Here is a 72,089-nt window from a genome sequence, read left to right on the forward strand (position 1 = left end):
CAGGCACCCAGAACTAGAAACAAAATTTCAAGAAATTTTACTGGGTGCCTGAAGCTCGCCAAGTCTGTGCAGCATTTGAGCCACGGACCACCATTTGATGACATTTAGCCTCTCAGAAGGGTCCATTTGGTTACATGTGAGCCAGGTCAGTAGTTAGGAAAGGCACCTATATAGAGACCCTATGTCAGATCAGGGCAATTCTGTACTGAAGGCACTCCCTAGGGACCTGGGGGTGGGCGTGGCATTTTAGCATTTCCTATGACGTATGATTTTGCTGATTGGAGTTTCCGTTATTTGAGGATCAGATTGCATGAGGACGGCAATTTCATCTGTGCCAGTTTGACAATCAATGATCATTAATTTAAACTATTTCGCAATTACAGTGGTACTGTATACATGCCAGTGAAACTAATTTTAAACCGACCTCTGTGACAGTTGGTTCTGCAAAGACTGTGTGTCTGTGTGCGAGTATTGATTTTGCATGCTTGGATTTAAACGAGCTGATCGTATTGATTTCACCTCTGGTGGTTGACTCTCTCTCTCTCTCTCTCTCTCTCTCTGACAAATATTGTCATGTATTCTGGCTCTCACCAACAACTCTGGAGTCACTGAACTAAAAGACTTACAGCTTAGATTATTTCCAGTTTGGTTATAAAAAGTCGGGGAGGAACTGATAATGCAACTGTCAGCCTGCTTAACCCCTTGGCGAACTATCTCTAACTCCCCATCTTACTAGGCCAGCTTTTTATTGATTTTACGTTTCCTTTCAGCAGTATGCAGATAGACACCGTTCTGCAGAGACTCAATGACATAACGGTAAATGGTGGTTTTGTCTATCTTGTCAGAGACTTCCTCTCTGACCGTCCTTAACAGGTCTGTGTTAATGATACTCTGTCCGACATCATTCTGCTTATTATTGGTGCTTTACAGGGGGCTATCTTATACCCCTTACTTTTCTCATTATATACAAATGTATTCACTTATACCAGGGTTTTTCAACTGATTTTGACTTACAGACCACCATTCTTCTGACTAAGAGCAGCCTGGGGACTACCACTATTCTGTCAGGTGGGCTGACCACCCGTCCTGCATCTCTTGGGACAGTCGTGAAATAGCACATTTCACTCAGTTCAAGTCATCCCCCAAATCAAAAGATATGGGAAACTAATTCTCGCATCCTCTGTGTGTGTGTGTGTGTGTGTGTGTGTGTGTGTGTGTGTGTGTGTGTGTGTGTGTGTGTGTGTGTGTGTGTGTGTGTGTGTGTCTGAAAAGGTGGATTTTCAGGGTACGGCGGAAGATTGGGAGTGATGCTGCAGTTCTGACTGCAATGGGAAGTGCATTCCACAGTTTTGGAGCCAGAAGGGAGAAGAGTTTGGGGTGTGTGGAGCGTTGTCCCGGCGTTTTTAGTGAGGGTACTTCCAGTTTCCCTGCGTTGGCTGATCTGAGTGCGCGGGAGGGTTTGTAGGGTTCAATCATACTTGTAAGATATGGGGGAGCCATACCTTTGGTTGCTTTGAATGCCAGCATCAGAGTTTTGTATTCTGTGCGGGCAGCGACCGGGAGACAGTGGAGGGATCGGAGCAGGGGGGAGACATGTGAGAATTTTGGCTGGTTGAAGACCAAGCGAGCTGCTGCATTTTGGAAGTGTCCTATTGATTGTGTGTGTGTGTGTGTGTGTGTGTGTGTGTGTGTGTGTGTGTGTGTGTGTGTGTGTGTGTGTGTGTGTGTGTGTGTGTGTGTGTGTGGGGGTCCTGTTGCCTGGGTGTGTGGGCCTGAGGTCAGCAGTTCGTATGTGTTATTTTGTCCTTTCTACCAATGATCCTTATCTACACGACTCAGTCGGCATGGTGATATTGATTCTATGGGTGTGTGGGACCAGGCATACCATATGGGGGACATATTGCACCCCCCCCTTCTTCTGAACAGGCTGTGTATCCAGTGGATATGGATTATGCATGTTAGGATACCAATCGGCACAATATGCAGAGCATTTCTTGGGAAATTAAGACAGACACAGTGTAAGTACTGGGTGATGCAATCCATCTCCCATAGGTCTACAATACTGAAAAGGGGTTAGATACCGTCAATAATGGCAGATACTGACAATCCCAAGTCACACCGGCTTACTTACCTGCTTGTGAGGCTAAGAAGCAGGTGTTTTTGCCTCCGATACTAGTGAGGGCCCCAGAATCTTGGTCCAAAAGGCGAGTGGTTACACTCACAAAGCACTAAAGAAATTATTTAGCTAGAGACCGATGGTAATCTTCCAGCTTCTGTTGCTGAAAGTTGGCACCAATTAGATAGATCAATTCAAGGTCTTTAGGGTGGTCCTTCATATTGGGACAATGATTGTTTTTCAAAGCACGGGGTATAGTTTTGTTTCTGGACTTTCACAGTAGTGGTGCAATACAAGCCCTTATATATTTAGCTAGTAATGCTTATTTATTGATATTTCCAGATAATTGAAAATAGATACATGAATTATTTACTGATAATTCATTTAATGAGATGTTGTGATGATTTGTTTTCTCAGTATGGTGCATCTGAAATGTCTTTAAGAGCATGACAAGGACAGGGCAAATACAAAATACCAATGATGTTACTGGCAAATGCAGGCCTGAGCTGTATTGATTAAAAACAAATATACCAGACACCAGCAGAAGGAGACATTCACCATCTTTTTCAGATGTAGATATGTCTGACCATCATGTAAATTATCTTTCAAATAATCTTAATTTGGTTTGCACATCCCATATTTACCAATGGGGTTATTTATTTAGTTTATTTAATGGGCCTTTCTCGATGATCATCATTCAAACTACCCGTGGGAGAAACCAACCATAATCTGTCTCCTCTTCTCAGTTCCCAAAGAACAACTTATCTGCGATGGATTTTATTCAAACCTGTATATCTTCATGGTGGGCTTATAGCCAAAACAGTAAACAAAATTAAACTAACTGTAAACTACTTTAAATGTACAAAATCATATCAGAAGAAATCAACAGACAGAGTAGTAACCTATTCAAAACACAGAAGACACATAAACCCAACTCCTACCAAGCCCTGCTGTAAAATCAATGAACACCCTTTCAATACTCGACAAAGAGAGTCCACTACTAATATTTCAGCAGATCTCCAACTTTACCCCTCTGTTTCTGCATCTTTCACTCGGTATTGCACCAGGTTGAGTACGATAGGTGCCTACCTTTTATAAATATCTCTGTCTACCTTCATTGGTTTGCTCGGAGGTATGCCTCTATCAACTATGTTCCTTTGAACTTTGTAAATCAGAGCTTTAAATCAGTAAAAGATTGATGAATGTTGAATGATTCCAGACATTTATACGTGAGGTACTAATAAATATGTTAGTAAACACATGAATATACTGGTTCTGTATCCATGATTTACTATCGATGTCAGTAATATGATAGAATCAAATACTGTTTACTGAGAATAAGTTCATGTGGTGAATATATTCTATACATTTATGGGTTGTCTGGACTCATGCAGTGAAACACATTATGATTCGGGGGTATATGGTGTACGATGTTTATGTGTACATGTGTATGTGTATGTGTGTGTGTGCTGTATCTGATGTTCGTGTATAGGTGTCTGGGTGTATGTGTGTGTACTGTATCTGATGTTCGTGTATGGATGTCTGGGTGTATGTGTGTGTACTGTATCTGATGTTCGTGTATGGATGTCTGGGTGTGTGTGTGTGTGTGTGTGTGTGTGTGTGTGTGTGTGTGTGTGTGTGTGTGTGTGTGTGTGTGTGTGTGTGCGTGCGTGCGTGCGTGCGTGCGTGTGTGTGTGTGTGTGTGTGTGTGTGTGTGTGTGTGTGTGTGTGTGTGTGTGTGTGTGTATGCAAGGATGTGTTTGTGTACGGTATGCGATGTGGTGTATTTTGTGACATATGCATGGTTCAGGGTGTCTTAATGTTTTGATTTAATGTATGACTTGGCGTATTTTTGGTATATGATTGTGTATTTTGTGACATTTGCACGGTTCATGATGTTTTAACGTTTTGTTTTAATGTAGGACTTGGGTTATTTTTTGGTATGTGGTCTCGTGTTTTGCGACATTTGCACGGTTCATGATGTTTTAACGTTTTGTTTTAATGTATGACTTGGGTTATTTTTGGTATGTGGTATGGTGTTTTGTGCAATTGCAGTGAAATGTTGGTGTACGCCGCAGATTATAATGGAAAGATATTGCACCTTTGGCACAGTGACCACCAACCATATGGAGACTTGGGAAGGCTAGCATGGCAACCTGTTATCGTTATATCAGTAGCACAGTAACAGGTCTGTGAGAAATGTAATTGTGTCTTGGTGTGGGTGGACTGTGCAAGCTCTTGTACATTTGTTACTGTGAAGACGGATTTCTGCTATTCATTTCAAGGACTTTATTAATCACTTAAGCGGCGGTTAAGCCCCATACGTGCTGATCTACAAACTCACAAGTTGTTGGTTCAATATGCTGATGTGAGCTGTGAGCTCATAGATCTGATATTTTTGGATACTGGTGTGCAGAAAAGTATAAATCAGGTTTTAGTTTATTGTAATAATAGTGGTAAGAGACGGAATCAGAATCAGACTTGTCTTTATATTATTTGACGGCTGAGGAGTGAATGTATTGATGACCATCCCGTTAACATCACCATGTCTGATGATGCATTGTGTAAATGTATCATTTGAAGAAAACACATATCAGATCCATTTTACCCAGGCATTGTATATTTATTAAGTTATGGAGTTCTCCAATCATACATCAGTCTCACGATGACAGGTCCACCAGTACTATCGAATTGCTAACAATCCGATCGCTGGTACATGATCGGCGACCTGTGGATTATACATTGTAAACAGGCGGCCTATACCTAGCACATTGCCGCCTCATGGTGGTAGTTGTATAACATTACATGGCGTATACCCCAGAAACAGAGAACTACGATCAATATATATATATAAATGAGATCATATTTTGTGTCAAACCTCATCAACAATTACAACATCAATCAGATATATATATATATATATATATATTGTAACGATCCCAGGAACCGGAGGCAGAGACGTAGTCACAATGATAAAGATCTCTCTTTATTACTCCCAAGATCACTCGTATAATAGCAGACAGTTTGTGTACATCCCAGTTAGACAAGCATGCGCTCTCAACCTAACTACACACACACAGAGCAACCCGTCACTCACATTCCCCAGTCCCACCCCCACGACAGTCCCATTGGCTGACCCCATAGCTGGCCGCTACAATATATATATATATATATATATATATATATATATATATATATATATATATATATGCGACCAATATGTGTCTCTACGTCAGGCAAATACAGCGGTGTGTATGTGAAGTGATTCGTGGGTTTTTAAATGATCTAAGCGGGCGAACTGACGCGTACAGTAACCACAACCATACGCCGTCTCTCCTGTATGAATACGATTATGCCTCTGAAGACTGGACAGCTGGGTGTGTCTACTGCCACATTCAATACAGATGTACGGCTTTTTGCTAGTATGAACTTGTTGGTGTTTTTTTAGGCTCGACATCTGTGAAAATTTTCGTCCACACTGTATGCATTGATATGGCTTCTCTCCAGTGTGAATGCGTATATGCCTGGTTAGGGTAGTGCTATCAGCAAATGATTTATCACAGGCGAGATGAGTACACGCATAAGGTTTCTCTCCGGTATGAATACGCATGTGCCGCTTAAGACCCGATCTGGTGCGAAGATACGTTCCACATTCAACACATGGATGTCCGGTCTGTACAGCCAGGGGTTGCGATTCAGGGTCCAGCGACAGTGGTAATGTGTCTGTATCAACATCCGGCACTGAAATAGAATCACCATGAGAGTTACGGATTAGACTGGATCTGTGTGTAAATTATTATGAAGTTATAATAATGTTAGAACTGTTGATGACGCATCATATTACATGATAAATGTAACTGTACTAAAAATAATATTAATTACTCTTTAGTGATGAGAATTAAGGGCTATACTTGAACCCACATCATCATCTGACACTCACTAATCAATCAGGAACGTTACACAGCCTAAACATGCAGACATCATTTTAGGGGTAAAAATGTACCTTTCTACATAATAATAAAGGTAATAATTAGTGCGTTGCCATGCCCATACAGAATAAACCGTTCATATTCTTACTTCTACAGGTTAAACACTTAACGATAAACATCCCCTTTTAGTAATATAATTTTGCCCAGTAGGTTACATACCTTGATTAGATTCCAGGTCTGCAGCAGTCATTAGCGAGGATAGATTAGTCTCACCAGGCATTATTTCCAAGTAATTTACCAAATATTTGATAGCTTCATCTGTCTCGATATTAGCGAGCCATGGTTCACGGATCATGTCCACATAATCGTCGCCATGATAAGAATTAATGTCGGTCTCGTCGAGCATCGTGAATGGAATATCGTCAAACATTAGTAAAGGACCCATATCTATCAACTCATCAGCCATTATAACGGCCTGTAAGTAAGCCTAGAGTATTCTCCGCTCTGGTCAGAACATCGATGATCAAACTAGTAATGTTATATATATATACTGTTAGTCAATCCCCCTATCCGACAATGCTAGTCTCTCATTCTGATACGCCTAGACCAAACTCCCACCCCAGTTTGGTGAAATATTTACTCAAACTAGTCGTAAAATTGATTTGTATTCATCTATGTAAAACGAGAGATAGTGGATGAATGAAATTTTTACGATGTTACACTACGTACGACCAGATGGTGTAAGATCATTCTAATTGATCAATACAAGAGCATATGGTAGGGCGAGAAATATGCATTGTTGAAGACGGGTTTTCCTGGCGACTGTCACACCACAAAGTATGGATGGGGTGGGGGGGTCACATGTAGCCTGGTTCATATATCGCTGCCCTCCTCCTTGCTCCCCAAACCGTCTTGTCGGACATGGTCCAGGCTTACCTCATAAACTACCCCAGACTGAACTGAAATTCGTTTACAAAGACCATCATTGCTGCGTTCGTGAACTCTTTAGGCCTATAGATCGCGTTGAATATTATCATAGTCTATTTTTTTATTTTATTTCTCACTTTTGATCACATGGCTAATCAAACTAGTGTAGATATTTCAAATAGTCAGGTGGCTACGGAATCACGGGAGCGTAATGCAATTTTCAGCGAATCTCCATCAGAAAATGATGGTGATGAGGATTTACACTACGAGACGACAAATTGTATGGAGTACGACGATAATTCTGTCATCAATGATTTAGAATATTTTCAATATATTTATTACATAGATCCTGAAAACAACGACGAACCGACTTCAGAATATGATGAACTCCCGGACGAGTCGCTATACAACTATCACGAATTGTTGGTTGAATATCAAATACGAAATCCTCCATCACCCGACCCCTATGATTACAATGAGGACGACTACCAGCGGTGGGAAATTGATTATTGGGACAGAATTTGTGCGAGCCAGGATGCAGGTAATGAATATCAATATTTCATATTCGTTAATGATCGTAGTTTTGATAATATAATCACTATGATAACTAAACTTCACAGAAGTGTTCAGTTTCAAACAAAAATGCTGCAAATCATAAACACATTGCGTGATTTCCATGAAATTGTGCACCTACATTCCCACTAGGCTAAGGACAAAATGCCAGATGAACATTTTCAGCTCAGCGTCAAGGTGGCGCTATAACTGACCGAAAAGTGTTTTTACCTCTAACTGCACGGATCTGTGGATAACCTGGTGGAGACCTGTGCCCGGAAGGGCACTTTTTCTACTTTTTATTTGGCTTACATTGACAAAATGTCAGCTATTGTTAATATAACGAAAACATTATCATCACTATTTTATATTTGTATTTGTAAATATTGTGTGGTGTGTGTGTGTGTGTGTGTGTGTGTGTGTGTGTGTGTGTGTGTGTGTGTGTGTGTGTGTGTGTGTGTGTGTGTGTGTGTGTTCTATTATTAATATCATTACAGGCGCTGAGGCTCTCTATGCAACGGCTTTTCCACCGACAGTTCTACGATTCGATACGACACGATTGACCGAAGATATCACGCAGATGAAACAATTGATGGAGACTAAACACCAGGAACTTATAGAGATTTCAGTTCGTCTAACGGAAAAACAAGAAGATCTCGAATTTATCAATCAGGTCGACAACATTGTGATGTAAATATTTAAAAACCCACGAATCACTTCACATACACACCGCTGTATTTGCCTGACGTAGAGACACATATTGGTCGCATATATATATATATATATATATATATATATATATATATATATATATATATATATATATATATATATATATTGTAGCGGCCAGCTATGGGGTCAGCCAATGGGACTGTCGTGGGGGTGGGACTGGGGAATGTGAGTGACGGGTTGCTCTGTGTGTGTGTAGTTAGGTTGAGAGCGCATGCTTGTCTAACTGGGATGTACACAAACTGTCTGCTATTATACGAGTGATCTTGGGAGTAATAAAGAGAGATCTTTATCATTGTGACTACGTCTCTGCCTCCGGTTCCTGGGATCGTTACAATATATATATATATATATATATATATATATATCTGATTGATGTTGTAATTGTTGATGAGGTTTGACACAAAATATGATCTCATTTATATATATATATTGATCGTAGTTCTCTGTTTCTGGGGTATACGCCATGTAATGTTATACAACTACCACCATGAGGCGGCAATGTGCTAGGTATAGGCCGCCTGTTTACAATGTATAATCCACAGGTCGCCGATCATGTACCAGCGATCGGATTGTTAGCAATTCGATAGTACTGGTGGACCTGTCATCGTGAGACTGATGTATGATTGGAGAACTCCATAACTTAATAAATATACAATGCCTGGGTAAAATGGATCTGATATGTGTTTTCTTCAAATGATACATTTACACAATGCATCATCAGACATGGTGATGTTAACGGGATGGTCATCAATACATTCACTCCTCAGCCGTCAAATAATATAAAGACAAGTCTGATTCTGATTCCGTCTCTTACCACTATTATTACAATAAACTAAAACCTGATTTATACTTTTCTGCACACCAGTATCCAAAAATATCAGATCTATGAGCTCACAGCTCACATCAGCATATTGAACCAACAACTTGTGAGTTTGTAGATCAGCACGTATGGGGCTTAACCGCCGCTTAAGTGATTAATAAAGTCCTTGAAATGAATAGCAGAAATCTGTCTTCACAGTAACAAATGTACAAGAGCTTGCACAGTCCACCCACACCAAGACACAATTACATTTCTCACAGACCTGTTACTGTGCTACTGATATAACGATAACAGGTTGCCATGCTAGCCTTCCCAAGTCTCCATATGGTTGGTGGTCACTGTGCCAAAGGTGCAATATCTTTCCATTATAATCTGCGGCGTACACCAACATTTCACTGCAATTGCACAAAACACCATACCACATACCAAAAATAACCCAAGTCATACATTAAAACAAAACGTTAAAACATCATGAACCGTGCAAATGTCGCAAAACACGAGACCACATACCAAAAAATAACCCAAGTCCTACATTAAAACAAAACGTTAAAACATCATGAACCGTGCAAATGTCACAAAATACACAATCATATACCAAAAATACGCCAAGTCATACATTAAATCAAAACATTAAGACACCCTGAACCATGCATATGTCACAAAATACACCACATCGCATACCGTACACAAACACATCCTTGCATACATACACACACACACACACACACGCACGCACGCACGCACGCACGCACGCACGCACGCACGCACGCACACACACACACACACACACACACACACACACACACACACACACACACACACACACACACACACACACACACACACACACACACAGACACACACACACACCCAGACATCCATACACGAACATCAGATACAGTACACACACATACACCCAGACATCCATACACGAACATCAGATACAGTACACACACATACACCCAGACACCTATACACGAACATCAGATACAGCACACACACACATACACATACACATGTACACATAAACATCGTACACCATATACCCCCGAATCATAATGTGTTTCACTGCATGAGTCCAGACAACCCATAAATGTATAGAATATATTCACCACATGAACTTATTCTCAGTAAACAGTATTTGATTCTATCATATTACTGACATCGATAGTAAATCATGGATACAGAACCAGTATATTCATGTGTTTACTAACATATTTATTAGTACCTCACGTATAAATGTCTGGAATCATTCAACATTCATCAATCTTTTACTGATTTAAAGCTCTGATTTACAAAGTTCAAAGGAACATAGTTGATAGAGGCATACCTCCGAGCAAACCAATGAAGGTAGACAGAGATATTTATAAAAGGTAGGCACCTATCGTACTCAACCTGGTGCAATACCGAGTGAAAGATGCAGAAACAGAGGGGTAAAGTTGGAGATCTGCTGAAATATTAGTAGTGGACTCTCTTTGTCGAGTATTGAAAGGGTGTTCATTGATTTTACAGCAGGGCTTGGTAGGAGTTGGGTTTATGTGTCTTCTGTGTTTTGAATAGGTTACTACTCTGTCTGTTGATTTCTTCTGATATGATTTTGTACATTTAAAGTAGTTTACAGTTAGTTTCATTTTGTTTACTGTTTTGGCTATAAGCCCACCATGAAGATATACAGGTTTGAATAAAATCCATCGCAGATAAGTTGTTCTTTGGGAACTGAGAAGAGGAGACAGATTATGGTTGGTTTCTCCCACGGGTAGTTTGAATGATGATCATCGAGAAAGGCCCATTAAATAAACTAAATAAATAACCCCATTGGTAAATATGGGATGTGCAAACCAAATTAAGATTATTTGAAAGATAATTTACATGATGGTCAGACATATCTACATCTGAAAAAGATGGTGAATGTCTCCTTCTGCTGGTGTCTGGTATATTTGTTTTTAATCAATACAGCTCAGGCCTGCATTTGCCAGTAACATCATTGGTATTTTGTATTTGCCCTGTCCTTGTCATGCTCTTAAAGACATTTCAGATGCACCATACTGAGAAAACAAATCATCACAACATCTCATTAAATGAATTATCAGTAAATAATTCATGTATCTATTTTCAATTATCTGGAAATATCAATAAATAAGCATTACTAGCTAAATATATAAGGGCTTGTATTGCACCACTACTGTGAAAGTCCAGAAACAAAACTATACCCCGTGCTTTGAAAAACAATCATTGTCCCAATATGAAGGACCACCCTAAAGACCTTGAATTGATCTATCTAATTGGTGCCAACTTTCAGCAACAGAAGCTGGAAGATTACCATCGGTCTCTAGCTAAATAATTTCTTTAGTGCTTTGTGAGTGTAACCACTCGCCTTTTGGACCAAGATTCTGGGGCCCTCACTAGTATCGGAGGCAAAAACACCTGCTTCTTAGCCTCACAAGCAGGTAAGTAAGCCGGTGTGACTTGGGATTGTCAGTATCTGCCATTATTGACGGTATCTAACCCCTTTTCAGTATTGTAGACCTATGGGAGATGGATTGCATCACCCAGTACTTACACTGTGTCTGTCTTAATTTCCCAAGAAATGCTCTGCATATTGTGCCGATTGGTATCCTAACATGCATAATCCATATCCACTGGATACACAGCCTGTTCAGAAGAAGGGGGGGGTGCAATATGTCCCCCATATGGTATGCCTGGTCCCACACACCCATAGAATCAATATCACCATGCCGACTGAGTCGTGTAGATAAGGGTCATTGGTAGAAAGGACAAAATAACACATACGAACTGCTGACCTCAGGCCCACACACCCAGGCAACAGGACCCCCACACACACACACACACACACACACACACACACACACACACACACACACACACACACACACACACACACACACACACACACACACACACACACACACACACAATCAATAGGACACTTCCAAAATGCAGCAGCTCGCTTGGTCTTCAACCAGCCAAAATTCTCACATGTCTCCCCCCTGCTCCGATCCCTCCACTGTCTCCCGGTCGCTGCCCGCACAGAATACAAAACTCTGATGCTGGCATTCAAAGCAACCAAAGGTATGGCTCCCCCATATCTTACAAGTATGATTGAACCCTACAAACCCTCCCGCGCACTCAGATCAGCCAACGCAGGGAAACTGGAAGTACCCTCACTAAAAACGCCGGGACAACGCTCCACACACCCCAAACTCTTCTCCCTTCTGGCTCCAAAACTGTGGAATGCACTTCCCATTGCAGTCAGAACTGCAGCATCACTCCCAATCTTCCGCCGTACCCTGAAAATCCACCTTTTCAGACACACACACACACACACACACACACACACACACACACACACACACACACACACACACACACACAGAGGATGCGAGAATTAGTTTCCCATATCTTTTGATTTGGGGGATGACTTGAACTGAGTGAAATGTGCTATTTCACGACTGTCCCAAGAGATGCAGGACGGGTGGTCAGCCCACCTGACAGAATAGTGGTAGTCCCCAGGCTGCTCTTAGTCAGAAGAATGGTGGTCTGTAAGTCAAAATCAGTTGAAAAACCCTGGTATAAGTGAATACATTTGTATATAATGAGAAAAGTAAGGGGTATAAGATAGCCCCCTGTAAAGCACCAATAATAAGCAGAATGATGTCGGACAGAGTATCATTAACACAGACCTGTTAAGGACGGTCAGAGAGGAAGTCTCTGACAAGATAGACAAAACCACCATTTACCGTTATGTCATTGAGTCTCTGCAGAACGGTGTCTATCTGCATACTGCTGAAAGGAAACGTAAAATCAATAAAAAGCTGGCCTAGTAAGATGGGGAGTTAGAGATAGTTCGCCAAGGGGTTAAGCAGGCTGACAGTTGCATTATCAGTTCCTCCCCGACTTTTTATAACCAAACTGGAAATAATCTAAGCTGTAAGTCTTTTAGTTCAGTGACTCCAGAGTTGTTGGTGAGAGCCAGAATACATGACAATATTTGTCAGAGAGAGAGAGAGAGAGAGAGAGAGAGTCAACCACCAGAGGTGAAATCAATACGATCAGCTCGTTTAAATCCAAGCATGCAAAATCAATACTCGCACACAGACACACAGTCTTTGCAGAACCAACTGTCACAGAGGTCGGTTTAAAATTAGTTTCACTGGCATGTATACAGTACCACTGTAATTGCGAAATAGTTTAAATTAATGATCATTGATTGTCAAACTGGCACAGATGAAATTGCCGTCCTCATGCAATCTGATCCTCAAATAACGGAAACTCCAATCAGCAAAATCATACGTCATAGGAAATGCTAAAATGCCACGCCCACCCCCAGGTCCCTAGGGAGTGCCTTCAGTACAGAATTGCCCTGATCTGACATAGGGTCTCTATATAGGTGCCTTTCCTAACTACTCAGGTCTCCCCATTGACTTTCAATGGGGTATTTTGTCTTAGTTTATTGCGCATTACGTTGCCACCAACATTATAATGCTAACATGCTAACATGCTAACATGCTAACATGCTAATGCTAACATGCTAATGTTAACATGCTAATGCTATCATGCTAACATGCTAACATGCTAATGCTAACATGCTAATGCTAACATGCTAACATGCTAATGCTATCATGCTAACATGCTAATGCTAACATGCTAATGCTATCATGCTAACATGCTAATGCTAACATGCTAACATGCTAATGCTAACATGATATCATGCTAACGCTAACATGCTAATGCTATCATGCTAACATGCTAAGGCTAACATGCTAATGATATCATGCCAACATGCTAATGCTAACATGCTAACATGCTAATGCTATCATGCTAACATGCTAACATGCTAATGCTAACATGCTAATGCTAACATGCTAACATGCTAATAACATGCTAATGCTAATATGCTAACATGCTAATGCTAAGATGTCTGAGCTGTAAGGGTCCATTTGGTTTCGTTCAGGGGGTGGCCCGGTTCCGGCGAGCCGCCCTGCTTCTGAAACGGTCGAGAAATGACAGAGTTACGTGTTTCCCCGATTTTCTCCATTGACTTTCAATGTGTGTGTGTGCGTGCACATGTGTGCATGTGCGTTCGTGTGTGCGCCTGTGTGAGAGGTGGTCAACTTGGTCTAAGTGCATGGAAAGTTTCAAGACTGTAGCATGTTGCAAACAAAAGTTATAGCTGTGTAAAGGCCAGCCAATAGGAATACAGAGGGGCGGGGCTTAAGCAATTAAGCCATTACAGCTTGTTCCTCTTGATGGTCTACGTCCATGTACCAAAATTTGAGGCTGTAGCATGTTGTAAACAATAGTTGGAGCTGTGTAAAGGCCAGCCAATAGGAAGACAGGATTTGTGTGTTTATGTGTGTGCGTGTGCGTGCGTGTGTGCGTGTGTGTGCGCTCAGGGGGGCGGCCCGGTTCTGGCGAGCCACCCCGCGTCTGAAACGGTTGAGAAATGACAGAGTTACGCGTTTCCCCAATTGTCTCCATTGACTTTCAATGTGTGTGTGTGCGTGCACATGTGTGCATGTGCGTGCGTGTGCATGCGTGGGCGTGCGTGCGTGCGTGTGTGAGAGGTGGTCAACTTCACCTTGAATCATTAACAATGTATCATTTTCAGCTGGGCTACGCTATGCAAATGCACCCACTATTGAAAGTAAAAAACACACTGACTCAATGAGAGAATTTGTTCAGACATACGGTCCGAACAAATTGCTCTAGCGCAAAAAGTAAAAGTCGAATGCAATTTTTGTTTTCGCCGTGAGTGACCCGAGACATTAAGGTATGCCGTGTGCGATCGTGGTATTGGTACGATAAAAAACGTGGTTATAAGAGCGAGTTAAGAAATTGTGTTTGTGATGAAAAAATTGCTGACTCATTCAAGCAGTTAACATGAAGTTCTATGACACATTATGATGGTACACCTGTCGCTTTCAGGGCTGTAGTTCACGTACCGTATGAATCTGGGCTGTGGTTGTGACATTGGGTGAAAGAGGACGAGTGTGGCTACAAAATTACCGAAACCCATGCGTGTAAAGTGAATATTCTGGCCGTGAGGACGATTTGTTCGGAGAATTTCGCTACAGTTTTCACATTGGCTTCTCCCTCTGACCCGCTCTCTCTCTGGCCGTGCGACACTGTGAGTCGAGATTTTTGCTCAGACCACACACACTTTGAACTGCGATAGCGGGCAAACCGTGCAACGTATTCGAATTCCGTCTGAACCACAACAAAGTCGATGGCCTCGTGTGCTGTTTGAGGTTTAAATCGTGTTTCTACGTAACAGTATGCCAGAGCAATGTGGCTCCAAAGTAACGTGTCGTTTTCTGTTTTTACCCGCGTTTCCCCATTGACTTTGCATGGGGCATTTTTCGCGTCGTTTATTGCGAATTACGTCGGCACGGTAACCCGAAACGAAAAGAAAAGCACAAGCACACCATTCCCGGCCGAGCCGCACGTTTCGATGTATATATTGTGGGGCTTTGGTAAACCGTGCGGCCGGCCATAGACGTCAAAGTTTCGTGTCTTGATTATTATTGCGATTAAGTATTGGTTGCGGATTTCAACCTGTGTTTCTGCCATTGCATGGCAGGCACCCAGAATAATAGGCTAGGCCTATATGGTCGATTATAACATAATGATATCAAGGCATTTAAGTAATGTAATAAGTTGCTATAACCCCGTACCCCTGTCCCACACACACCATGTCCAGACCATAGACCACAGACACACGACCATATGCATTTATTTTTCTATGAAAACCTGCATTTCCCGTCAGTCAGTCAGTAAGTGTGTCATGTCACGCCTCGTGTCATGCCTCCATATATGGTCACGCCTCATGACACGTCACACCACCATATATGGCCGTTTCCATATGATATAAGATCCCGACACTGACCTCATCAAACCCTGGATAGCCATACATTGAAAAGACTGGATCATCACCTAGATCTCCATATATGGAGCTGAGGCGGCCAGCAACTCTACATCTGACCTCATAATGTAATAATCAGCTCATAATGTAATTAAAAGACGAGCACATAACTTAATAGATTTTTCTATAATGTAATAATGTGTTACATTAAGAACCTCCACATAGGCGACTCATACTGTAATAAAACTTCATAATGCAATAATGTCTTTATAATGTATGAGCTGATTATTACATTATGAGTTTTTATTACATTTTAGTCATATTGACCATGATACTGACATGACACTGACCATGACACTGACATGATACTGACCATGACACTGACATGACACAGCATATTTCTGCTGGCATGTGACTTTCTTTCTGGGACATACTGTATAGGCCTATCATCTTCAGAAATAATCAAATATAATTTAGAGTTAAATTAATAATAGTAATTAACAAAGTATTAATTAACAAAGTAGTGTTCCACTGGACTTATAAAGATAAGTCCAACGAGAGCAGAAAAGAAATTTATGAAGACAGACCTAATCACCGACCGGCCATATATGGAGATCTAAGGGGCAGTGGGGGCAGTGTCTTGAGTGTACAGGGTTTGATGAGGGCCCAGGTAGGGCCGGGCCTTCATTTTTGGGCCTGAGAACTTCACTAATAACTTTGGGGCGGGCCCGTCTAGAGTTTGAATGGACAGGTATCAGTCAAAAGGGAAACATCGAAGAGGAAGGACGGGTGGGGAAGGATCAACATATGGAATGTCAGAACAGGTCAGCTCCATATATGGAGATCTAAGGGTTTGAGGTCAGATGTAGAGTTGCTGGCTGGCTCAGCTCCATATATGGAGATCTAGGTGATGATAGAGTCTTTTCCATGTATGGCTATCCAGGGTTTGATGAGGTCAGTGTCGTGATCTTATATCATATATGGAGACGGCCATATATGGTGGCGTGACGTGTCACGAGGCGTGATGTCATGAGGCGTGACCATATATGGAGGCGTGACATGACACACTTACTGACTGACGGGAAATGCAGGTTTTCATAGTAAACAGTGGCCTACAGTCGCAACAACACATTCTTATATCAGTATCATGGTCAGCATCATGCATCAGTTTCCAAATGAGTGCTTTTAGCAGGTGTGATAAGCCCTACTGTATAGTCTCCATTCCGACATGCTGCCACTCCGACATTGACTTCTAATTGTCGGAATGGTGGTATGCTCCATATTTGTAAACATCCCACCATTCCGGCAGAAAAGGTCCCACCATTCCGACAGATCACTTTCACAACTTTTTTTATTCTGGGTGCCTGCCATGCAATGGCAGAAACACAGGTTGAAATCCGCAACCAATACTTAATAATAATCGTCCTCAAGACACGAAACTTCGACGTCTACGGCCGGCCGCACGGTTTACCAAAGCCCCACAATATATACATCGAAACGTGCGGCTCGGCCGGGAATGGTGTGCTTGTGCTTTTCTTTCCGTTTCGGGTTACCGTTCCGACGTAATTCGCAATAAACGACGCGAAAAATGCCCCATGCAAAGTCAATGGGGAAACGCGGGTAAAAACAGAAAACGACACGTTACTTTGGAGCCACATTGCTCTGGCATACTGTTACGTAGAAACACGATTTAAACCTCAAACAGCACACGAGGCCATCGACTTTGTTGTGGTTCAGACGTAATTTGAATGCGTTGCACGGTTTGCCCGCTATCTCAGTTCAAAGTGTGTGTGGTCTGAGCAAAAATCTCGATTTAGAGTGTAGCACGGCCAGAGAGAGAGCGGGTCAGAGGGAGAAGCCAATGTGAAAACTGTAGCGAAATTCTCCGAACAAATCGTCCTCACGGCCAAAATATTCACTTTACACGCATGGGTTTCGGTAATTTTGTAGCCACACTCGTCCTCTTTCACCCAATGTCACAACCACAGCCCAGATTCATACGGTACGTGAACTACAGCCCTGAAAGCGACAGGTGTACCATCATAATGTGTCATAGAACTTCATGTTAACTGCTTGATTGAGTCAGCAATTTTTTCAACACAAACACAATTTCTTAACTCGCTCTTATAACCACGTTTTTTATCGTACCAATACCACGATCGCACACGGTGTACCTTAATGTCTCGGGTCACTCACGGCGAAAACAAAAATCGCATTCGACTTGCGCTAGAGCAATTTGTTCGGACCGTATGTCTGAACAAATTCTCTCATTGAGTCAGTGTGTTTTTTACTTTCAATAGTGGGTGCATTTGCATAGCGTAGCCCAGCTGAAAATGATACATTGTTAATGATTCAAGGTGAAGTTGATCGATAATATTCAAGCAGGATAAACCATTTGTACTATAATCAATAAATAAATAAATAAATAAATAAATAAATAAATAAATAAATAAATAAATAAATAAATAAATAAATAAATAAATAAATAAATAAATAAATAAATAAATTAATTAATAAATTAATAATAATAATAATAACTAGAAACAAAATTTCAAGAAATTTTACTGGGTGTCTGAAGCTCGCCAAGTCTGTGCAGCATTTGAGCCCTGTTTTAATGCTAACATGCTAATATGCTAACATGCTAATGCTAATATGCTAACATGATAATGCTAACATGCTAATGCTATCATGCTAACATGCTAATGCTAACATGCTAATGCTAACATGCTAATGCTAACATGCTAACATGCTAATCCTAACATGCTAACATGCTAATGTTAACATGCTGCTAACATGCTAACATGCTAATGCTATCATGCTAACATGCTAATGCTAACATGCTAATGCTATCATGCTAATGCTATCATGCTAATGCTAACATGCTAATATGCTAACATGCTAATGCTAACATGCTGATGCTAACATGCTAATGCTAACATGCTAATATGCTAACATGCTAATGCTAACATGCTAACATGCTAATGCTAATATGCTAACATGCTAATGCTATCATGCTAACATGCTAATGCTAACATGCTAATGCTAACATGCTAACATGCTAATGCTAACATGCTAATGCTAACATGCTAATGTTAATATGATAATGCTAACATGCTAATATGCTAACATGCTAACATGCTAACATGCTAATATGCTAACATGCTAATGCTAATATGCTAACATGCTAATGCTAAGATGTCTGAGCTGTAAGGGTCCATTTGGTTTCGTTCAGGGGGGCGGCCCGGTTCCGGCGAGCCGCCCTGCTTCTGAAACGGTCGAGAAATGACAGAGCTACGTGTTTCCCCGATTTTCTCCATTGACTTTCAATGTGTGTGTGTGCGTGCACATGTGTGCATGTGCGTGCATGTGCGTTCTTGTGTGCGCGTGTTTGAGAGGTGGTCAACTTGACCTTGAATCATTAACAAAGTATCAATTTCACCTGGGCTAGGGCTAGTCTATGCGAATGCAAACACTATTGAAAGTTAAAACCACACTGACTCAGTGAGAGAACGTATGTCCGAACAAATTGCTCTAGCGCAAAAAGTAAAAGTCGAATGTGATTTTTGTTTTCGCCGTGAGTGACCCGAGACATTGAGGTACGCCGTGTGCGATCGTGGTATTGGTACGATAAAACACGTGGCCATAAGAGCGAGTTAAGAAATTGTGTTTGTGATGAAAAAATTGCTGACTCATTCAAGCAGTTAACATGAAGTTCTATGACACATTATGATGGTACACCTGTCGCTTTCAGGGCTGTAGTTCACGTACCGTATGAATCTGGGCTGTGGTTGTGACATTGGGTGAAAGAGGACGAGTGTGGCTACAAAATTACCAAAACCCATGCGTGTAAAGTTAATATTTTGGCCGTGAGGACGATTTGTTCGGAGAATTTCGCTACAGTTTTCACATTGGCTTCTCCCTCTGACCCGCTCTCTCTCTGGCCGTGCGACACTGAGAGTCGAGAGTTTTGCTCAGACCACACACACTTTGAACTGAGATAGCGGGCAAACCGTGCAACGCATTCGAATTCCGTCTGAACCACAACAAAGTCGATGGCCTCGTGTGCTGTTTGAGGTTTAAATCGTGTTTCTACGTAACAGTATGCCAGAGCAATGTGGCTCCAAAGTAACGTGTCGTTTTCTGTTTTTACCCGCGTTTCCCCATTGACTTTGCATGGGGCATTTTTCGCGTCGTTTATTGCGAATTACGTCGGCACGGTAACCCGAAACGGAAAGAAAAGCACAAGCACACCATTCCCGGCCGAGCCGCACGTTTCGATGTATATATTGTGGGGCTTTGGTAAACCGTGCGGCCGGCCATAGACGTCAAAGTTTCGTGTCTTGATTATTATTGCGATTAAGTATTGGTTGCGGATTTCAACCTGTGTTTCTGCCATTGCATGGCAGGCACCCAGAATAATAGGCTAGGCCTATATGGTCGATTATAACATAATGATATCAAGGCATTTAAGTAATGTAATAAGTTGCTATAACCCCGTACCCCTGTCCCACACACACCATGTCCAGACCATAGACCACAGACACACGATTATTATGCATTTATTTTTCTATGAAAACCTGCATTTCCCGTCAGTCAGTCAGTAAGTGTGTCATGTCACGCCTCGTGTCATGCCTCCATATATGGTCACGCCTCATGACACGTCACACCACCATATATGGCCGTTTCCATATGATATAAGATCCCGACACTGACCTCATCAAACCCTGGATAGCCATACATTGAAAAGACTGGATCATCACCTAGATCTCCATATATGGAGCTGAGGCGGCCAGCAACTCTACATCTGACCTCATAATGTAATAATCAGCTCATAATGTAATTAAAAGACGAGCACATAACTTAATAGATTTTTCTATAATGTAATAATGTGTTACATTAAGAACCTCCACATAGGCGACTCATACTGTAATAAAACTTCATAATGCAATAATGTCTTTATAATGTATGAGCTGATTATTACATTATGAGTTTTTATTACATTTTAGTCATATTGACCATGATACTGACATGACACTGACCATGACACTGACATGATACTGACCATGACACTGACATGACACAGCATATTTCTGCTGGCATGTGACTTTCTTTCTGGGACATACTGTATAGGCCTATCATCTTCAGAAATAATCAAATATAATTTAGAGTTAAATTAATAATAGTAATTAACAAAGTATTAATTAACAAAGTAGTGTTCCACTGGACTTATAAAGATAAGTCCAACGAGAGCAGAAAAGAAATTTATGAAGACAGACCTAATCACCGACCGGCCATATATGGAGATCTAAGGGGCAGTGGGGGCAGTGTCTTGAGTGTACAGGGTTTGATGAGGGCCCAGGTAGGGCCGGGCCTTCATTTTTGGGCCTGAGAACTTCACTAATAACTTTGGGGCGGGCCCGTCTAGAGTTTGAATGGACAGGTATCAGTCAAAAGGGAAACATCGAAGAGGAAGGACGGGTGGGGAAGGATCAACATATGGAATGTCAGAACAGGTCAGCTCCATATATGGAGATCTAAGGGTTTGAGGTCAGATGTAGAGTTGCTGGCTGGCTCAGCTCCATATATGGAGATCTAGGTGATGATAGAGTCTTTTCCATGTATGGCTATCCAGGGTTTGATGAGGTCAGTGTCGTGATCTTATATCATATATGGAGACGGCCATATATGGTGGCGTGACGTGTCACGAGGCGTGATGTCATGAGGCGTGACCATATATGGAGGCGTGACATGACACACTTACTGACTGACGGGAAATGCAGGTTTTCATAGTAAACAGTGGCCTACAGTCGCAACAACACATTCTTATATCAGTATCATGGTCAGCATCATGCATCAGTTTCCAAATGAGTGCTTTTAGCAGGTGTGATAAGCCCTACTGTATAGTCTCCATTCCGACATGCTGCCACTCCGACATTGACTTCTAATTGTCGGAATGGTGGTATGCTCCATATTTGTAAACATCCCACCATTCCGGCAGAAAAGGTCCCACCATTCCGACAGATCACTTTCACAACTTTTTTTATTCTGGGTGCCTGCCATGCAATGGCAGAAACACAGGTTGAAATCCGCAACCAATACTTAATAATAATCGTCCTCAAGACACGAAACTTCGACGTCTACGGCCGGCCGCACGGTTTACCAAAGCCCCACAATATATACATCGAAACGTGCGGCTCGGCCGGGAATGGTGTGCTTGTGCTTTTCTTTCCGTTTCGGGTTACCGTTCCGACGTAATTCGCAATAAACGACGCGAAAAATGCCCCATGCAAAGTCAATGGGGAAACGCGGGTAAAAACAGAAAACGACACGTTACTTTGGAGCCACATTGCTCTGGCATACTGTTACGTAGAAACACGATTTAAACCTCAAACAGCACACGAGGCCATCGACTTTGTTGTGGTTCAGACGTAATTTGAATGCGTTGCACGGTTTGCCCGCTATCTCAGTTCAAAGTGTGTGTGGTCTGAGCAAAAATCTCGATTTAGAGTGTAGCACGGCCAGAGAGAGAGCGGGTCAGAGGGAGAAGCCAATGTGAAAACTGTAGCGAAATTCTCCGAACAAATCGTCCTCACGGCCAAAATATTCACTTTACACGCATGGGTTTCGGTAATTTTGTAGCCACACTCGTCCTCTTTCACCCAATGTCACAACCACAGCCCAGATTCATACGGTACGTGAACTACAGCCCTGAAAGCGACAGGTGTACCATCATAATGTGTCATAGAACTTCATGTTAACTGCTTGATTGAGTCAGCAATTTTTTCAACACAAACACAATTTCTTAACTCGCTCTTATAACCACGTTTTTTATCGTACCAATACCACGATCGCACACGGTGTACCTTAATGTCTCGGGTCACTCACGGCGAAAACAAAAATCGCATTCGACTTGCGCTAGAGCAATTTGTTCGGACCGTATGTCTGAACAAATTCTCTCATTGAGTCAGTGTGTTTTTTACTTTCAATAGTGGGTGCATTTGCATAGCGTAGCCCAGCTGAAAATGATACATTGTTAATGATTCAAGGTGAAGTTGATCGATAATATTCAAGCAGGATAAAGCATTTGTACTATAATCAATAAATAAATAAATAAATAAATAAATAAATAAATAAATAAATAAATAAATAAATAAATAAATAAATAAATAAATAAATAAATAAATAAATAAATAAATAAATTAATTAATTAATAATAATAATAATAACTAGAAACAAAATTTCAAGAAATTTTACTGGGTGTCTGAAGCTCGCCAAGTCTGTGCAGCATTTGAGCCCTGTTTTAATGCTAACATGCTAATATGCTAACATGCTAATGCTAATATGCTAACATGATAATGCTAACATGCTAATGCTATCATGCTAACATGCTAATGCTAACATGCTAATGCTAACATGCTAATGCTAACATGCTAACATGCTAATCCTAACATGCTAACATGCTAATGTTAACATGCTGCTAACATGCTAACATGCTAATGCTATCATGCTAACATGCTAATGCTAACATGCTAATGCTATCATGCTAATGCTATCATGCTAATGCTAACATGCTAATATGCTAACATGCTAATGCTAACATGCTGATGCTAACATGCTAATGCTAACATGCTAATATGCTAACATGCTAATGCTAACATGCTAACATGCTAATGCTAATATGCTAACATGCTAATGCTATCATGCTAACATGCTAATGCTAACATGCTAATGCTAACATGCTAATGCTAACATGCTAACATGCTAATGCTAACATGCTAATGCTAACATGCTAATGTTAATATGATAATGCTAACATGCTAATATGCTAACATGCTAACATGCTAACATGCTAATATGCTAACATGCTAATGCTAATATGCTAACATGCTAATGCTAAGATGTCTGAGCTGTAAGGGTCCATTTGGTTTCGTTCAGGGGGGCGGCCCGGTTCCGGCGAGCCGCCCTGCTTCTGAAACGGTCGAGAAATGACAGAGCTACGTGTTTCCCCGAATTTCTCCATTGACTTTCAATGTGTGTGTGTGCGTGCACATGTGTGCATGTGCGTGCATGTGCGTTCTTGTGTGCGCGTGTTTGAGAGGTGGTCAACTTGACCTTGAATCATTAACAAAGTATCAATTTCACCTGGGCTAGGGCTAGTCTATGCGAATGCAAACACTATTGAAAGTTAAAACCACACTGACTCAGTGAGAGAACGTATGTCCGAACAAATTGCTCTAGCGCAAAAAGTAAAAGTCGAATGTGATTTTTGTTTTCGCCGTGAGTGACCCGAGACATTGAGGTACGCCGTGTGCGATCGTGGTATTGGTACGATAAAACACGTGGTCATAAGAGCGAGTTAAGAAATTGTGTTTGTGATGAAAAAATTGCTGACTCATTCAAGCAGTTAACATGAAGTTCTATGACACATTATGATGGTACACCTGTCGCTTTCAGGGCTGTAGTTCACGTACCGTATGAATCTGGGCTGTGGTTGTGACATTGGGTGAAAGAGGACGAGTGTGGCTACAAAATTACCAAAACCCATGCGTGTAAAGTTAATATTTTGGCCGTGAGGACGATTTGTTCGGAGAATTTCGCTACAGTTTTCACATTGGCTTCTCCCTCTGACCCGCTCTCTCTCTGGCCGTGCGACACTGAGAGTCGAGAGTTTTGCTCAGACCACACACACTTTGAACTGAGATAGCGGGCAAACCGTGCAACGCATTCGAATTCCGTCTGAACCACAACAAAGTCGATGGCCTCGTGTGCTGTTTGAGGTTTAAATCGTGTTTCTACGTAACAGTATGCCAGAGCAATGTGGCTCCAAAGTAACGTGTCGTTTTCTGTTTTTACCCGCGTTTCCCCATTGACTTTGCATGGGGCATTTTTCGCGTCGTTTATTGCGAATTACGTCGGCACGGTAACCCGAAACGGAAAGAAAAGCACAAGCACACCATTCCCGGCCGAGCCGCACGTTTCGATGTATATATTGTGGGGCTTTGGTAAACCGTGCGGCCGGCCATAGACGTCAAAGTTTCGTGTCTTGATTATTATTGCGATTAAGTATTGGTTGCGGATTTCAACCTGTGTTTCTGCCATTGCATGGCAGGCACCCAGAATAATAGGCTAGGCCTATATGGTCGATTATAACATAATGATATCAAGGCATTTAAGTAATGTAATAAGTTGCTATAACCCCGTACCCCTGTCCCACACACACCATGTCCAGACCATAGACCACAGACACACGACCATATGCATTTATTTTTCTATGAAAACCTGCATTTCCCGTCAGTCAGTCAGTAAGTGTGTCATGTCACGCCTCGTGTCATGCCTCCATATATGGTCACGCCTCATGACACGTCACACCACCATATATGGCCGTTTCCATATGATATAAGATCCCGACACTGACCTCATCAAACCCTGGATAGCCATACATTGAAAAGACTGGATCATCACCTAGATCTCCATATATGGAGCTGAGGCGGCCAGCAACTCTACATCTGACCTCATAATGTAATAATCAGCTCATAATGTAATTAAAAGACGAGCACATAACTTAATAGATTTTTCTATAATGTAATAATGTGTTACATTAAGAACCTCCACATAGGCGACTCATACTGTAATAAAACTTCATAATGCAATAATGTCTTTATAATGTATGAGCTGATTATTACATTATGAGTTTTTATTACATTTTAGTCATATTGACCATGATACTGACATGACACTGACCATGACACTGACATGATACTGACCATGACACTGACATGACACAGCATATTTCTGCTGGCATGTGACTTTCTTTCTGGGACATACTGTATAGGCCTATCATCTTCAGAAATAATCAAATATAATTTAGAGTTAAATTAATAATAGTAATTAACAAAGTATTAATTAACAAAGTAGTGTTCCACTGGACTTATAAAGATAAGTCCAACGAGAGCAGAATTTTTTTTTATGAAGACAGACCTAATCACCGACCGGCCATATATGGAGATCTAAGGGGCAGTGGGGGCAGTGTCTTGAGTGTACAGGGTTTGATGAGGGCCCAGGTAGGGCCGGGCCTTCATTTTTGGGCCTGAGAACTTCACTAATAACTTTGGGGCGGGCCCGTCTAGAGTTTGAATGGACAGGTATCAGTCAAAAGGGAAACATCGAAGAGGAAGGACGGGTGGGGAGGATCAACATATGGAATGTCAGAACAGGTCAGCTCCATATATGGAGATCTAAGGGTTTGAGGTCAGATGTAGAGTTGCTGGCTGGCTCAGCTCCATATATGGAGATCTAGGTGATGATAGAGTCTTTTCCATGTATGGCTATCCAGGGTTTGATGAGGTCAGTGTCGTGATCTTATATCATATATGGAGACGGCCATATATGGTGGCGTGACGTGTCACGAGGCGTGATGTCATGAGGCGTGACCATATATGGAGGCGTGACATGACACACTTACTGACTGACGGGAAATGCAGGTTTTCATAGTAAACAGTGGCCTACAGTCGCAACAACACATTCTTATATCAGTATCATGGTCAGCATCATGCATCAGTTTCCAAATGAGTGCTTTTAGCAGGTGTGATAAGCCCTACTGTATAGTCTCCATTCCGACATGCTGCCACTCCGACATTGACTTCTAATTGTCGGAATGGTGGTATGCTCCATATTTGTAAACATCCCACCATTCCGGCAGAAAAGGTCCCACCATTCCGACAGATCACTTTCACAACTTTTTTTATTCTGGGTGCCTGCCATGCAATGGCAGAAACACAGGTTGAAATCCGCAACCAATACTTAATAATAATCGTCCTCAAGACACGAAACTTCGACGTCTACGGCCGGCCGCACGGTTTACCAAAGCCCCACAATATATACATCGAAACGTGCGGCTCGGCCGGGAATGGTGTGCTTGTGCTTTTCTTTCCGTTTCGGGTTACCGTGCCGACGTAATTCGCAATAAACGACGCGAAAAATGCCCCATGCAAAGTTAATGGGGAAACGCGGGTAAAAACAGAAAACGACACGTTACTTTGGAGCCACATTGCTCTGGCATACTGTTACGTAGAAACACGATTTAAACCTCAAACAGCACACAAGGCCATCGACTTTGTTGTGGTTCAGACGTAATTTGAATGCGTTGCACATGTCACAACCACAGCCCAGATTCATACGGTACGTGAACTACAGCCCTGAAAGCGACAGGTGTACCATCATAATGTGTCATAGAACTTCATGTTAACTGCTTGATTGAGTCAGCAATTTTTTCAACACAAACACAATTTCTTAACTCGCTCTTATAACCACGTTTTTTATCGTACCAATACCACGATCGCACACGGTGTACCTTAATGTCTCGGGTCACTCACGGCGAAAACAAAAATCGCATTCGACTTGCGCTAGAGCAATTTGTTCGGACCGTATGTCTGAACAAATTCTCTCATTGAGTCAGTGTGTTTTTTACTTTCAATAGTGGGTGCATTTGCATAGCGTAGCCCAGCTGAAAATGATACATTGTTAATGATTCAAGGTGAAGTTGATCGATAATATTCAAGCAGGATAAACCATTTGTACTATAATCAATAAATAAATAAATAAATAAATAAATAAATAAATAAATAAATAAATAAATAAATAAATAAATAAATAAATAAATAAATAAATAAATAAATAAATAAATAATAATAATAATAATAATGAATTGCATTTTTATGGCGCTTTTCTATGCACTATGTGCCTACTCAAAGCGCTTACAATGGTTCATTCATTCATACATTGGGAGGTGAAGCGGCAAACAGTCGACGCCAGCGTCCTCACTTCCCACCCCCAATCCAACCCTTGAAATTAATTAATTAATAATAATAATAATAACTAGAAACAAAATTTCAAGAAATTTTACTGGGTGTCTGAAGCTCGCCAAGTCTGTGCAGCATTTGAGCCCTGTTTTAATGCTAACATGCTAATATGCTAACATGCTAATGCTAATATGCTAACATGATAATGCTAACATGCTAATGCTATCATGCTAACATGCTAATGCTAACATGCTAATGCTAACATGCTAATGCTAACATGCTAACATGCTAATCCTAACATGCTAACATGCTAATGTTAACATGCTGCTAACATGCTAACATGCTAATGCTATCATGCTAACATGCTAATGCTAACATGCTAATGATATCATGCTAATGCTATCATGCTAATGCTAACATGCTAATATGCTAACATGCTAATGCTAACATGCTGATGCTAACATGCTAATGCTAACATGCTAATATGCTAACATGCTAATGCTAACATGCTAACATGCTAATGCTAATATGCTAACATGCTAATGCTATCATGCTAACATGCTAATGCTAACATGCTAATGCTAACATGCTAACATGCTAATGCTAACATGCTAATGCTAACATGCTAATGTTAATATGATAATGCTAACATGCTAATATGCTAACATGCTAACATGCTAACATGCTAATATGCTAACATGCTAATGCTAATATGCTAACATGCTAATGCTAAGATGTCTGAGCTGTAAGGGTCCATTTGGTTTCGTTCAGGGGGGCGGCCCGGTTCCGGCGAGCCGCCCTGCTTCTGAAACGGTCGAGAAATGACAGAGCTACGTGTTTCCCCGATTTTCTCCATTGACTTTCAATGTGTGTGTGTGCGTGCACATGTGTGCATGTGCGTGCATGTGCGTTCTTGTGTGCGCGTGTTTGAGAGGTGGTCAACTTGACCTTGAATCATTAACAAAGTATCAATTTCACCTGGGCTAGGGCTAGTCTATGCGAATGCAAACACTATTGAAAGTTAAAACCACACTGACTCAGTGAGAGAACGTATGTCCGAACAAATTGCTCTAGCGCAAAAAGTAAAAGTCGAATGTGATTTTTGTTTTCGCCGTGAGTGACCCGAGACATTGAGGTACGCCGTGTGCGATCGTGGTATTGGTACGATAAAACACGTGGTCATAAGAGCGAGTTAAGAAATTGTGTTTGTGATGAAAAAATTGCTGACTCATTCAAGCAGTTAACATGAAGTTCTATGACACATTATGATGGTACACCTGTCGCTTTCAGGGCTGTAGTTCACGTACCGTATGAATCTGGGCTGTGGTTGTGACATTGGGTGAAAGAGGACGAGTGTGGCTACAAAATTACCAAAACCCATGCGTGTAAAGTTAATATTTTGGCCGTGAGGACGATTTGTTCGGAGAATTTCGCTACAGTTTTCACATTGGCTTCTCCCTCTGACCCGCTCTCTCTCTGGCCGTGCGACACTGAGAGTCGAGAGTTTTGCTCAGACCACACACACTTTGAACTGAGATAGCGGGCAAACCGTGCAACGCATTCGAATTCCGTCTGAACCACAACAAAGTCGATGGCCTCGTGTGCTGTTTGAGGTTTAAATCGTGTTTCTACGTAACAGTATGCCAGAGCAATGTGGCTCCAAAGTAACGTGTCGTTTTCTGTTTTTACCCGCGTTTCCCCATTGACTTTGCATGGGGCATTTTTCGCGTCGTTTATTGCGAATTACGTCGGCACGGTAACCCGAAACGGAAAGAAAAGCACAAGCACACCATTCCCGGCCGAGCCGCACGTTTCGATGTATATATTGTGGGGCTTTGGTAAACCGTGCGGCCGGCCGTAGACGTCAAAGTTTCGTGTCTTGATGATTACGATTAAGTATGTGTTGCGGATTTCAACCTGTGTTTCTGCCATTGCATGGCAGGCACCCAGAATAATTATCGTAATATATGTTCCGAAACTTTGACCTCTATGGCCGGCCGCACGGTTTACCAAAGCCCCACAATATATACATCGAAACGTGCGGCTCGGCCGGGAATGGTGTGCTTGTGCTTTTCTTTCCGTTTGGGGTTACCGTGCCGAAGTAATTCGCAATAAACGACGCGAAAAATGCCCCATGCAAAGTCAATGGGGAAACGCGGGTAAAAACAGAAAACGACACGTTACTTTGGAGCCACATTGCTCTGGCATAATGTTACGTAGAAACACGATTTAAACCTCAAACAGCACACGAGGCCATCGACTTTGTTGTGGTTCAGACGGAATTCGAATACGTTGCACGGTTTGCCCGCTATCGCAGTCCAAAGTGTGTGTGGTCTGAGCAAAAATCTCGACTCTCAGTGTCGCACGGCCAGAGAGAGAGTGGGTCAGAGGGAGAAGCCAATCTGAAGACTGTAGCGAAATTCTCCGAACAAATCGTCCTCACGGCCAAAATATTAACTTTACACGCATGGGTTTCGGTAATTTTGTAGCCACACTCGTCCTCTTTCACCCAATGTCACAACCACAGCCCAAATTCATACGGTACATGAACTACAGCCCTGAAAGCGACAGGTGTACCATCATAATGTGTCATACAACTCCATGTGAAATGCATGAATGAGTCAGCAGTTTTTTCATCACAAACACAATTTCTTAACTCGCTCTCATAACCACGTTTTTTATCGTACCAATACCACGATCGCACACGGCGTACCTCAATGTCTCGGGTCACTCACGGCGAAAACAAAAATCGCATTTGACGTTTACTTTTTGCGATAGAGCAATTTGTTCGGACATACGTTCTCTCACTGAATCAGTGTGGTTTTAACTTTCAATAGTGTTTGCATTCGCATAGACTAGCCCTAGCCCAGGTGAAATTGATACTTTGTTAATGATTCAAGGTCAAGTTGACCACCTCTCAAACACGCGCACACACGAACGCACATGCACGCATGTGCACGCACACACACACATTGAAAGTCAATGGAGAAAATCGGGGAAACACGTAACTCTGTCATTTCTCGACCGTTTCAGAAGCAGGGCGGCTCGCCGGAACCGGGCCGCCCCCCCGAACGAAACCAAATGGACCCTAACAGCTCAGACATCTTAGCATTAGCATGTTAGCATGATAGCATTAGCATGTTAGCATTAGCATGTTAACATTAGCATGTTAGCATGATAGCATTAGCATATTAGCATTAGCATGTTAGCATGTTAGCATTAGCATGTTAGCATTAGCATATTAGCATTAGCATGTTAGCATGTTAACATTAACATGTTAACATTAGCATGTTAGCATGATAGTATTAGCATGTTAGCATTAGCATGTTAGCATGTTACTATTAGCATGTTAGCATTAGCATGTTAGCATTAGCATGTTAGCATTAGCATGTTAGCATTAGCATGATAGCATGTTAGCATTAGCATGACAGCATTAGCATGTTAGCATTAGCATGTTAGCATTAACATGTTAGCATTAGCATGTTAGCATTAGCATGTTAGCATGTTAGCATTAGCATGTTAGCATGTTAGCATTAGCATGTTAACATATTAGCATTAGCATGTTAGCATTAGCATGTTAGCATGATAGCATTAGCATGTTAGCATTAGCATGTTAGCATTAACATGTTAGCATGTTAGCATTAGCATGTTAACATGATAGCATTAGCATGTTAGCATTAGCATGTTAGCATTAGCATGTTAGCATTAGCATGTTAGCATGTTAACATTAGCATGTTACTATTAGCATGTTACTATTAGCATGTTAGCATTAGCATGTTAGCATTAGCATGTTAGCATTAGCATGTTAGCATTAGCATGTTAACATGTTAGCATTAGCATGTTAGCATTAGCATGTTAGCATGATAGCATTAGCATGTTAGCATTAGCATGTTAACATGATAGCATTAGCATGTTAGCATTAGCATGTTAACATATTAGCATTAGCATGTTAGCATTAGCATGTTAGCATGATATCATTAGCATGTTAGCATTAGCATGTTAGCATGATAGCATTAGCATGTTAGCATTAGCATGTTAGCATGATATCATTAGCATGTTAGCATTAGCATGTTAGCATGATAGCATTAGCATGTTAGCATTAGCATGTTAGCATGTTAGCATTGGCAGCATGTTAGCATTAGCATGTTAGCATTAGCATGTTAACATGTTAACATATTAGCATGTTAGCATTAACATGTTAGCATTAGCATGTTAGCATTAGCATGTTAACATATTAGCATTAGCATGTTAGCATGATAGCATTAGCATGTTAGCATTAGCATGTTAACATATTAGCATTAGCATGTTAGCATTAGCATGTTAGCATGTTAGCATTAGCATGTTACTATTAGCATGTTACTATTAGCATGTTAGCATTAGCATGTTAGCATTAGCATGATAGCATATTAGCATTAGCATGTTAACATTAGCATGTTAGCATTAGCATGTTAGCATTAGCATGGTAGCATTAGCATGTTAGCATGATAGCATTAGCATGTTAGAATTAGCATGTTAGCATTAACATGTTAGCATGTTAGCATTAGCATGTTAGCATTAGCATGTTAGCATTAGCATGTTAGCATGATATCATTAGCATGTTAGCATTAGCATGTTAGCATGATATCATTAGCATGTTAGCATTAGCATGTTAGCATGATAGCATTAGCATGTTAGCATTAGCATGTTAGCATGATAGCATTAGCATGTTAACATTAGCATGTTAGCATTAGCATGTTAGCATTAGCATGTTAGCATTAGCATGTTAACATATTAGCATTAGCATGTTAGCATTAGCATGCTAGCATTAGCATTAGCATGTTAGCATTAGCATGTTAGCATTAGCATGTTAACATGATAGCATTAGCATGTTAGCATTAGCATGTTAACATATTAGCATTAGCATGTTAGCATTAGCATGTTAGCATGATATCATTAGCATGTTAGCATTAGCATGTTAGCATGATAGCATTAGCATGTTAGCATTAGCATGTTAGCATGATATCATTAGCATGTTAGCATTAGCATGTTAGCATGATAGCATTAGCATGTTAGCATTAGCATGTTAGCATGTTAGCATTGGCAGCATGTTAGCATTAGCATGTTAGCATTAGCATGTTAACATGTTAACATATTAGCATGTTAGCATTAACATGTTAGCATTAGCATGTTAGCATTAGCATGTTAACATATTAGCATTAGCATGTTAGCATGATAGCATTAGCATGTTAGCATTAGCATGTTAACATATTAGCATTAGCATGTTAGCATGTTAGCATTAGCATGTTACTATTAGCATGCTACTATTAGCATGTTAGCATTAGCATGTTAGCATTAGCATGATAGCATATTAGCATTAGCATGTTAACATTAGCATGTTAGCATTAGCATGTTAGCATTAGCATGGTAGCATTAGCATGTTAGCATGATAGCATTGGCATGTTAGAATTAGCATGTTAGCATGTTAGCATTAGCATGTTAGCATTAGCATGTTAGCATTAGCATGTTAGCATGATATCATTAGCATGTTAGCATTAGCATGTTAGCATGATATCATTAGCATGTTAGCATTAGCATGTTAGCATGATAGCATTAGCATGTTAGCATTAGCATGTTAGCATGATAGCATTGGCAGCATGTTAACATTAGCATGTTAGCATTAGCATGTTAGCATTAGCATGTTAACATGTTAACATATTAGCATGTTAGCATTAACATGTTAGCATTAGCATGTTAGCATTAGCATGTTAACATATTAGCATTAGCATGTTAGCATGATAGCATTAGCATGTTAGCATTAGCATGTTAACATATTAGCATTAGCATGTTAGCATTAGCATGTTAGCATGTTAGCATTAGCATGTTACTATTAGCATGTTACTATTAGCATGTTAGCATTAGCATGTTAGCATTAGCATGATAGCATATTAGCATTAGCATGTTAACATTAGCATGTTAGCATTAGCATGTTAGCATTAGCATGTTAGCATTAGCATGTTAGCATGATAGCATTAGCATGTTAGAATTAGCATGTTAGCATTAACATGTTAGCATGTTAGCATTAGCATGTTAGCATGATATCATTAGCATGTTAGCATTAGCATGTTAGCATGATATCATTAGCATGTTAGCATTAGCATGTTAGCATGATATCATTAGCATGTTAGCATTAGCATGTTAGCATGATAGCATTAGCATGTTAGCATTAGCATGTTAGCATGATAGCATTAGCATGTTAGCATTAGCATGTTAGCATTAGCATGTTAACATATTAGCATTAGCATGTTAGCATTAGCATGCTAGCATTAGCATTAGCATGTTAGCATTAGCATGTTAGCATGATATCATTAGCATGTTAGCATTAGCATGTTAGCATGATATCATTAGCATGTTAGCATTAGCATGTTAACATATTAGCATTAGCATGTTAGCATTAGCATGTTAGCATGTTAGCATTAGCATGTTACTATTAGCATGTTACTATTAGCATGTTAGCATTAGCATGTTAGCATTAGCATGATAGCATATTAGCATTAGCATGTTAACATTAGCATGTTAGCATTAGCATGTTAGCATTAGCATGTTAGCATGATAGCATTAGCATGTTAGAATTAGCATGTTAGCATTAACATGTTAGCATGTTAGCATTAGCATGTTAGCATTAGCATGTTAGCATGATATCATTAGCATGTTAGCATTAGCATGTTAGCATGATATCATTAGCATGTTAGCATTAGCATGTTAGCATGATATCATTAGCATGTTAGCATTAGCATGTTAGCATGATAGCATTAGCATGTTAGCATTAGCATGTTAGCATGATAGCATTAGCATGTTAGCATTAGCATGTTAGCATTAGCATGTTAGCATTAGCATGTTAACATGTTAGCATTAGCATGTTAACATATTAGCATTAGCATGTTAGCATTAGCATGCTAGCATTAGCATGTTAGCATTAGCATGTTAGCATGATATCATTAGCATGTTAGCATTAGCATGTTAGCATGATAGCATTAGCATGTTAGCATTAGCATGTTAGCATTAACATGTTAGCATGTTAGCATTAGCATGTTAGCATTAGCATGTTAGCATGATAGCATTAGCATGTTAGCATTAGCATGTTAGCATTATAGCATTAGCATGTTAGCATTAGCATGTTAACATATTAGCATTAGCATGTTAGCATTAGCATGTTAGCATGATATCATTAGCATGTTAGCATTAGCATGTTAGCATGATATCATTAGCATGTTAGCATTAGCATGTTATTAGCATGTTAGCATTATAGCATTAGCATGTTAGCATTAGCATGTTAGCATGATATCATTAGCATGTTAGCATTAGCATGTTAGCATGATAGCATTAGCATGTTAGCATTAGCATGTTAGCATGATAGCATTAGCATGTTAGCATTAGCATGTTAGCATTAGCATGTTAGCATTAGCATGTTAGCATTAGCATGTTAACATATTAGCATTAGCATGTTAGCATTAGCATGCTAGCATTAGCATGTTAGCATTAGCATGTTAGCATGATATTATTAGCATGTTAGCATTAGCATGTTAGCATGATAGCATTAGCATGTTAGCATTAGCATGTTAGCATTAACATGTTAGCATGTTAGCATTAGCATGTTAGCATTAGCATGTTAGCATTAGCATGTTAGCATGATAGCATTAGCATGTTAGCATTAGCATGTTAGCATTATAGCATTAGCATGTTAGCATTAGCATGTTAACATATTAGCATTAGCATGTTAGCATTAGCATGTTAGCATGATATCATTAGCATGTTAGCATTAGCATGTTAGCATGATATCATTAGCATGTTAGCATTAGCATGTTATTAGCATGTTAGCATTATAGCATTAGCATGTTAGCATGTTAGCATTAGCATGTTAACATATTAGCATTAGCATGTTAGCATTAGCATGTTAGCATGATATCATTAGCATGTTAGCATTAGCATGTTAGCATGATAGCATTAGCATGTTAGCATTAGCATGTTAGCATGATAGCATTAGCATGTTAGCATGATAGCATTAGCATGTTAGCATTAGCATGTTAACATTAGCATGTTAGCATGATAGCATTAGCATGTTAGCGTTAGCATGATATCATGTTAGCATTAGCATGTTAGCATTAGCATGTTAGCATGATAGCATTAGCATGTTAGCATTAGCATGATAGCATTAGCATGTTAGCATTAGCATGTTAGCATTAGCATGTTAGCATTAGCATGTTAGCATGATAGCATTAGCATGTTAGCATTAGCATGTTAGCATGTTAGCATTAGAATGTTGGTGGCAACGTAATGCGCAATAAATAAATTGAAAGTCAATGGGGAGACCTGGCTCACATGTAACCATATGGACCCTTCTGAGAGGCTAAATGTCATCAAATGGTGGTCCGTGGCTCAAATGCTGCACAGTCTTGGCGAGCTTCAGGCACCCAGTAAAATTTCTTGAAATTTTGTTTCTAGTTAAATATGTGTTGCATTATGATCAGTTGTGTCATGCTCGTAGAACTATAATATGTGTTGCATTATGATCAGTTGTGTCATGCTCGTAGAACTATAATATGTGTTGCATTATGATCAGTTGTGTCATGCAGTGCTCGTAGAACGCAGTACCACGCCGTGCACACGCAGGGACGGAATGAAACGGTGCATGTGCGCGTGCACGCTAGAACGCATCCCCCTAGATTGGCCTGCTCGCTTTGCCTAAAAAAATGGCAACAAAAAAATACGGGGAGGCAGCTTTTAGCTTCTACGGGCCGACGGCATGGAACAAGCTCCCGCCTTTGTGTTGTATAGATGCAGTACATTACTGGCAGCTCAGTGGCCAGCAAGTTGCTGTATTTTCGCATTACAATAAACTACTCTAATCCATTTTACAGCATGAAACACACTACTGTATTACTACAAAACAGTATTTTACTGTAATTTTAACTTTTTGTAATGTAAAATTACATAATGTACTCTTATCGATTTTACAGCATGAAACACATTACTGTATTTTTTCTGGGTGCCTGCCATGCAATGGCAGAAACACAGGTTGAAATCCGCAACCAATACTTAATCGTAATAATCCTCAAGACACGAAACTTTGACGTCTATGGCCGGCCGCACGATTGACCAAAGCCCCACAATATATACATCGAAACGTGCGGCTCGGCCGGGAATGGTGTGCTTGTGCTTTTCTTTCCGTTTCGGGTTACCGTGCCGACGTAATTCGCAATAAACGACGCGAAAAATGCCCCATGCAAAGTCAATGGGGAAACGCGGGTAAAAACTGAAAATTACACGTTACTTTGGAGCCAAATTACTCTGGCATACTGTTACGTAGGAACACGATTTAAACCTCAAACAGCACACGAGGCCATCGACTTTGTTGTGGTTCAGACGGAATTCGAATACGTTGCACGGTTTGCCCGCTATCGCAGTTCAAAGTGTGTGTGGTCTGAGCAAAAATCTCGACTCTCAGTGTCGCACGGCCAGAGAGAGAGCGGGTCAGAGGGAGAAGCCAATCTGTAGACTGTAGCAAAATTCTCCGAACAAATCATCCTCACGGCCAAAATATTAACTTTACACGCATGGGTTTCGGGAATTTTGTAGCCACACTCGTCCTCTTTCACCCAATGTCACCACAGCCCAGATTCATACGGTACGTGAACTACAGCCCTGAAAGCGACAGGTGTACCATCATAATGTGTCATACAACTCCATGTTAAATGCATGAATGAGTCAGCAATTTTTTCATCACAAACACAATTTCTTAACTCGCTCTCATAACCACGTTATATATACCACGATCGCACACGGCGTACCTCAATGTCTCGGGTCACTCACGGCGAAAACAAAAATCGCATTCGACTTTTACTTTTTGCGCTACAGCAATTTGTTCGGACATACGTTCTCTCACTGAGTCAGTGTGGTTTTAACTTTCAATAGTGTTTGCATTCGCATAGACTAGCCCTATACTATACTATACTATACAAGTAAGACGCGCAAACGCGGGAAGCGAACGCAGCTCGTGTGTGTGTGTGTGTGTGTGTGTGTGTGTGTGTGTGTGTGTGTGTGTGTGTGTGTGTGTGCTACAGCTGCGCCCTGTGTGTGTGTGTGTGTGTGTGTGTGCTACAGCTGCGCCCTCTGGTGGCGGGCGGGTGGTGTAACAGCGGGACAGACACACAGACACACACACAGACACACAGACATTCAGCCCTTGCTGTCATAGTAAGTGGCTCACTGCGTTCGCAACTAGCCCAGGTGAAATTGATACTTTGTTAATGATTCAAGGTCAAGTTGACCACCTCTCAAACACGCGCACACACGAACGCACATGCACACACATGCACACATGTGCACGCACACACACACATTGAAAGTCAATGGAGAGAATCGGGGAAACACGTAACTGTAATTTCTCGACCGTTTCAGAAGCAGGGCGGCTCGCCGGAACCGGGCCGCCCCCCTGAACGAAAGCAAATGGACCCTTACAGCTCAGACATCTTAGCATTAGCATGTTAGCATGATAGCATTAGCATGTTAGCATTAGCATGTTAGCATGATAGCATTAGCATTTTAGCATTAGCATGTTAGCATTAGCATGTTAGCTTTAGCATGTTAGCATATTAGCATGTTAGCATTAGCATGTTAGCATTAGCATGTTAGCATGATAGCATTAGCATGTTAACATTAGCATGTTAGCATGATAGCATTAGCATGTTAGCATTAGCATGTTAGCATGTTAGCATGTAAGCATGTTAGCATTAACATGTTAGCATGTTAGCATTAGCATGTTAGCATTAGCATGTTAGCATGATAACATTAGCATGTTAGCATGTTAGCATTAGAATGTTAGCATGATAGCATTAACATGTTAGCATGATAGCATTAGCATGTTAGCATTAGCATGTTAGCATGATAGCATTAGCATGATAGCATTAGCATGTTAGCATGTTAGCATTTTAGCTTGATATCATGTTAGCATTAACATGTTAGCATTAGCATGTTAGCATTAAAATGTTAGCATGTTAGCATGTTAGTATTGGCATGTTAGCATGTTAGCATTAGAATGTTGGTGGCAACGTAATGCACAATAAACTAAGACAAAATACCCCATTGGAAGTCAATGGGGAGACCTCCTGGCTCACATGTAACCAAATGGACCCTTCTGAGAGTCTAAATGTCATCAAATGGTGGTCCGTGGCTCAAATGCTGCACAGACTTGGCGAGCTTCAGGCACCCAGTAAAATTTCTTGAAATTTTGTTTCTAGTTAAGTATGTGTTGCGGATTTCAACCTGTGTTTCTGCCATTGCATGGCAGGCACCCAGAATTAATATATAGCCTATAGGCCGATGATTAAAATATATAGGCTCTGGGTGGCTGAAATCCCCCCGCAGGTAAGGTATACCTAATTTGAGATATTTAATACCTAATTTGAGATATTTAATGTGATACATCGGTTCTCTTTCTTCCAATATTTTTTTTTCTGCTCTCGGTGCAAATGATCTTTGAGTCCAGTGCAACACGTCTTTAAAGTGAGTTATGGCTTTCTTAGTCTAGCGGTCTGTGCTCTTGCCCCTGGATTTATTGCTGTATGTGGCAGCAGGTTCAAATCCCGCTCATGGCAAACCTTTATTTTATAATGTTCTTTTGTAGCCTTGTATGGACTATGGGCACAAGCTACATTGACTATGGGCACAAGCTACATTTTAGACTCTATCATTATTGTATATTATATAAAAAAAATAGCAGACCTACAAGCTCAAAATATTGAGAACCACTGATGCAGAAATTCTTTTGTATCAGTTTGTATCATTTTTTCAACATTTTTCAAAAATAGCAGACCTACAAGTTCGTAGCGCTACGAACTTGTAGGTCTGCTATTATTGAAAAAAATTGAAAATGAAAAACCTGATGTTTCTGTGGTTCTCAATATTTCAAGCTTGTAGGTCTGCTATTTTTGAAAAAAGGTGAAAATGAAAAACCTCACCAGTGATGGTCTCATAATATTATTTTTATCAGGCACATGCATAGGCTTTAGCCCATCCTTGCTACCTGCGAAACACTACATCTGCAAAGGTGAGTGAGTGAGCAATTGTTCAATAAAAATGGCTTTCATAATATTCTTGCCAAGTTTTATTAGCCTTTAGTCTTGAACTTAAATTAATAAATTAACTTTCTCATTATACGTGAGAAAAGGATATCCTACAGATTGCTACTATATTAACCAGTGGATCCATCGGACAGGGGCTTGCTTGCCAGAATAAGCTGATCTACAAGTTGTAATGCGGTGCGCAACAGACACATTGTTATCTTGTAGATCTGTCCATTTGAAACATGTTTAATAGTAACATTTCCTGATAGCGACAATAAACATCATCACGTTAGATTAAATGGGCGTGTATGATCTACGCGAGGCGGAACCTACATGGTGGAAACGCTTGGTACGGTTAAGCCAGTCAGTGTAGAAACGTGTTTAAGAAGGTATGAAAAGGTCAATTGAGTGCTATAGCACCACCCTTTGGCCAATGGTCGTGGGCTTCATGTCTTCACCGTTTGGCATAGCCCTCTATACCATAATGCCAAGTTTCACGAAAACCGACTGCACGGTTAAGCCAGAAATGCAATTTAGTTTTTAAGGGGCCAGTGACTTCGGGCGTGGCCCCTTAAAAACTAAATTGCATTTCTGGAAAACTATTGCATTTCTGAAAAACAAACAGACAACTACAAAAAAGGACCATAGGCAAACAAAAAAAACGACCGGTTCAGCCAGAACTGCTATTTTTGGCTAAAGGAGAAGAAGATGAAGAAGAAAATATAGCTGCAAGCAGCGATAAGACGGGGTCAAGCAATATATGTGATCGGTCCCCGATTTTCGATCACGTTGACCGGTATGAACTTCAGCTGCAAAGATACAAATGCACCGTGTAGCTTTGCATCTTCATTTAATCTTTGTATCTTTTGCATCTGCCAATGTGAACGCAGCATTCTTTTTTATATATTTTTTATCCCACGATTTTTGTAACCCATTTTTCACCTGTGTCAATGATCTAATGTGATCCTGGACTCTACACACCCTCCGCCAACCTGGGGAGAGCAACGGACTTGAACTCATGCTTCCTTCATGTCCAAGTTGTTTTACACCTGACAGGGGGGAGTTCCCCTGGTTGGACGTAGCGCGTGGAAGGAACACGGTATTCCAACCAGTTCCTTTCCCCTCCATCAGGTGCCCGGGCTGCCCAGGGGGAGGTAGTTTAGACCAGGATTACTGCATGTTTTTTGTGAGGGTACCTACCCTAGGGGACACAGGGAGAACATGTGAGGTACCTACGCTATAGGGACACGGGGAGAACATGTGAGGATACCTACCCTAGGGGACACGGGGAGAACGTGAGGGTACCTACCCTAGGGGACACGGGGAGAACATGTGAGGGTACCTACCCTAGGGGACAAGGGTAGAACATGTAAACTCCACACAGAAAGGCCCTTTTGCCAACTCCGCCTCGGGTATGGGCACTGATGACGTGGAGGAGGGAACACGCCCCCAGCACCCACAGTGTCCCCAGCGGGAATCGAACCCAGGACCTTCTAGCTGTCAGGCGACAGCACTACCAACTGTGCCACCGTGCCCCGAACGCAGCATTTTTGAGGACAGCTATTTCTTATCACACCGTTTATGGTGGTTAGGTTTCCCCAGGTGTGGTGGAGAACAGTATTGTTTTCGGCAGCGAATTTAGATTTTAGTTCTCTTAGTCTCTTGAATAGTTTATTTAGTTTGAGTAACATTTTAGTCACCTGGAATGTCTTAGTGTTAGTTTAGTTTTAGTCGACTAAATCTACTGTTGATTTAGTCGAACAAAATCTATTTTGGCGGGCCGTCGTAATTGTTTTTTACACTTGCTGAAAATAGCCGATCTACAAGCTCACAACGCGTCGCGCTTGAGCTTGTAGATTGTCTATTTTCAGCATGCAACTAATTGTAAAATGACATATACTGGATATATTGGTATATTTAGTCTAAGTTTTAGTCACCATAGCTTAGTTTTCATCAGTGAAAAAAGGTAGTCAAGGAAAAAAGAATCGTCTTAGTCGACGAAATCAACACTGGTAGAGAAGACGCTGGTGTGCCTGCAGGAGTACCTGACTGACTGAAACTCTTGTCACAATGTTTGCAGTGGTAAGGTTTTTCTCCAGTGTGGATACGTAGGTGTGTCCGTAAACATATGTGTTGAAACTCTTGTCACAATGTTTGCAGTGGTAAGGTTTTTCTCCAGTGTGGATACGTAGGTGTTTCCGCAAACAACCTATATCAATGAAACTCTTGTCACAATGTTTGCAGTGGTAAGGTTTTTCTCCAGTGTGGATACGCAGGTGTGTCCGCGAACTACCTATATCAATGAAACTCTTGTAACACTGTTTACAGCAATAAGGTCTTTCTCCGGTGTGTAGACGCTGGTGTCTTGTCAGCGTAGCATCTGGGAGAAGCTCTTGTCACATTGTTCACAATGGAAAGGTTTTTCAGAATCAAAGGTGTTATATGGCCGTGATTCACCAGGATCTTAAATGGTTGTATTCTATAGACTTAAAATAATTTATATCAATATTCTTTTGTAAATCTCTATGGGAAAATGGTAGATTTTTCAGTGGGTCCAGAAAACCAAGCCCACTGTCCATCCATAGGGTTGAAGCGGTTCATTTTGAAGTGCTTCTGGACAAGACTTGTTTCAGCGTTATTTGGCATGACCCTCTACACCATATACTGCAACGTTTCATAAACACTTGACTCTGCGTGGATGTATTAGGGGCAGAAGAAGAAGTGTTATAAAACTGCAATTTTCATTGGCTCATAAAACCTTCATTTTTTCACAAAAATGTTTTACTCCCAATGTTTTACTTTTACTTTATTTGTTTATTTGGACAGGACAATGCATATTAATGGACGTAAATACACCGGATATAGCACAGTTGATAATTTTCATCCACAGTCCTCACAAGAAATACAAAACGGAAAACAGACAGGCAAACAGTGGAATACATTTACATAACATTACAAAGGGAACACAGCATAAAAAAAAAATACACCTAAAATAATCATGAATGGTTGCAGCTTTGGTTTTCAAGCAACCATTTTTTCAGATTGAATTTCAAAGATGGAAATGTAGCACAATCCCTTATACGCAGAGGAAGGCCATTCCATGCTACACAACCCTGTACTGAGAGGACATTTTGGCACTAGCCCCTCCTATAGGGACACAAGGGTTTAATGTTTGTCTTTAGTTCAATGTTTGCTTTGTATACGCCATTGACAATGAAGGGAAAATGTACGTCATAATGTTTGTTTTACATCAACATTACATCACCTAATCAACATGAGTTAGACTTTAATATATTAGCGCCCCTCACTTCACATGGGTGTGATATTTATGTCTATATAAGCTCATGCGTAGAATCTTTTGTGAATTTCGGCCAATAGCAAATAGCCGATCTACCAGCTCACAATACGTGATATGATTATGAACGATATGATTACAGCTGACATTTCTTATCACACACAGCCCCCCCCCCCCCCCCCCCCCTAAAAAAAAACGTTTTGAAAGTCGATTTCTATTTTTTATAAATCGATACATATTGTCGGGATATAATATCGATATATTGCGATATACGATATATCGTTACATGCCTAGTCGCGATGCAACTCATTGTGAGCTTGTAGATCGGCTATTTTGTAATCTGGAAATATGTTCCATTTTCAGAACTCGGGCTCGTTCCTGCAGAATCATGACGTTAAACCACCCCCTCTTGTGTAATATTGCTTCATTATTTCATCGGTTTTCACCAGCAAAGAAATTAAATAAATTAAAGGGTGTAAAAATTCATCATGGAGTTCAATATTTATCAAGCGTTTCTAGTACAACTAGTCTAGAACAAAAGCAAATCTAAGTAAAAGTGAACTTTTTTTCTACATTTAATCTGTGCACTCATCTCATTCAGTAGTCATTCAGTTGTGAACAGACACTTGGAAAATAGTATAGGCTATTTATGGATTGATTGAATACTTTATTAACAGGCTTTGGGCCAAGCCCCTATAGGGCCCTATAGGCTTGTTTCCATTGTGGTTCCTCTGTAAAATATCGGAATCAGTCAGAATCGGTATCGGCAGATATGACCCTGCAGATGATCAGAGGTGGGCTATCGGTCATAATTCCATAATCGTGCCACCCCTACGATAAAGTAGTGGTACCGGCAGGGTTGTTTTTGTCGACAAAAAATAAGACAAAAAAATGTATTTGCGACCTTATTCTTCCGGTCATGACCCACAGCTTTCCCGAAACGTATAAAAGGTTAACCCATGTTGACCTGGTTAACCCATGTTGACCTGGGAACTACAAAATGTTTTCTAAATCCTGACAGTAATCTGAAAAACCCTATGTTTCATACATTTTCACGTCAAGGACCCCCAAGATTATATGTAATTGGCCACCGACCCCCATCTGAAAATAACAACAATCACACTGAAAGAATATATATTCAAAGATTTGCGCCACATAAAAACAAAACAAACACAAAAAAACAACACTTAGTGCCGCGCAGTGTTGGCAAAATATTACTTTAACACTAATATACTACTTATTACTTAAAAAAAGGAATAAAGTTACACTACTTATTACTACCTGAGAAAAGTAACTAGTTACTTATTACTTTACTTATTACTTTTTTCTCTCGCCTCCAGTAATTGCATATTTTGTCCCCAAAAGTCTTACTTTGCATTTTCAACATTAGCAGTCCCCTCTCCCCTATTCTGTTTATTTGTGTTTCTTGATATTTGAAGTAGATTCTTTTGACGTGGAATATAGCTTCTTCCCTATGCACAACTTGCAGTGGACAATAATGTTCATCTCGTCTCGATCGCGGACATACTCAAAATAATGCGAATACTTCCAAGTATTGAATGTTATAACGCTTTGTTGTGCCGGTGTCTCTGTCTGATCCACCTCCTCCATGCTTAGTTTGTTTACGTCTCTTCTCTCTAACAGTGCAGTCTAACGAGTTACACACAACAGTTTAGGTTGTTGTTCTGCATTCTGGACGGTTTAAGGCCCGCCCTTCTGCATCCGATACTTCACGCATCGTTTCCGTATCCGCACTAGAGTCTAGATCTAGAGCGGATCAGCAGTCTGCAAAGCAACTTGACCCCTATCCAGTCTACCATTATAAATAAACACTCAAACCCACAGTTCCACCAAGGCTCGTGAAAATAGTAATAATATTACTTTTGGAAAAAAGTAAATGTAATATTATTACTCAAAATGTGAAAGTAACTAGTTAAGTTACATATTACTGGAAAAAAAGTAATAATATTACTGAAAGTAGTATATTACTTAAGTTACTTGCCAACACTGCTATTTTTCAATGGCTAAAGTATAATATAGTGCTTAAAACACCAAACGGGGTTCCCGCCCCAAGATGGGTTAATGTCTGAAACATCCAACGGTATAATTAAACAGAGTTACAATAGAGAAATAATCTACCAAAGACAACAACTTTTTGTGCCATGTGTATATAGGTTTGACATACAAAAGATACTTAAGAAACTAAATTGTGGTGGTCATGTTGTTGTGGTGATCAGATTATGTGATTTAGTATCTACCACTTGTCATTGTCATCCTGGAATAGAATGAATGATCATTCGATTGTATGTTATATTATGTGTCAACTCAAATGGGGAAAATGTGGATGTATTACTATTACAACTAACCACTTCTTCCCTGTATGATTCCTCCTCATTATCCTCAGATGTGCATTTTGACCCAAGCCACTAACTAATTTGCCACTAACAGGAACTAAAGGGTTCCTCCCCTGTATGAGTCCTCATGTGTCTATGGGCTTTTCCCCTGTATGAGTCCTCATGTGTGATTTTAGATGAACACTCTGAGAAAAGCCTTTACCACACACGTTACAAGTAAAGGGCTTTTCCCCTGTATGAATCCTCATGTGTGATTTTAGATTAACACTGTGAGCAAAGCCTTTACCACATACATTACAAGTAAAGGGCTTTTCCCCTGTATGAGTCCTCATGTGTGTTTTTAGTTCACTACTATGTGTACAGCCTTTACCACACACATTACAAGTACAGGGCTTTTCCCCTGTATGAGTCCTCATGTGTGTTTTTAGTTCACGACTCTGAGTAAAGCCTTTACCACACACGTTACAAGTAAAGGGCTTTCCCCCTGTATGAGTAATCATGTGTGTTTTTAGAACGCCACTCCAAGCAAAGCCTTTACGACAGACGTTACAAGTAAAGGGCTTTTCCCCTGTATGAGTCTTCATGTGTGATTTTAGATTAGCACTCTGAGCAAAGCCTTTACCACAGACGTTACAAGTAAAGGGCTTTTCCCCTGTATGAGTCATCATGTGTGTTTTTAGATCACCTTTCTGAATAAAACCTTTAGCACAGACGTTACAAGTAAAGGGCTTTTCCCCTGTATGAGTCATCATGTGTGATTTTAGAACAACACTCCGAATATAGCCTTTACCACAAACTGTACAAGTGAAGGGCTTTTCCCCTGTATGAGTCCTCATGTGTGTTTTTAGAACACCACTCTGAGCAAAACCTTTACCACAGACGTTACAAGTAAAGGGTTTTTCCCCTGTATGAGTCCTCATGTGTGTTTTTAGTTCACATCTCTGAATAAAGCCTTTACCACAAACTGTACAAGTGAAGGGTTTTTCCCCTGTATGAATCCTTGTGTGCATCGTCAGATGATACATCCGATTGAAACATTTGCCACAGTCTGTACAACTAAAGCGTTTCTTCCCTGTGTTGCTCCTCATGGAGTGAGTTTGTTTAGATGATTTCAGGTCCTTGGACAGCTTGCTGCTCAAAGACAATCTTTGTCCTTCCACATTTGTCTTGTGTGATTTTAGTGTGTTTAAAGTTGACTGACCTTCACTGGGCTCCTGCCACTCATCACTGTCTTCAGTGTCAGATTCAGAACAGTGTGAAGAGAGGAGCTGGTCGTCAACAGTTGGTTGTGATGTTCCACAGTCCTCTAGATCAGCTTGTGTTTTCATGTGTTGAGTTGAGGTGCCAGCTACAGGCTCTGTCTCTCTGTTTTCATCATCATGAACATCTTCACTTTTCACTGCTAGTAATGTCAATGTTGACCCATCAGCCTCCATTGGTCTTTGAAGTAGCTCCTCTTGTTCCTCTTCAATCTGTGGTGGTTGTGGTTCCTCCTGGACCAGACTGGAGCTCCTCTCCTGTTGTTCAGTAAAAACCTCCTCTTTACACACAGGGAGGTGCGGGACGGCTAGAAGAAAAAAAAGACACAAAGAGAGAGAAAACATTTAATGTTTGAACTTTGCATTTTCCCAACGTAGTGTTTCCTGTTTCATAGCTTTGGTTTTGAAATCAAAGGGCTTGACATTCCATTTTTGAGCCTCTTGTCCTTTGGACAAGAACATTTACTCACCTGTGCAAGTAAAAATTCATGTACTTGTCTTGCATATTTAGTTGGTATTGTATTGAATATAATGTTGCATTTGAATAGTTACTAGAGCGGACGTAGAGACATTTGAATAGTTACAAATAAGTATTAAGTGTTCAACAGAAGGTTATGACCAGGCCCGAACGCAATACGCGGCCGCAGTGTTCCGATGAAAACTCAGCAGAATTACCGCGGAATTTGAACACGTTCATCTTGTAGTTTACTTTACCGGCCAGCGTGATTTATTTGGGTTAAGCTGCAGTGGACGCACCCTGCCCCTCCCCTCATTGCTGACTAATATGCTGTGAGCTGGTCTGGACCGACTGGATGATACTATTATATAACTTTATCAAAAGAAGATGTCGGAAGTCCTGTCCGATTTATTTGCAGAGGAGCTGACTGGCACTGCCGAGTCATCGTGATTCAATTACTTTAAATTGGACGGGGGTGTTGTTTGCCAACACTCATGGATTACCGCCGTTGTCGAGCCTCTGAACTTGAAGCATAAAAACAGGAAGGAGAGTGGTTTGGGTAAGTAGCATTTAGGCTACTATTGTATTTACTAGCTGGTTTAGGTTAACATCATGAAGTAAAAAACAAAACAAAATGTGCCAGCTGCGTCATCGATCGCTCCAAGAGCTGAGCACCGCGACTGTGTGAGAGAAAGCAAAAGAGAGAGAGTGTGTCTGTTTGGAGAGAGCGTGCGTGCGAGCGAGATAAAGTGAAAATGTGTGTGTGTGTGTGTGTGTGTAGAGAGCGTGCGTGCGAAGGAGAGAGAGTGAGTGTCTGTTTGGAGAGACAAGTGTGTGTGTGTGTGTGTGTGTGTGTGTGTGTGTGTGTGTGTGTGTGTGTGTGTGTGTGTGTGTGCACGCGTGTAAAGTGTGTGTGAGAGGAACTATGAATGTTTTCTCATGACAATAAAGCTCCTTTGAACTGAATTGAGAGAGACATACAGAGGGAGAGAAGCCCCTTAGCTGAGAGAGATGAAGCAGGAGCCAGGGACCCCATATAAAATTGACAAAATCGAAGGTTTGACTAATAGATCTTACTTTGTTGTGGTACTTTATTTAGCTTATTTAGAGTTACTTTTGCTCCAAACACATTGATTATAGTCCTGGATAACCAAAACCAAAAACAATTAAAAAACACCCCGCAGAATGCCGCAGATTTTCCTCCGGAATCACAGCAGAAAAACAGAAACAAACCCTGCAGATTCCGTTTGGCCTTAGTTATGACAAAAGAACACTACAAAAATGAAGAAAACTGAAAACATTAATTGACACAAACACTCAAACAGGTTGTTGGAAGTTTCAACAAAGATGATCCAATACTCCAGGTCTTAAAATTACACTATGTTTAGTTGATGATTTGCATAAATGCAATAATGTCAAACACAGGTTTAAGATTACAAGTAAGACGCGCAGACGCGGGAAACGAACGCAGCTCGTAAATTGCAATAACAACAATTAGAATAAATTACATACTTTTTTTTTGTGTGTGTGTGTGTGTGTGTGTGTGTGTGTGTGTGTGTGTGTGCGCGCTACAGCTGCGCCCTCTGGTGGCGGGCGGGTGGTGTCACAGCGGGACAGACAGACACACAGACAGACACACACACACACAGACAGACAGACACACACACACACAGACATGATCTGCAGGGTCTCATAGTTAGTGCTCATTGCATTCGCAACAATTTCTCAAAAAATACAATTTGTATTAGGACTCCCACCCGTGGGTTCTGGGACCCACTGCAGACCTAACAACATCACTGGGGTACCTTCTGTTTCCTAGACGGGCTGAATGGGTAGAGACCAGGGGGGCAGTCAGCCAGATATTTCGTGAAGTCTCATTTGAAATCGGTAGTTCATATAATGGCCTGTTGTGGCGCTGGACTGGACCCAAAAAGCCCCATAGCTCCATAGAGGCCCATGTATTTTGGCCCAACTTCACCTAGACTGTATTACCTTAATAAACATGGTCATGAATACTTTCTTCTTCCAGTCACTAGTTTAAAGTCTCATTTCTAATGTCATAATATTCTTTTTGGAAAATTATGGTCCCATTAATTAAAAAAAGGACCATAAAGAAAAGAAACCATCGCGTATGTTCTGAGGGGCGTGGCTACCGTTACAGTCTATGATCGGGATTCCCCTCCCACTCGAGTCAAAATAAAAACCAACAGAGAAGAAGGGGGGGAAGTCCCGCCTCGTTGTCTGGGCAGCCAATGGCCAGCTGGTCCAAAACGGAGCCAGCCAATGGCCAGCTGGTACCAAACGGATCTAGAAAGATGGCGACTTACAGTGCAGGAATAACAGGCTTCATTTTACGTCCATGTTAGACCCGGCGAACGCTTTGTCCATATTTTTTACAGTCTATGGTAGAGACCCATTCAGCTGTCCCTCTCTAAAGGCCACTAGAACAACTAGAATAATAAACATGTGAGTGAATAGCGAGCATGACAACAGCCCGCTTCATTGTATTTTTCGCAAAAAATATATTACAAATAAATAAACGTATTCAGAAGGACAATATCAGTCACCAGAACCAAGGATGGGTGTTTTCTGTGCATCTAAGATGGTTAAAATGGAGTTTGAAGTTACAATGGGGTTGTATATAATAGGAAGGGAAATGAATATAGAATATCTAAATACTGAATGGATTAAAAACTGTCCAGTTCACAAAAGCCTGAGTAGACGATAACATTACCCACAATTATTTTTAAAGTGAAATATCCCTTTATGTAAGTAGGTAAACAAAACAGCACATACCTATAAGGTACAACATTACTACAGGTTGCATCTTCGCATCAAACAGTCCACGTCTCTGGTCCACCTCTGGCTGTTCCTCTGACACCGTTGAATGTCTTTTGGAGGCCATCTCTATAGATACGGTAGATCACCAGTAGAAACAACTTGTACTTATCATTAAATAAGGGTTTACTGAACAACTGAACAACCAGGAGTAGTCTTCCGTGAGGAGGAATAATAATAATAATAATACAACTTTATTTGTATAGCACCTTTCATGACATCAAATGCAGCTCAAAGTGCTTTACAGAACAATGGAGAATAAAATAAAAGCAAAGCATAAAAGAAAAGCAAGGCAACGACATTAAAAAACAAGCAGTAACAAAAAATATAAGATCACTTAAAGGCAATGTTGTAGAAGTGGGTCTTGAGCTGAGCTTTAAAAATGTCTACAGAGGCTGCCTGACGAAGGTACAGAGGGAGCTTGTTCCATGCCGATGGCCCGTAGAAGCAAAAAGCTGCTTCCCCGTATTTTTTAGTTGCCATTTTTTTAGGCAAAGCGAGCAGGCCAGCAGTGGAAGACCTTAGCGGGCGGTTTGGGACATAATTAGGCAGGCAGCCATGTAGGTAGGAAGGTGCGAGACCATTGAGGGCTTTATAGACAAGTAAAATAATTTTAAAATCAATCCTAAAAACAACCGGAAGCCAGTGCAGTGATGCCAAAACTGGAGTAATATGTTCTCTCATCTTAGTTCTAGTTAAAACTCTGGCTGCTGCATTTTGGACAAGTTGTAATCTGTCAGTTGTTTTTTTAGGCAGTCCTGAAAAAAGTGCATTGCAGTAATCAAGCCGAGAGAAAACAAAGGCGTGGATTAGCGTTTTTGCATCGTCCAAGGACACATAGGCTCTGATTCATGCAATATTTCTAAGGTGAAAAAAGGCAATCTTGGTAACATGATTAATGTGTGAATTAAAATTCAATTCGGAATCAATAATAACCCCCAGGTTCTTTACTGTACTGTTACTGTCTACAGTCAGGTTGCCAAGTCTGCTTAATATTGATTCTTTCTGCTCACTAGAGCCGATTATAAGAACTTCTGTCTTGTCCTCATTTAGCTTGAGAAAGTTCTCACTCATCCAACATTTGATGCTAGACAGACAGGTAAGCAGCGGGTCTAAAGCACAGGGATCATCTGGAGCCACAGATAGATATAATTGGGTATCATCAGCATAGAAATGAAAATTGACTCCGTGATTGGCAATGAGTTCGCCCAATGGCAGTATGTACAAGGAGAAAAGCAGAGGGCCAAGAATCGAGCCCTGTGGAATACCAGAACTGATGTCGTGTTTGTCTGAGTCAAACTCGGCTAGATTGACAAAGTAACTTCTGTTTGATAGGTAGGAGGAAAACCAGGACAGGGCCGTACCAGACAGGCCTATCCAGTGCTCCAGACGCTGTATTATAATTGAGTGATCAATCGTGTCAAATGCAGCCGTTACATCTAGAAGTAAGAGAACGGATACATGTTTCTTGTCAGCAGACACCCTAAGATCATTCATTACTTTTACAAGTGCTGTTTCTGTGCTGTGGCCTTTCCTAAAGCCAGATTGGAATTTGTTGTGCACATTATTGTTCTGTAGAAACACATCCAATTGATGAAAGATGCATTTTTCTAAAACCTTGCCCAGAAAGGGTAGATTTGAAATGGGTCGATAGTTACCCAAAACAGAGGGATCAAGATTGTGTTTCTTGAGAAGGGGCTTAACTACAGCAGTCTTCAGTGAGTCTGGGAAGACGCCTGATTGTAGAGAGCTGTTTACAATTTTTAGGATATCTCCAATCACACTGTCTAAGACTTCTTTGAGAAAGTTGGTGGGAATTGTATCTAATGAACAGGAGGATGATGTCATCTGTGATATAGTTTTGCGGAGTTCGTCTTCCTCAATTGCGCAGAACGATGATAGGCTCCCCCTGGAGAGATCTACCCTGGGACCATTAGCTGCTGTTTGAAGGTTTGCGCTAGCAGCAGCACCATTCATAATATCAGCTCTAATGTTTGAAATTTTGTTGTCAAAAAAGCATGCAAACTCATTACACTTAGCTTTAGAGGCCGGGAATGACTGCTTGTAGGACTGGGGGGGGTTTAAAAGTCGATCAATGGTAGAGAATAGGACTCTAGCATTTTTCTTGTTCTCGTTAATAATGCCAGAGAAATATGCCTGCCTTGCTAGACGCAAGGCTTTGTTATAGGCGACTGTTGACTTTTTAAGAATCTCTAGGTGGATGGTGAGTTTGTTTTTTCTCCAAGCTCGCTCAGCTCTTCGACATTCTTGCTTCAGTGAGCGTGAAAGCTCATTTATCCAGGGTGTTACTCTGGTGTTATGTTTCTTTTTTGTTTTCAAAGGAGCCACTATATCAAGAGCTGACTCTAGTTTAAGATAAAAAATTTGAACCATATCATTCACTGGGGGAGTATCGGGCAGGGGGGGCCCCAGGTGACGAGAGAACTCGTCGGCTGCAGAAGAGCTAAAAAAACGCTTTTTTATGGTATATTCAGTGATGTTTTTCTCTAGATCAGAGACAGTCATATTAAAACACAGCAGAAAGTGGTCTGATAGCTCAGGCCTTTCAATAGTCCTTTCCACAGTGATGTTCAGCCCTCTAGAAATCACCAGGTCCAGAGTGTGCCCATGTTTATGTGTAGGCCCAACAACATGTTGGATAAAATCAAAGGAGTGCAATAACTCTAAGAAACCCATAGCCATAGCATCTGTAGCATCATCCAGGTGAAGATTAAGATCACCTGAGATAAGAGTTCTGTCATAGTTAGTGGAGCAGATAGATAGAAGTTCTGATATTTCTGTTAGAAATATTGCTTTACTGCATTTTGGCGGGCGATAAATGCTAATCATTGGCATGGAGGCACCATGTAGTATAGTGGCCTGGTATTCAAAGGAAGTAAAGCTGCCACGGGTCAGAGCCTTGAATTTTAACGTGTCTGAAAAAAGTATTGCCAGTCCACCTCCTTTCTTAGCCTCGCGAACAGAGTGAATGAAACTGTAGTTTGCGGGACAGGCTGGCGCTAGGAGAACAGCTCCATCTGAGCCAAGCCATGTCTCTGTTAGAAAGATTATATCTAGCTTCTCTTTACAGATTATATCATTTACAGAGGAGGACTTATTTGTTAGTGACCTGATGTTAAACAAGGCAAGATTAAGCTTGTTATCACATTTTTGGGGGCTGTGATGCCTGTGAGGTATAGTAACCAAACAGCATTCTCTCTCCAGACCACTCCTTGTGTAGGACACTCTATTTGAAATAACAGTAGGAATGTTGTGGACCTCAACCTGTGCAGTGATTGAAACACCAGGCTTTCTAGAAGCATGGGGTCCATACATGTTTGTTGCTGCGCATAATGGACCCTGTTCATATCAGTTATCAAGTGTAAATTCTAGGCTATCTGTAGCTGGGTTTGGTGACAGTTGGAGACAACGTCTGGTAAGGGGGGTCGACTTTAATCCAATGTTCATCAGGTCCACCATGCCCGGGGTGAAAGAGAGATGTACTGGTGAGGGTGTTAGAAATTCTTCATCAGTCACACAGTCATCATCATCATCTTCATAGGAGCACAATCCTTCAATCGACCGTCGAACATCTTCCTTGGTGAGGGGCCTCTTGGTTCGTTTTTTGAAGCACACGACGGAGGCGCAACGCGCCTGGTGGAGCCCCGGTGTGAGCTTGTAGATTGGCTATTTTTGGTGAGTGACACCGTCGTACGATGATGTATACATTACACTTTTAAAGTGACGGTACACAATGAACAGTCTGTATGTTAGAAAGGTACTGATAAGGCCCTAGTAAAATGTAGTGCAGGTTGTAGGTTGGTTAAAATAAAGAGAAGATTATTAAAATAGAATAAGATAAAAAATATATATTCTGTTTCTGTGTGTGTGTGTGTGTGTGTGTGTGTGTGTGTGTGTGTATTGTGGTATTGTTCTTTCTGCTTTGGCAATGTAAACGTATGTTTTCTCATGCCAATAAAGCCCTTTGAATTGAATTGAATTGAATTGTGTGGGGGGGTTGTCAGAAACAAACCTACTGTGGCTGTCAAATGCACCCAAGTGTCAAATGTGTCTTCAGTGTTTGGGTGATTAACTGAAATGGATTATTATTTTGAGACTTATTTTGAGTCCTGCTTAGTACAAGTAAAAAACACTTTAGTAAAACTTTTGATAATAAAATACTTTGAAACATAGTTTTTTTTTGTCCAGCTCATGAATGTAGCCTGTGATAGTGTGATTAGTGAGTAACAAGTAAGAAGAAAACAAAAACAATCTTAACCCATGGTGCATGAATGCCCCACCACTATTGTGGCGGGTGGGTCCATCGTAGATCTACGATGAACCCACCCGACACAACAGTGGTGGTCCCCAGGCTGCTGCTAGTCAGAATGGTGGTCCCTGGATCAAAACCAGTTGAAAACCCCTGCTTTAGGAGGGCCATTCAGGCTGCAAGCGGAGTCTGCAGCACCACCGTTGCTCAGGTGGAGCCTGCAGTACCACCGTTGCCCAGGTGGAGCCTGCAGCACCATTGTGGCTCAAGAATCCACCACTCCTGAATGAAGTGTCTGGTGCTGATTGATGACCATTTATGCCAAAAATCTTAATCGCTATACATGATTATGGGTTCAAACCTGTTGGGCTATACTTTCGTAGCGGCACGAGCACAAACATGCTTTGTGACTGTCTGTATTTTGGGGGAACATGATTTACCAAACTATATATTTATCGTTAGTTGCTGAATGACCCTTTAGTCTCGTTAGAATGAAAGAACGAAAATACATCACATAGATGCACCTGGTATCCTCAGTGATGTATCCCAAGGTCATCGGGGTTCAGGGTCTCGCGAACATCATACCCCTCACTCGGGTGACCCAGCCGAGTGAGCCGAGTAAGTCCAGACTTACGTCCCAGTAGCTACCCTCGATCTAGACTGGAACACAGCTATGCTTTCTATGGCATAGGCAGCTCCCGGCAGTATCCGCCGGGAGAAACTAGACTGCAGGACATGAGACTAATTAATTAGAGCGACAGAGAGGAGAGTGTGTGTGTGTGTGTGTGTGTGTGTGTGTGTGTGTGTACGTGTCTGCGTCAATTTAACAAAGGTGCAGACGATTGCGCTACTGTATGCCGAATTGAAGTGGACTCTGCCCCAGACTTTTTTCTCTCCCTGGAAATAAAAACGTCTGGGTTTCCAAGGCTACCCTCGATCAGACCCACTAGGGAAAGACCAGGTGGAGGGACTAGGCTCTGTGGGTTGACTCCAGTCCGGGCCCCTCCTACGTCTCACCAGGTCCACTCCTGCTCTCACCACGAGTACAGCCATGACCTGTGCGTTGGACCAGACTCCCAGCACCAGACACTTCATTCAGGAGTAGTGGATTCTGAGAATAATACTAATACAAATATACATTTGTTTTACCTGAGAGAGTATCGCACCACATCTTCCTACGTAGTAATGTTAAAGTTGACTCACCAGTCTCCTCTTCCTGTTCTTCTTTAATCTGTGGAGGGTGTGGTTCCTCCAGGACCAGACTAGATCTCCTCTCCTGATGTTCCTCTTTAATCTGTGGAGGGTGTGGTTCCTCCTGGACCAGACTGGATCTCCTCTCCTCATATTCAGATGAAACCTCTTTACACACAGACAGGAGGAGAGAGAAGGTAACATCAGCAGAGCAACTCAAAGATGACATTTCTCCTATTTGTTTTGTCAGGATAACCCTCGTTTCAAAAAATAAGTGTCTCGCCTTAAGGTGTTTCGAATAGAGCCTGACATCGGTCTCACCAATGTATCCGTCATTTTAGGCGCCGATGCCCAATATCGGACATTATTTCACTGATGTGGCCGAAGTCTTTTTTTATCATAATTAATGTAACCTACACATGTAAAATGAGGCACCCTTATGAAACACGCTTGTCTTTTGGTTTGATATTAATTCATTTCTAACAGCTGCAGAGAATGGAACGCACTGTGCACGTCGTGCCTGTAACTCTGGAGCCTAGGCTGCAGCAGAAAACTCTGCCCTGCGAGTGACTGTAATAATTGGAAGTCCATCTGTCATCCCGGACCCCTCGCCCTCAGAAAATGTTGTTTGTGTACAGGCCCGTGAAAATATATGAGAGATGTTTGAAAAGATGAGACATATTTGAAAAAACAAGCGTTTTCTGCCAGAACTTTTACATGGATAACTAGGTCCGTTTTGGACCAGCTGGCCATTGGCTGCCCAGACAACGAGGCGGGACTTCCCCCGTTCTTCTCCGTTGGTTTTTATTTTGACTCGAGTGGGAGGGGAATCCCGATCATAGACTGTAACGGTAGCCACGCCCCTCAGAACATACGCGATGGTTTTTTTTCTTTATGGTCATTTTTTTAATTAACCCATTCTGACCGGGCACCCATTTTGGTGTCAGCATCATGTTATGCTTTAGCTATTTAAAAATAGCAGATCTACAAGCTCATATCGCGCCACCGAGTGGCGCGATACGAGCTTGTAGGTCTGCTATTTTTGAAAAATCGAAGACACTTTTAGAATCTGATCTCAGGTCAGAATGGGTTAATAATGAAACTGTCAGGATGTAATAGACATTTTTAGAATCTGATCTCAGGTCAGAATGGGTTAATGGGACCATAATTTTCCAAAAAGAATATTATGACATTAGAAATGAGACTTTAAACTAGTGACTGGAAGAAGAAAGTATTCATGACCATGTTTATTAAGGTAATACAGTCTAGGTGAAGTTGGGCCAAAATACATGGGCCTCTATGGAGCTATGGGGCTTTTTGGGTCCAGTCCAGCGCCACAACAGGCCATTATATGAACTACCGATTTCAAATGAGGCTTCACGAAATATCTGGCTGACTGCCCCCCTGGAATGAACACCTGCATGAATTAAATAAAGCTGTAGGCCTACCCTGTCTGTTTCCCTCTCACCTTGCTTGCCTTGCTGTCATGTCCACGCACACATGCACAATACGTTTGTAGGCTAGGCCTATATTAATTTTACCCATTCATGCGCAGTGTACGGCGAAGGCGATCAGTGAGACTGCGCACTGCTGTGACAAGTGTTGTGGGTGAGTGATGCCTTCATGAGAGATAGGCTACTACAATGTCGCCAAGGCAGTCATAATCAACGTTTATGGAGTGATTTGATCATTGATGAACGAATCATAAACATATGGATGAAGGCTTGCATGTGTGCTGGTATGTGCAGGCGACGCACGCCGCGGTCCCGACCTCCCGACTCCCGCTTTTATCTGAACTGTCAAAGCACTTATTTAAATGGTGAATGATTAAGCCCTTTACACTTGTAACCTACAATTGCAAATAGGCAAGCTGTATGCTTGTCATTGTCACTTGGAAATAAAGGCGTGCAGTCCATTTATGCCTAAATATTTATTTTATAATATCAGTGATTATATAGGCATCTGATGTCACACTCATGCGCTCCCAAATCATCTCACCAGTGCGCTCGCATAACAAGGCCAGTAAAGCACTGTTTGATTAACCCATTTTGACCTGAGATCAGATTCTAAAAATGTCTTCTACATCCCGACAGTTTTCTGAAAAAGCTATGTTTCTATGTCAGTCGTTCTTCGAATTTTCAAAAATAGCAGATCTACAAGCTCTGTAGCAGATAGCAGATCTACAGAGCTTGTAGGTCTGCTATTTTTCAATAGCTAAAGCATAACATAATGCTAACACCAAAAGGGGTTCCCGCCAAAAATGGGTTAAGCACATGGACATGCATATACATACAGTTTTATATTAACATTTTAGGAGTGATGCTTAGATGCCTGTGACAGCATGTGAGCACTTCAGACAATGCTGCTCTGCTTGTGTACGACAGAAAAACAGGTGAGGACAAAGCGTATGACAGCTCCCGACCCAACATGATTTTTGACCTGGCACACGTTCAAGTTAAAGATTTTCATTTAGTAATGTCAAAGTTGACTCACCAGTCTCCACTTCCTGTTCTTCTTTAATCTGTGGAGGGTGTGGTTCCTCCTGGACCAGACTGGATCTCCTCTCCTCATATTCAGATGAAACCTCTTTACACACAGACAGGAGGAGAGAGAAGGTAGCATCAGCAGAGCAACTCAAAGATGACATTTATTCTCCTATTTGTTTTGTCAGAATAACCCTAGTTTCAAAAAATTGTCACGCCTTGCTCTTCGTATAGCAAAGTATTTTTTTATCATCATTATTGTAACCTACACATGTAAAATGAGGCACCCTCATGAAACACGCTCTTTTGGTTTGATATTAATTCATTTCTAACAGCTGCAGAGAATGGAACGCACTGTGCGCGTCGTGCCTGTGACTCTGGAGCCTAGGCTGCAGCAGAAAACTCTGCCCTGCGAGTGACTGTCATAATTGGAAGTCCAGCTGTCATTCCGGACCCCTCGCCCTGAGAAAATGTCGTTTGTGTACAGGCCCGTGAAAATATATGAGAGATGTTTGAAAAGATGAGACATATTTGAATAAACAAGCGTTTTCTGCCAGAACTTTTACATGGATAACTAGAGGTCAATATCTCACTCCACGTCTTTGGACATATTTATTGAAATGTATTGAAAAGATTTCCTGCACAGGATGAAATCCTCTACGCCAGACTCATAAACAGACATAATATAAATCAATTGAGTGTAAAATTTGCACCAAATTTGAATGTTGGTTTTGTAGTACACTCACGTCGCCACAGCATTTATCGCAAAAGTGATCGCAAACAGCTGATCCTTCCTTAATTTCGTTCCGACGTTAATACATGTGACGGCTGAAATCTATCTGGCACGCCCTATGAAATCAAGCCTCGCCCTCATTTTTGCGACATGAACACATGCAATCCGACCTGGAAACCATGGTTACAGGGGGAAAAAAAGTTTCCTTGCTGCCCGCCTCACCCCTCTCTCATACACACACACATACAGAGGCACGCACGCACACGCAACTTGCAAGCCCAACTTTGTATCTTAAATAAATAAAGAACGAACACCTGCATGAATTAAATAAAGCTGTAGGCCTACCCTGTCCGTTTCCCTCTCAACTCGCTTGCCTTGCTGTCATGTCCATGCACACACGCACGCACGCACCTCAAGGCTACATGACACATCGCATCGCCATGAATGGAATACGTTTGTAGGCTAGGCCTATATTAATTTTACCCATTCGTGCGCAGTGCACGGCGAAGGCGATCAGTGAGACTGCGCACTGCTGTGATAAGTGTTGTGGGTGAGTGATGCCTGCATGAGAGATAGGCTACTACAATGTCGTCAAGGCAGTCATAATCAACGTTTATGGAGTGATTTGATCATTGATGAACGAATCAATAAACATATGGATGAAGGCTTGCATGTGTGCTGGCATGTGTTGGCGACGCACGCCGCGGTCCCGACCTCCCAACTCCCTTTTTTATCTGAACTGTCAAAGCACATATTTAACCCATTTTGACCTGAGATCAGATTCTAAAAATGTCTGTTTGAAAATGATTTTTTCTGAAAAAGCTATGTTTCTATGTCAGTTGTTCTTCGATTTTTCAATACAAGCTCGTAGCTTATGAGCTTGTAGATCTGCTATTTTTCAATAGCTAAAGCATAACATAATGCTAACACCAAAAGGGGTTCCCGCCCAAAATGGGATAAATGCTGAATGATTAAGCCCTTGCACCTATAGCCTACAATTGCAAATAGGCAAGCTGTATGCTTGTCATTGTCACTTGGAAATAAAGGCGTGCAGTCCATTTATGCCTAAATATTTGTTTTATAATATCAGTGATTATATAGGCATCTGATGTCACACTCATGCGCTCCCAAATTATCTCACCAATGCGCTCGCATAACAAGGCCAGTAAAGCACTGTTTGATTGACCCATTTTGACCTGAGATCAGATTCTAAAAATGTCTTCTACATCCCGACAGTTTTCTGAAAAAGCTATGTTTCTATGTCAGTTGTTCTTCGAATTTTCAAAAATAGCAGATCTACAAGCTCAGTAGCAGATCTACAGAGCTTGTAGGTCTGCTATTTTTCAATAGCTAAAGCATAACATAATGCTAACACCAAAAGGGGTTCCCGCCAAAAATGGGTTAAGCACATGGACATGCATATACATACAGTTTTATATTAACATTTTAGGAGTGATGCTTAGATGCCTGTAACAGCATGTGAGCACTTCAGACAATGCTGCTCCGCTTGTGTACGACAGAAAAACAGGTGAGGACAAAGCGTACGACAGCTCCCGACCCAACATGATTTTTGACCTGGCACACGTTCAAGTTAAAGATTTTGCGGAAATGGTAAATGCCTGAGAGAGTATTGCACCATATCTTCCTACGTAGTAATGTCAAAGTTGACTCACCAGTCTCCTCTTCCTGTTCCTCTTTAATCTTTGGAGGTTGTGGTTCCTCCAGGACCAGACTGGATCTCCTCTCCTCATATTCAGATGAAACCTCTTTACACGCAGACAGGAGGAGGTGAGAGAAGGTAGCATCAGCAGAGCAACTCAAAAGTTAATTTATTCTCCTATTCGTTTTGTCAGGATAACCATCGTTTAAAATGTCTCAGGTCTCTTCACACCGCCTCGCAGAGCAAGGTGTTGCGAGTAGAGCCCGCCGTAATTTTTTGCACTGATGCCGACATTATTTCACCGATGAGTTTATCATTAATGTAGCCTACACATGTCTTTTAGAATGTACTACGCCCTTATGAAAAGCGCTCTTTCGGTTTAATATTAATTTCCTAAAGCTGCAGATAATGGATTTAAAAAGGCTCTGCACGCCTAGGCTGCAGCAGAAAACCCTGCACTGCGAGTGACTGTACGTCATAAATCGAAGTCCAGCTGTCATTCCGGACCCCTTGCCCTGAGAACTTTTACATAGATGTGAAACTAGAGGACAATATCTCACTCCACGTCTTTGAAATTATTTATTGGGCGAGTACAAACTGAGCGCGGAGCACATGTGCTGCCCATGTCTTCTTGCTCACTGGGAGCAGAGGCATCCGATCTATGGCTGTGTTTACAGGAATATATGTAATTGATGTATGATCACAGACATTCTAGGGCTAGTACAACTACTGGGAGATGTAGTTCCGTTCAGCTAGCTTAATGATACTTGTAGCTAAGCTGGTGTTGTTCAGAATCTACTAACCTGCAGTGGGTAGATCGATGTCCATATCAAAATCAATGTCCAGCAGTTTGTTTTGTGTCTCCAGCAGAGTTTGTAGTGTCTCCATCTCTCTCTGGAAGAGGTTGACCATGAACTCACCCACCGCGCTGAGGCGACCCAACACAAACACTCTGACGCTAAGCTCCACACTACAAACATCAGCAGCGCCACGCTGCTGTTTGTCCACAACAAACAATATGTCCTCTCCCACCGCCGCTAGCTGTTCATTTATCTTCAGCCGTACAGACTCCATTTGACGCTTTTCACCTCCTTTAGGAGCCATTTCCACCAAGCTTTCTGTTCCTACTGTAATATAGAATGTGTAATAAAGGCACAAACATCAACATTTCCCGAGAGACACGACAACATGTTTGACTTGTTCAACAGCGGCCATCGCCGTAATGGAAAACTAGACGCAGTCACGTGACGTGATGGCATCACGTGATGCAAACAAGCACTTCAGGGTCAAAGGTTTTCCACGCATGCGCAACAAAATAATCCAGGCACTGTTGCCTTAATGCCTTTCGCCCTCTGGTGGTGGAGGTGTGTAACTGTCACAGATAGATAGATAGATAGATAGATAGATAGATAGATAGATAGATAGATAGATAGATAGATAGATAGATAGATAGATAGATAGATAGATAGAAACTGCCTTCAAATCTTAAAATATCTACAACCTTGTGTTGCTGTGTGACACGCTTTGAGCTTGTAGATCAGCTTTTTGCACATTTGACATTTTAAATCAGTGATTCATTGATATTAATATAGGAAAAGGTACTTTGCTATTTTTCATTTTGAATACCTGAGTATGCGTAGGCTACTTTGTCCACCACTGATGACTGGAATCCAACATCAGGGATCAGGGAGTCTGAATTAGTACCTATGTAATAGACAGTGATTACCAGTAATTATTACTGGCGGTTCATGAGCTGGCAGTTCATGATCTATGCCTGTTTTTCAATTGAGTGCTATAGCGCCACCCTTTGGCCAATGTTTGTGGTCTTTGTCTCTAAGCAGGGTGACATAGCCATATTGCCACATTTCGTGAAAAACAACTGCATGGTTTGACCTGGAGCGCGGTGTATGTATAATTCAAAATAATGGGTGATCTTCACTGATCTAATGCATTCACCATTCACATGGAATCAGGCAAGCGGTAGATGGCAAACAGCAAAACCTGCTGGACGGCACGGTAAAAAGATTTAATATTTTAACATCCGTCCTGTTCCGTTTACCGTCCTGCTCCCGTCCACTAAAATGACTTCCGGTTTGCCATCTACTGCTAGCCAGGGTCAGAGGTCAAAAGGCAGAACACGAAATGAGGAGACGCATATGTCTATCCAAGTTTTATTGTTGACGGTCCAACGGAGCTATACCTGTTCAAAGTTTTAATTTTCGATTGAGTGCTATAGCGCCACCCTTTGGCCAATGGCCGTGGGCTTTGCGTTCTCACCGTTTCACATACCCGTCTACCATTGCCAAGTTTCACGAAAACCGACTGCACGGTTAAGCCAGAAATGCTATTTCGTTTTTAAGGGGCCGGGGACTTTGGGCGTGGCCCCTTAAAAACTAAATTGCATTTCTGGAAAACCTTTGCATTTCTTAAAAACTACAAAAAGGGACCGTGGGTCACCCCCCCCCCCCCCCCCCTGCCAAGCAGTAGGATTTGAGTCATTACATTTATTTTGACACTGTTCCATATTGTGAAAATGTATTTCTAATCCTTTCTGCTAGCTGACAATTTTGAATATTGTATATTTTCTGTAAAATTACATATTTTTGAATTACATTTGACACAGTGATGGTCTCATAATATTATTTTTATCAGGCATGTGCATAGGCTTCAGCCCATCCTTGCTACTTGCGAAACACTACATCTGCAAAGGTGAGTGAGTGAGCAATTGTTCATTAAAAACGGCTTTTATAATATTCTTGCCAAGTTTTATTAGCCTTTAGTCTTGAACTTAAATTAATAAATTAACTTTCTCATTTATTACGGGAGAAAAGGATATCCCACAGATTGCTACTTTATTAACCAGTGGATCCATCGGACAGGGGCTTGCTTGCCAAAATAAGCTGATCTACAAGTTGTAATGCGGTGCACAACAGACACATTGTTATCTTGTAGATCTGTCCATTTGAAACATGTTAGTAACGTTTCCCGATAGCGACAATAAACATCATCACGTTAGATTAAATGGGCGTGTATGATCTACGCGAGGCGGAACCTACATGGTGGAAACGCTTGGAACTTTCGTTCTTTTTTTACCCCTACATCACACAGAACTATGTTTTTTGTGTCCATATCACTACATCCAAAAAATAGTTCCATGTGATGGAGGGGTCAAAGTTGAACGAAATTTGCGCTAATATTTTAGAAATGGCTCAACAATACATATGACGTTCGTTTTGTGGATTAATTTACTTTTACTGCGTGGCCCCAGTGCCCCCCACAAAATGACCGGAACTAATATTCACAAAAACCAGAGCACAACTCCCACCACGGGACTCGGGCAATGAATTAATACAGTTGCAACCACTATATTAATGGCAACTATTTCATACAACTTAAGTTTAAAAAATCTGAAATGTCCCTTTAAGAAGGTATGAAAAGGTCAATTGAGTGCTATAGCGCCACCCTTTGGCCAATGGTCGTGGGCTTCATGTCTTCACCGTTTGGCATAGGCCTCTATACCATAATGCCAAGTTTCATGAAAACCGGAAGATGAAGAAGAAAATATAGCTGCAAGCGGTGATGAGACGGGGTCAAGCAATATATCGGCCCCCGATTTCTGATCACGTTGACCGGTATGTACTTCAGCTGAAAAGATACAAATGCACCGTGTAGCTTTGCATCTTTATTTAATCTTTGTATCTTTTGCATCTGCCAATGTGAACGCAGCATTCTTTTTTATAAATGTTTTATCCCACGATTTTGTAACGCATTTTGCACCCATGTGTCAATGATCTAATATGATCCTGGGCTCTACACACCCTCCGCCAACCTGGGGAGAGCAACGGACTTGAACTCATGCTTCCTTCATGCCTGAGTGTCCAAGTTGCTCCTTTACACCTTGACAGGGGGGAGTTTCCCCTGGTTGGACGTAGTGCGTGGAAGGAACACGTTATTCCAACCAGTTCCTTTCCCCTGCATGTTTTTTGTCAGGGTACCTACCCTAGGGGACACAAGGAGAACATGTGAGGGTACCTACCCTAGGGGACACGGGGAGGACATGTGAGGGTACCTACCCTAGGGGATACGGGGAGAACTTGTAAACTCCACACAGAAAGGCCCTTTTGCCAACCCCGCCTCGGGTTTGGGCACTGATGACGTGGAGGAGGGAACACGCCCCCAGCACCCACAGTGTCCCCAGAAGGAATCGAACCTAGGACCTTCTAGCTGTCAGGCGACAGCACTACCAACTGTGTCACCGTGCCCCGAACGCAGCATTTTTGTGGACAGCTATTTCTTATCACACCGTTTATGGTGGTTAGGTTTCCCCCAGTTGTGGTGGAGAATAGTATTGTTTTTGGTAGCAAATTTAGATTTTAGTTTTACTCAGTCTTTTGAATAGTTTATTTAGTTTTAGTCACATTTTAGTCACCTGGAATGTCTTAGTGTTAGTCTAGTTTTAGTCAACTAAATCTACAGTTGAAAATAGCTGATCTACAAGCCCACAACGCGTCACACTTGCTTGTAGCTTGTAGATTGTCTATTTTCAGCATGCAACTAATTGTAAAATGACTTATACTGGAAATGTATTGGTACAGTATATTTAGTCTTAGTTTTAGTCATCATAGCTTAGTTTTCCTTTAGTTTCCATATTGACATATGTTGTTTAAGGACACACATGCGTATCCACACTGGAGAAAAACCTTACCACTGCAAACATTGTGACAAGAGTTTCAGTCAGTCAGGTACTCTGCAGGCACACCAGCGTCGTCTCCACCAGTGTTGATTTCGTCGACTAAGACAAAATGTTCGTTGACTACCTTTTTTCACTGATGAAAACTAAGCTATGATTACTAAAACTAAGACTAAATATACCAATATATATCCAGTATAAGTCATTTTACAATTAGTTGCATGCTGAAAATAGACAATCTACAAGCTCAAGCGCGACGGGTTGTGGGCTTGTAGATCGGCTATTTTCAGCAAGTGTAACTAAAAAACAATAATTACAGTCATGTTCGACTAAATCAACTGTAGATTTAGTCGACTAAAACTATAACACTAAGACATTCCAGGTCTTAGTGGAAATGTATTGGTACAGTATATTTAGTCTTAGTTTTAGTCATCATAGCTTAGTTTTCCTTTAGTTTCCATATTGACATATGTTGTTTAAGGACACACCTGCGTATCCACACTGGAGAAAAACCTTACCACTGCAAACATTGTGACAAGAGTTTCAGTCAGTCAGGTACTCTGCAGGCACACCAGCGTCGTCTCCACCAGTGTTGATTTCGTCGACTAAGACAAAATGTTCGTTGACTACCTTTTTTCACTGATGAAAACTAAGCTATGATTACTAAAACTAAGACTAAATATACCAATATATATCCAGTATAAGTCATTTTACAATTAGTTGCATGCTGAAAATAGACAATCTACAAGCTCAAGCGCGACGGGTTGTGGGCTTGTAGATCGGCTATTTTCAGCAAGTGTAACTAAAAAACAATAATTACAGTCATGTTCGACTAAATCAACTGTAGATTTAGTCGACTAAAACTATAACACTAAGACATTCCAGGTCTTAGTGGAAATGTATTGGTACAGTATATTTAGTCTTAGTTTTAGTCATCATAGCTTAGTTTTCCTTTAGTTTCCATATTGACATATGTTGTTTAAGGACACACCTGCGTATCCACACTGGAGAAAAACCTTACCACTGCAAACATTGTGACAAGAGTTTCAGTCAGTCAGGTACTCTGCAGGCACACCAGCGTCGTCTCCACCAGTGTTGATTTCGTCGACTAAGACAAAATGTTCGTTGACTACCTTTTTTCACTGATGAAAACTAAGCTATGATTACTAAAACTAAGACTAAATATACCAATATATATCCAGTATAAGTCATTTTACAATTAGTTGCATGCTGAAAATAGACAATCTACAAGCTCAAGCGCGACGGGTTGTGGGCTTGTAGATCGGCTATTTTCAGCAAGTGTAACTAAAAAACAATAATTACAGTCATGTTCGACTAAATCAACTGTAGATTTAGTCGACTAAAACTATAACACTAAGACATTCCAGGTGACTGAGTAAAACTAAAATCTAAATTTGCTGCCAAAAACAACACTGGTCTCCACCACACCTGGGGGAAACCTAACCACCATAAATGGTGTGATAAGAAATAGCTGTCCACAAAAATGCTGCGTCCGGGGCATGATGATACAGTTGGTAGTGCTGTCGCCTGACAGCTAGAAGGTTCTGGGTCCCCGCTGGGGACGCTGTGGGTGCTGGGGGCGTGTTCCCTCCTCCACGTCATCAGTGCCCATACCCGAGGCGGGGTTGGCAAAAGGGCCTTTCTGTGTGGAGTTTACACGTTCTCCCCTTGTCCCCTAGGGTAGGTACCCTCATATGTTCTCCTTGTGTCCCCTAGGGTAGGTAACCTCACATGTTCTCCCCGTGTCCCCTAGGGTACCCTCACATGTTCTCCCTATGTCCCCTAGGGTAGGTACCCTCACAAAAAACATGCAGTAATCCTGGTCTAAACTACCTCCCCCTGGCCAGCCGGGGCGCCTGATGGAGGGGAAAGGAACTGGTTGGAATAACGTGTTCCACAGGATCACATTAGAATAGATCATTGCACAGGAGTGAAAAATGGGTTACAAAAATCGTGGGATAAAAAAATATATAAATTGGATTCCTGGCTTAACCGTGCAGTCTGTTTTCGTGAAACTTGTCAATATGGTAGAGGGGAGCCAAAGGGTGAGAACGCAAAGCCTACGGCCATTGGCCAAAGGGTGGTGCTATAGCACTCAATTGAAAATGCATTTGAACAGGTATAGCTCATGAACCGACCGAACCAACACTAAAACTTGGATAGACATATGCGTCTCCAACTTTGTGTTCTGACTTTTGACCTCTGACCCTGGCTAATGCTGCATTCACATGGAATCAGGCAAGTGGTAGATGGCAAACCGGAAGTCATTTTAGTGGACGGGAGCAGGACGGTAAACGGAACAGGACGGCACGGCAGCCTGGCAGCCACATCCGGCGACGGTAACGGCAGACGGCATCAATGTTAAAATATTAAATCTTTTTACCGTGCCGTCCAGCAGGTTTTGCTGTTTGTCATCTACCGCTTGCCTGGTTCCATGTGAATGGTGAATGCATTAGATCAGTGAAGATCACCCATTATTTTGAATTATACATACACAGCGCTCCAGGTCAAACCATGCAGTTGTTTTTCACAAAATATATGGCTATGTCACCCTGCTTAGAGACAAAGACCACAGCCATTGGCCAAAGGGTGGCGCTATTGCACTCAATTGAAAAACAGCTATGAACTGCCAGCTCATGAACCGCCAGTAATAATTACTAGGTAATTACTAATAGGTAGGCTACTAATTTAGACTCCCTGATGTTGGTGTCCAGTCATCAGTGGTGGACAAAGTACGCATACTCAAGTATTCAAAATTACAAAGTACTTTTTCCTTTTAATATCAATGCATCATGGATTCAAATTGTCAAAAGTGCAAAAAAGCTGATCTACCAGCTCAAGGTTGTAGATCTGGATTATTTTGTTGCGCATGCGTGGAAAACACTTGAAGTGCTTGTTTGCATCACGTCACGTGACTGCAACCTTTATAAAGAGTGGAATGAGTTATAGGGTTGTACATGTAAGCACAGAAAGTGAGTCGATTGTGGTAAAGATATGGTCTGAGAGAGGTAAAATTGACATAAATAATTACTATAATCCGTGTGAGAGAATAACCCAAGAAACACTGACGGAGGTTACAGGACCTATGGAAGAAAATACAGTATGGTGTGGAGATTTTAATTCGCATAATCCACTGTGGGGGGGCAATACTACGGACGCAAATGGTGCGGTACTCGAAGAATTTATAGATGACAACTCCCTGTGTTAACAGTCTGTGTTAACAGTGGGGAAGGGGCCCAGGCCGTAGCGTAACGGTCTGGGCACCGGACTGGTGATCCAGTCGCGGTGTGCCGCGGGTTCGACTCCCGAACCCGACACGGCCTTTACCGCATGTCATCCCCCCATCTCTCTCCCGTTTCCTGTCAGCCTACTATCTGTCCCTTAAAAAATCAATAAAAGAAATCTTTAAAAAAAAAAACAGTGGGGAAGGAACTAGATAGGCTACAATATTGTACAAAATACAGAATCGGCAATCGATTTGACGTTTCTGTCTAGGGCACTAGCTGGAGTAAGTGTGTGGAGTGTTGGTAGTAAAACACTAGGAAGTGATCACTACCCGGTAGTAACTAGGATAGGCACAGAGCTCTGTTGTGAGAAAGGGAAGGCAATTCCCAGATGGAAGTTGGAGAAGGCTAACTGGGAGGCGTTCAGAGAAGTAAGTGCAGTTACATTTGTAGAAATTCAGCAGGGGAATGAGATGGATGTTGATTTACTGAACTCAGAAATTGTAAAAGGGATTATTCAGTCGGCGGAGGCGACAATCCCGAAAAGTTCAGGAGTTAGACACCTTAAGAATGTGCCCTGGTGGGATAGCAACTGTAGTAAAGCCGTAAAAGATAGGAATAAAACTTAAAAGGAGGCACTCACTGGACACGTTGGTTCAGTATAAGAGAGCCCAGGCAATTGTGAGGAGAACGGTAAGAAGGCAAAAACGCTCATACTGGAGGGAATACTGTAGTAGCATCGGAAGGGATGTGCAGCTGTCAGAGGTATGGGGTATGATCAAAAGGATGGGGGGAATTAGAAGGAATTTCGAATTGCCGGTGTTGGGAAGTGGCGACACAATGGCTATTACTAATAGTGAGAGGGCTGAGCTTCTGGCGCAGACATTTAAGAAAGTCCATAGTTCAGGGAATCTTTCAGAGGAGGCTAAGCAGTGTAGGAATGTGTGTTACGGAATGTTGGAGAATATGGCAGATTTTTCGTTGTGTGAGGTACTAAGATTATTTAATAGAATATGGGAGATTGGGCAGCTCCCCTCAGTGTGGAAACAAGCAATAATAGTGCCAATTTTGAAACCGGGGAAAGACCCAACAGACCCGTCTAGTTATAGGCCTATTGCCTTAACCTCACACTTAGGGAAAGTAATGGAGAGAATGGTCACTGAGAGACTGACATATCTCCTGGAAAGCAAAGCTTTGTTGTCCCCACACCAGAGTGGGTTTCGTAGGGGTAGGAACACAATGGATTCTGTACTGTGTTTAGAGTCAGACATCAGGAAAGCTCAGATTAAAAAGGAAGTAGTCGTAGCTGTCTTCTTCGATGTAGAAAAAGCGTATGACATGCTCTGGAAAGAAGGGTTGTTAATTAAATTAAAGGCTTTGGGAATTGGAGGTAGGGTGTACAATTGGATAATGAGTTTTCTTTTAGACAGGAAAGTACAAGTACGAGTAGGTGCAGAATACTCTAACATATATGCAGTAGAAAATGGAACTCCACAAGGGAGCGTATGCAGTCCATTGTTGTTCAACATAATGATTAATGATATATTCTCTCAGGTAGACCAGAGGGTAGGGAAGTCGCTGTACGCGGATGATGGAGCATTGTGGATAAGCGGTCGTAATGCAGAATATGTGAGTAAGAAAATGCAGGCGGTAATAGGTACAGTGGAGACGTGGGCAAACAAATGGGGATTCAAGATGTCAGTAGCAAAAACTCAAGTAATATGTTTCTCAAAGCGCCGACGGTTAGTGCCAATACTCTTAAGGCTATATGGTCAACCTCTTGAGCAGGTTAGAGTTATAAGATTCCTCGGGTTGTGGCTTGAAGAAAAGCTAACATGGAAGGCTCACTTAGGAAAGGTTGAAGGGAAGTGTAAAAAAGTGATAAATATCCTTCGGTGTCTGTCAGGTCAGGAGTGGGGAGCAAGCAGAGCAGCATTACATGGTATTTACTGGGCACTTATGAGATCTGTATTAGACTATGGGTGTGTATCCTTCATGGGAGCAGCGGAGTCAAACCTGAAGAGGCTAGATGTTATGCAGGCCTAAGCCTTGAGAATCTGTAGTGGGGCATTTAAAACGTCTCCAGTGTCGGCTTTGCAGGTGGAAATGGGGGAAATGCCATTAAGAATGAGAAGGGAAAAGCTAATGTTAGCATATTGGGTCAACCTCCAGGGACACGGTAGTACCCATCCTACCAAAAGTGTATTAGAGGACTGCTGGGAACACGAGGCAATCTGCAGGAGTTTTGGGTGGGTCGGTAACGTAAAGGCAAGGAATATAGGGTTACATGAGTTACAGTACAGTCTCACAGTGACACTCCCTCCCATTCCCCCCTGCAGCTAACATGTCCATGTGGGCACCGTATGGGGTGTATGTGTGTTTATGGGTACCAAGTGGGCATGGGCTAGAACTGGGCAATTATACTGGGTTCCAGGTAGGTTCTATGTGGGCTAAGTGGGCATGGGCTTGAACTGGGCAAATATTGCGGGTTCGATATGGGTTACAAATGGGCCAAGTGGGCATGGGTTAGAACTGGTCACCATGTATGGGTCCCTTGTGGGATATATATGGGCTAAGTGGGCATGGGTTAGAACTGGGCACACATGCCTGTGTCCCATATGGGTTACGTATGGGTTAAGTGGGCATGGGTTAGAACTGGTCACCCATGTCTGGGTCCTATATAGGTTATGTATGGGCTAAGTGTGCATGGGTAAGAACTGGGCATCCACACCTGGGTCCCTTGTGGGTTATTCATGGGCTAAGTGGGCAAGGGTTAGAACAGGTCACCAACACCTGGGCCCCTTATGGGTTTATATGGGCTAAGTGGGCATGGTTTAGAACTGGTCATCCATATATGGGCCTCTTGTGGGATATATATGGGCTAAGTGTGCATGGGTTAGAACTGGTCACCCATGTCTGGGTCCTATATAGGTTATGTATGGGCTAAGTGTGCATGGGTAAGAACTGGGCATCCACACTTGGGTCCCTTGTGGGTTATTCATGGGCTAAGTGGGCATGGGTTAGAACAGGTCACCAACACCTGGGCCCCTTATGGGTTTATATGGGCTAAGTGGGCATGGGTTAGCACTGGTCACCCATGTATGGGTCCTATATAGGTTATTTATGGGCTTAGTGGGCAAGGGTTAGAACTGGTCACCCATTTCTGGGTCCTATATATGTTATTTATGGGGTTAGTGGGCATGTGTTAGAACTGGTCACCCATGTATGGGTCCCTTGTGGGATATATATGGGCTAAGTGGGCGTGGGTTAGAACTGGTCATCCATATATGGGCCTCTTGTGGGATATATATGGGCTAAGTGTGCATGGGTTAGAACTGGTCACCCATTTCTGGGTCCTATATATGTTATTTATGGGGTTAGTGGGCATGTGTTAGAACTGGTCACCTATGTATGGGTCCCTTGTGGGATATATATTGGCTAAGTGGGCATGGGTTAGAACTGGTCATCCATATCTGGGTCTCTTGTGGGATATATATGGGCTAAGTGGGCGTGGGTTAGAATTGGTCATCCATATCTGGGTCTCTTGTGGGATATATATGGGCTAAGTGTGCATGGGTTAGAACTGGTCACCAATGTCTGGGTCCTATATAGGTTATACATGGGCTAAGTGGGCATGGGTTAGAACTGGTCACCCATGTTTGTGTCCTATGTAGGTTATGTATGGGCTAAGTGGGCATGGGCTAGACCATGTCACCCACCCATGTCTGGGTCGTGTATAGGTTTCGTATTGGTATATGT

The sequence above is a fragment of the Protomyctophum parallelum genome, assembly GCF_964188405.1.
Source record: "Protomyctophum parallelum genome assembly, chromosome: 1".
NCBI lineage: Eukaryota > Metazoa > Chordata > Actinopteri > Myctophiformes > Myctophidae > Protomyctophum > Protomyctophum parallelum.